Source organism: Erinaceus europaeus, chromosome 11, assembly GCF_950295315.1.
Source record: "Erinaceus europaeus chromosome 11, mEriEur2.1, whole genome shotgun sequence".
NCBI lineage: Eukaryota > Metazoa > Chordata > Mammalia > Eulipotyphla > Erinaceidae > Erinaceus > Erinaceus europaeus.
Window position 1 is genome coordinate 118,703,471 of NC_080172.1, and position 70,470 is coordinate 118,773,940.

The window sequence follows — 70,470 nt, forward strand, 5'->3', positions numbered from 1 at the left end:
TCTTAAAGAAGCTCGAGACTCTCCTTTACTCTTGCTATAAATTTAGGGAGCATCTTGTCAAGTTCCTGACACAAAAGGGAGAGAGAAGAATCTGAGGCAGACTGAGCTGGGGTGAGTTTCTCTCAGGCCTGGGAGCCACATCAGTGAACCTGTTTGTAATATCCCAGAGGGAACTCAGCCTGCGTTAAGCCTCTGTCATAATTCCCTTCCCCCACTAAAGCCCTGAAGTCCCACTCAGGTTCATCTCCTGTTTCTTTTGCCTTGGCCCCGTTTCTCTTATCCTGCTGAATATAATGATCTCTAAAAAAAAAAAATGCCTCCCACTGCATGAAAAGCGACTCTGGGAGGGTGGATCCCATCCTCTCTGACCACCTGATGGACCACTGGAGAGGCTTATGCTTGTTGGGGGCTCCATTGACGGGGAGGGTATCAAGTGCCATGTCTTTGTGGTTTTGGTCTTTCAAATGACAGAGGTGCTCGGCATCAGAGGGAGACTTGGGAGGAATAGAAGGGGCAGGAGGCTCTGGGGAAGCAGAAGGCTTGGAGGGATAAGGGGGCAGAAGAGGGTAGAGAGAGGGGACGTCCTTACAAGAGACCCCTGTCTAGCCCCTGTGGAGCTCAGCAAGGTTAGCAGTCTGTTCCTTAAGCTCTGAAATAGCTGTCTTGAGGGGGAAGGGTCAGAATCATGATCAGAATTGGTGTCTTTAGCCTCACAAGGTGGGGCAGGAGGAGCAGAGGCTTTTGGCACGGATGTCTGGTAAGAGAAGAATTTGCCCATAACAACAGAAAAAGAGGCGCTTTAGATGCTGGCCAAAGTTTCTGGCAGGGGCCAGGGATTCATGCAGTGCCTAGGTGCAAGCCTATCCCCCAAACTTAAGACTGGCAGTCGCCCTAAGGGCATAGTTGCCAGTATTTTTGAGGATGCTTATAAGAATGAGGGGGATCCAACACCCTGACAGACTGTCGGGGAGCCACCAGAGCCAAAGCAGCCACAGGAAGCCTTAGAACTGCTCTGGGTAGTAGTCTCCTCATGAAGGTTCCTCACCTCAGAAAGAAAGGGAAAGTATAAGGAAGACGCAGCACCTTGATAGCCCAGGGCTGCCAGGGCCAGGGCCCCGTTATAACTAGTTTCAGAGGCCGAGGCACTCACTTAGGGGTCTTTTCTTGTCCACCAGTTCTCAGGTCATGTTGCCCTACAACTGAGGGAGGAGACTGAGGGAGGAGGCTGAGGGAGGAGGCTGAGGGAGGAGGCTGAGGGAGAAGGCTGAGGGAGAAGGCTGAGGTAGGAGGCTGAGGGAGAAGGCTGAGGGAGGAGACTGAAGGAAGAGGCTGAAGGAGGAGGCTGAGGGAGGAGGCTGAGGGAGAAGGCTGAGGGAGGAGGCTGAGGTAGGAGGCTGAGGGAGAAGGCTGAGGGAGGAGACTGAAGGAAGAGGCTGAAGGAGGAGGCTGAGGGAGGAGGCTGAGGGAGGAGGCTGAGGGAGAAGGCTGAGGGAGGAGACTGAGGGAGGAGGCTGAGGTAGGAGGCTGAGGGAGAAGGCTGAGGGAGGAGACTGAAGGAAGAGGCTGAAGGAGGAGGCTGAGGGAGGAGGCTGAGGGAGGAGGCTGAGGGAGAAGGCTGAGGGAGAAGGCTGAGGGAGGAGGATGAGGGAGAAGGCTGAGGGAGGAGGCTGAGGGAGAAGGCTGAGGGAGAAGGCTGAGGTAGGAGGCTGAGGGAGAAGGCTGAGGGAGGAGACTGAAGGAAGAGGCTGAAGGAGGAGGCTGAGGGAGGAGGCTGAGGGAGAAGGCTGAGGGCAGAGGCTGAGGGAGAAGGCTGAGGGAGAAGGCTGAGGGAGGAGGCTGAGGGAGGAGGTTGAGGGAGGAGGCTGAGGGAGAAGGCTGAGGGAGGAGGCTGAGGGAGGAGGCTGAGGGAGAAGGCTGAGGGAGGAGGCTGAGGGAGGAGGCTGAAGGAAGAGGCTGAGGTAGGAGGCTGAGGGAGAAGGCTGAGGGAGGAGACTGAAGGAAGAGGCTGAAGGAGGAGGCTGAGGGAGGAGGCTGAGGGAGGAGGCTGAGGGAGAAGGCTGAGGGAGGAGGCTGAGGTAGGAGGCTGAGGGAGAAGGCTGAGGGAGGAGACTGAAGGAAGAGGCTGAAGGAGGAGGCTGAGGGAGGAGGCTGAGGGAGAAGGCTGAGGGCGGAGGCTGAGGGAGAAGGCTGAGGGAGAAGGCTGAGGGAGGAGGCTGAGGGAGGAGGCTGAGGGAGGAGGCTGAGGGAGGAGGCTGAGGGAGAAGGCTGAGGGAGGAGGCTGAGGGAGGAGGCTGAGGGAGGAGACTGAGGGAGGAGGCTGAGGGAGGAGGCTGAGGGAGGAGGCTGAGGGAGGAGACTGAGGGAGAAGGCTGAGGGAGGAGGCTGAGGGAGGAGACTGAGGGAGAAGGCTGAGGGAGGAGGCTGAGGGAGGAGGCTGAAGGAAGAGGCTGAGGTAGGAGGCTGAGGGAGAAGGCTGAGGGAGGAGACTGAAGGAAGAGGCTGAAGGAGGAGGCTGAGGGAGGAGGCTGAGGGAGGAGGCTGAGGGAGAAGGCTGAGGGAGAAGGCTGAGGTAGGAGGCTGAGGGAGAAGGCTGAGGGAGGAGACTGAAGGAAGAGGCTGAAGGAGGAGGCTGAGGGAGGAGGCTGAGGGAGAAGGCTGAGGGCGGAGGCTGAGGGAGGAGGCTGAGGGAGAAGGCTGAGGGAGGAGGCTGAGGGAGGAGGCTGAGGGAGAAGGCTGAGGGAGGAGGCTGAGGGAGGAGGCTGAGGGAGGAGGCTGAGGGAGGAGGCTGAGGGAGGAGACTGAGGGAGAAGGCTGAGGGAGGAGGCTGAGGGAGGAGGCTGAGGGAGGAGACTGAGGGAAAAGGCTGAGGGAGGAGGCTGAGGGAGGAGGCTGAGGGAGGAGACTGAGGGAGAAGGCTGAGGGAGGAGGCTGAGGGAGAAGGCTGAGGGAGGAGGCTGAGGGAGGAGGCTGAGGAAGGAGGCTGAGGGAGGAGGCTGAGGGAGGAGGCTGAGGGAGTAGACTGAGGGAGGAGGCTGAGGGAGGAGACTGAGGGAGAAGGCTGAGGGAGGAGGCTGAGGGAGGAGGCTGAGGGAGACTGAGGGAGGAGGCTGAGGGAGGAGGCTGAGGGAGAAGGCTGAGGGAGGAGACTGAGGGAGGAGGCTGAGGGAGTAGACTGAGGGAGGAGACTGAGGGAGGAGACTGAGGGAGAAGGCTGAGGGAGGAAGCTGAGGGAGGAGACTGAGGGAGGAGACTGAGGGAGGAGGATGAGGGAGAAGGCTGAGGGAGGAGGCTGAGGGAGGAGACTGAGGGAGAAGGCTGAGGGAGGAGGCTGAGGGAGGAGGATGAGGGAGGAGACTGAGGGAGGAGACTGAGGGAGGAGGCTGAGGGAGGAGGCTGAGGGAGAAGGCTGAGGGAGGAGACTGAGGGAGGAGGCTGAGGGAGTAGACTGAGGGAGGAGACTGAGGGAGGAGACTGAGGGAGAAGGCTGAGGGAGGAGGCTGAGGGAGGAGGCTGAGGGAGGAGACTGAGGGAAAAGGCTGAGGGAGGAGGCTGAGGGAGGAGGCTGAGGGAGGAGACTGAGGGAGAAGGCTGAGGGAGGAGGCTGAGGGAGAAGGCTGAGGGAGGAGGCTGAGGGAGGAGGCTGAGGAAGGAGGCTGAGGGAGGAGGCTGAGGGAGGAGGCTGAGGGAGTAGACTGAGGGAGGAGGCTGAGGGAGGAGACTGAGGGAGAAGGCTGAGGGAGGAGGCTGAGGGAGGAGGCTGAGGGAGGAGACTGAGGGAGGAGACTGAGGGAGGAGGCTGAGGGAGGAGGCTGAGGGAGAAGGCTGAGGGAGGAGACTGAGGGAGGAGGCTGAGGGAGTAGACTGAGGGAGGAGACTGAGGGAGGAGACTGAGGGAGAAGGCTGAGGGAGGAGGCTGAGGGAGGAGACTGAGGGAGGAGACTGAGGGAGGAGGATGAGGGAGAAGGCTGAGGGAGGAGGCTGAGGGAGGAGACTGAGGGAGAAGGCTGAGGGAGGAGGCTGAGGGAGGAGGATGAGGGAGGAGGCTGAGGTAGGAGGCTGAGGGAGGAGGCTGAGGGAGGAGGCTGAGGGAGGAGATGGACACAGGAAGCTGAGGCTGGCCATTGTGACTGGTTGGCAACTGTGTTAGGCAGGTGGTTGTATTTGGCTATGGTGGTGGCTATAGAGGGTGCAGAGGCTGTGACAGGCAGCCTTGACAGGCAGCTGAGGTAAGTAGCTGTGGTAGGTGGCTGAGGCAGGTAGCTGCTTAGGCAAATCGGTAGGCCAGCCATTGTAGGCAGCTGTGGCAGGCAGCTGAGGTAGCTGGCGCTGATGGAGATGGAGAAAAGGGGGTAGCAGTGCCTGAGAGAGGAGCTGGGTGACTGCAGCCCCCCAAGGCGGCATATATACCCTGATGCCGCGACCTCCTCAGTCAGGCCAAGTGGGGCCACATCAGTCAGGCCCAGTCCTCAGGCCCCATCAGACCACAACTCTCTCCCTTCTTTTCCTTCCTTCCTTCCTTTTTTCCTTCCTTCCTTTTTTCCTTCCTTCCTTTTTTCCTTCCTTCCTTCCTTCCTTCTTCCTTCCTTCCTTCCTTCCATCATTCCTTCCATCCATCCTTCCTTCCTTCCATCCATCCTTCCTTCCTTCCTTCCTTCCTTCCTTCCTTCCTTCCTTCCTTCCTTCCTTCCTTCCTTCCTTCCTTTCTCCTTCTTTCTCTGCCTCTGTAATACAAGAGTCATCCACTTGCCAAAGTCTTGGCAACTACCCTCTCTCAGAGGAAGGAGAGAGAGAGGAGCACAGAGCCCTTCCAGCTGGCGCTGCCCTCTCAGCTCTCAGGTGCTGTGGCATAAAGGAGCCTCCCTGGGCAGTGACCCCACCACTCAGCGGTTCCAGACCCGCTTAGCAGTCATGGGAGCCGCTCCAGCAGCGGGCTGCCTCACCTCACGAGTGCTGGAGCAGAGCTGCAGGTGTCCTGTCTCTGCCCACGCCCTGCCCTTGCTTTAGGGTCAGCCCAGGGAAAGACTCGCCCAGAAGGAGGAGCCACAGCCTCCGGGTGGCTGTAAGAGGGCCTGGTGCCAAGATGTCTGCACCCCCAGCCGACTGACAGGCCCCGAATGCCGAGGAGTGCGGTGTGCGCACCCAGAGACTGGACACGGGGCTACTTCAGCTGCCCCTGAGCCCACTCTCAGAGCAGGTGGAGCTGGGGCCTCGCTCTCTATCTGTCTCGAGGGTCCACACCCTAGTAAAGTCTGTATTTTCCTGTCCCGGCCTGGTCGCTAGAAGCTCTTCTTCCTGCAACATGGTAGACCCTCTGATTTTCCGTGGAGACAGACATTCTAGGGCCCGACCAGCCTTGCTCAGAGGACACGGCTCCACCCTTTGCCCTGTTACCTCTTGCTCCCCCACACTCCTCACCCAGTTTCTCTCCCTATATCAAAACAGAGAGAAAGATGAAAATGAGTTTGCAGAAGTTATGGGGTTGTAATGCCTCTAAGCTGTCATGTGAACTCTGGTGGAAAAATCCACCAATCACTTTATTAGGGAATGAAACTCAGTAGAGGCACGGCACTGAATGCTTCTGGAGCCTCATTCCTCTAAGCCCTGACCCTTAACCCCGAGGCTAATGTGTCCCCCACCCCACACACACCTCGACACAACTGTGCAGGGAGAGCACAGTAGCCATGCCAGCAGCTGTCTGTGCTGAGCTGTGTGTGGAAGATAGCGCCCCCTCCAGCCAGCCTCTTAACTTTGCTCTGTGGATGGGTGCAGGCCAGGTTTAGGCTCTCAGCGTGCAGCCCTGTCCTCTCATTCCAGGCCTTGTTCTGGGCCTAGAACGGTGGAGCACGGACACTGTCCAGGCACTTAGCCAGTTATGTTGGGCTCCTCTCATTCCAGGAGTAGACAGGCCTCTCGGGTGGCTGAGTTTCCCTTACACAGTCAACAAGTAATTGAGAGGAACATGGTCAGGGCTACTGCACTCAGGTATGAAAAGCCGCCTCTGTGCACAAGATGGCTTAGGGAAAGACAGCAGCCCTGAGCTTCTGCACAGCCCGGGAACTGCAGGAGCTAAAGTCCATCACAGCTGTGCCATGAGCACAGCCTATGCAGGGGCCACACACAGTCACCCAGGTGACGATGACTTAGCAGCAGGTGTCCCTCCAACTAGCCCAGAAGATCCCTGAATGATGGGTGGGAAGTAACCTTCAGGAGTGGGCAGGCCCAACCTCATCCCCTTCTGTTCTCCTGCAAATAAAGTCCAGGATGCTAGGCTAGTAAGAAGTTGAGCAGGGCTGTAGCAGAATGTTAGCTGTGTGGACACCCTGAGATTCCCATCACAGGCATCATGAGCACTGACAGGCAGAGAGGGATGGATAGACTGAGGGCCCGGATGTTGGGCACCACTGGGTGCACCCACCTTCCCAGGCTGGAGGCGCCCGGGCACACGCCATGCAGAAAGTATGGGCTCCAGCTGCCAAGCCATTAAACCAACACTCTTCCTTCCCCTTGAAGCTTCTCTGTCACGGAGGCAGGGCTGGCTCTCTGGGTGTCTCTTGTGATGACAATAGTGATGGGGAGAGACCTGCCAATCCCGGGTTTGTATTCCTGGCCTGTTCTGAGGTTCAGAGCTCTAGCCCTGAGCTATGCCCCTCACCTGTCCCTGGTCTCTTCAGTTTCTCCAACAAGCCCACACAGCTGGTGCCCAAGCCTCTCCATTTAGACCAGGAACTAGGCTAGACTTCCTGTGGGGCCACTGGGGAGCTGACTCAGACTCTGACAGCACCACCCATCTTAGTCCCTTCCCGTCTAGTTCCTGTGTCATTTATTCCCTCTTCCTAGCAGTTGATGGAGGCAGGGGTGTGATGTCCCTGGTACACACAGTCACACATAGTGCTCCAGTCAGTTGCTTTATTGAGAAGACCATCCAAGAAATGCAGCTTCTCCATTCTAAGGAGAGAGTAGGACTTGGTGCAGAAGAGTGGGAAAGGGGGAATTTCCTGCTGGCTGAGAGCAAGTGGGAAGGAGATGAGACACACCTGCCCCAGGCTGCAGGCTCCTGTGTGGAGCTAGAAGGGACTCTGAGCAGAGAGGGGGTGGTTCTTCATTGTAGGACAGGGGCTGGGACATGGGATGGGGGTGCAAGAGAAGGAAACCCAGCAGGAGCAGATGAGGTTTGAGTGTCCACTGGCCTAGCACCTTGGGTTCACTCCTTTGCAGTTGTTGTGGTCATATTTTTCATATTTCTTCTTGAAAGTTTTCTTATTTCTTGCAAGACATTTGGCCACAGCTTTATCACATTCACACACTTTATTGCTACAGAAGTTTGCTTTCACTGAAATTGTAAGAGAAGGAACCAGTGGAGAAATTATTAATTATATATGGCTTTTTGGGGTCTCTGTGGTCAAGACCTACCTCTGACTTCCAGAATCTTCTATGATGGGCAATCCCCTGTCCCAATCTCTCAGTTTAGATTGTTCTTTTGTATGGAGATATACTCTGTGCCTTCAGGTCTCTGGTACCCTGCCTCCTAAGGACAGTAGCAGCTAAACCATGGGAGTCCTCCTTGAGACCGATGTTTTTGCCTTGCTAATGGATTTTCTCATGGCAAAGGCCCTGAGTTCATGGGACATGACATTATCGTGCAGATCATCACAGCCATACCATTCTCTTTGCAGAGACTGACCTCTGGGGCTTGTGTGAGCTGGTGCTGGCCAATGAGCTCCCAAGTGGAATGTAGTAGAAAGCTCTGTGAATGACTTTTATCCTTTCTCCAGCCAGAGAGGTGTCCATGCGGCAGCATGTGTAACCATGAGGGCACCGCACATGGAGACCCTGCCTCAGCCTTGGTATTTTTTAAGTATTTACTTTTAAAATATTAATTAACTAGTAATTATTTTTTCTAGATCACTGCTCAGCTATGGCTTATGGTGGTGCTGGGCTTTGAACATACGGCCTCAAGTCTCATGCATGGGAGCCTCTCCTTGTATATGTTTACTGTCTCCCTAGACCGTATTGGTATTGTAGTGGCTTCCTACTGCTCTAAGAGCATGTCCTACAGAGGGTCTCCTTCCTCCTCTCTTTCTCCTTCTGTCTCAGCACACTGCCCACCACAGATGGCATTCCATACACACACACACAGAGAGAGAAATAAGTGCAGGGAGAAGTCTTGTCCTTACCACAGCTGATATGATTCCATTTGTAGTCAATGTTGTAGGTGGTTGATCTGGGATTGCACCCAGCTCTCTCCAGATTGTGATAGCAGCAGTTAAGAGCAACACAGCACCTGTTGGCACAGCCCCCATTGGGTACCAATCAACCAGAGGTCACTCAGTCTCCCCCTTTCCTTTAGGGAGTGATTCTGTGTCTGCCCCATGTCCGAGCAGAGTCTCCTTTCTGCTTGAAGGCTCCTGGGGTCTATTCTGTGGGGGAGCCTGTGACACCCCTGTGGTGTGCAGCCCTGCAGGGTCTGCATGAGCGCTAGGGAGGGTGGGCTGGTGTCCTCACTTGTCTGTGGCATCCACAGGGGACCCTTTTCCTTCCCAGCCGCAGTGACAGCCGTACTGGCCATAAGCATGTGCTGCTTCCTTTCCAGTAGCCATTGTGATCATTTTCTCCAAACTCCATGAGGACTCATCAGCCCTCAGCAGACCTGGCAGGAAATTGTCCCTTGATGAGGGTGATTGGGACTGAGCCTCTCGTAACTCCCAGAGTCCTCCCACCCCCTCCCACCGGGGACTCTTCCTGCAGGAGAAAGGTCTGCAGCCACAGCAGACAGGAAGGCCCTGGTGAAGGCCTCTTTCTCTCCATGGGCTGCCCCCTGCACCCCAGGGCAGGGTCTGCTCTTACCAAAGTTCAGGATCATTGCCAACAGCAAGACCTTCATACTGAGCCTTCTGGGGGGAGAATCACATGCTGGTTAGCCTGACTCCTCTCCCAGGTAGAGATGTCATCTGCTCTGTGTCCTGCTGTCCCTCAGGAGACTCCAGGGGACAGGCAGGCAGGAGCCCCACCCTCAGACTGTGTGCAGGTGACCCCCTCAGCTCACACAGAGGACACAAGGCGAGAACCTGTGCAGACCCCCAGACCATCACCAATCCAGCACTTTTTCATATGACTCCTTTCCCAGATTTGGGGTGTTGATCTATCATTTAACTGCTCTTTCTTGCCCCCACATTCCAATTATGTGTGGGAAGTTCACTCATGAACTGTTATCCCCAGTACTTTTTTTTCACAATTGTCACAGAGCAGCCTTGTTTCAAAAGTTTTGTAAGACCTGAAACATATACACATGCCCAGAGTTATGCTTGCAGATACACTCTTGAGTTCAACGACCAGTGCAGACTTCACTCATTACCAAATAGATGACTTCTGATAAAAGCAGAATCACATATCATAAGCATGCAACCTTGTCTGCACCATCAGGCTCGCTCTCTCTCTCTCTCTCTCTCTGTTCTCAAAAGCATAGGAATTCATATGCACAGACAAAGATATCAATTCTGGACACAAACCTTCAAGAGAATGCTGAGCCGGTGCCTCCAGTCTTTCCTTCTTTACTTGCAGTCCGAGTCCTTAAATAACTGCTCCTTGGGGAGCTGAGACTTTCTGGGTTATGTGAAGCAGTGGGGTGTGGTCTGTGATGGACAGCCTTTGGCCTGCCAGTGACTCTGGGTAATCCCTTCAGTGTCCCTAATCACTGCTGGCCAGAGGTGATGCAGGAAACCCTGTTTGCTGTTAGTTGCTGCCAAAAACTGATCCTGTTGTGTAATCTTTCTTTGGGCCTGGCTCCTGACAGTCATTCCCTGAAGCATCTCTGGGAGTGACCACCCTACATCTTCTGGATGCTGCTCCCAGGAGAGGCCAGGCCCCTGTGCTGCTGTGGGCTGTGGGCTGCTCTGCACAGTGTTGGGGACATGGACTGAGGGAGGTTGGGGGCTCTGTGCTGGGACATATGGCATCTGGGAAGTGGGAGGGAATTTCATGGTGTGATTCTTCCTCCTCCTCCCCTTCCCCTGAGAGTGTCTGGCCCTGGGCAAAGACAGAGCTGACCTGCCTGGCCTCCTCAGTGCATAGATAGCCCTGCCTCCACCTCACCCCAGGCGTCACCTTCTTGGAGCCACAGCTGAGGAATTGTCCTCTGATTTACCGCTCTTTCTCCTGCAGCCACAGGAACTGTGTTACTGGTCAGTCACCCCACTGCTCCTTAGTATCTGCAAGACCCCACCTCCCTCCATCTTATTTATGCACTCCCTAGTCCCGGTTCAAGACACTGGGCAGCCTTGCCTGTGGAGCTCACTCTGCCCCTCACAGCCTCCAGATTTGCCCACCCAGGAGCAGTAGTGGGGGAGAGAGTGAGCACAGGCAGGAGGAGAGAGACCACCTGCAGCAGCCCTGTCTACTCTTCCCTCACTCTGTTCCTAGAGCAAAGCACTGGGTTCTGAGTCACAGGGTGACTGTGTGGCCTACTCTGCAGAGGCCTGCAGGTCTGCCAGATCTTCACTTGGGTGTGGGTAAATGACACTATTGCCCTATCTTTCCACCCTGTTATCTATACCTCAAATCAGAGAATCTTTGTATTTCAACACAGCTATAGTTGGCCTAGGCCTCTTTCAGATCCCTCTTCCCCCCTTCACTGATCATCTCTAATAGGAACATCATCATAATCCCTCTTGTGGGCCTTTACAGGGTCTTGTCCTCACTATAGAGCACCTATGGTGGGGGCTGCCCCACACTCTGGAGCAAGGCTGGTCAGCCTACTCTGCCACTGGAGGAAGATGTGTCCTGAAATGAATGCAGTCTAGGGGGTTCCCAGCTGTGGCCATGGATTGTGAGCTCAGACTGACAGGGACTCAGAGGTCACAGAGACACCTGTGCTAAATGTGAATTGACATGGGCCTTGGGTTAGATCCATGAGGAAACAGGTAATGACATGTATATATTTTCTTCAATATTGGGAGATACTCTCTGCCCTGTATTGGGCCAATGATGCATGTGTGTGTGTGTGTGTGTGTGTGTGTGTGTGTGAGAGAGAGAGAGAGAGAGAGAGAGAGAGACAGATGACCCAGGAACCAGGATCATGGCGGCAAGGCAATTCAAATCTTTATTCATTCAAGTGCCCCAGAGTCAGGGGGTAGCACACCTGGTTAAGCCATGTGGTGCAAACTACAATGGCTGGCGTCAGCCTCCTGGTCTGCCTGCATGCCTCTCCAGGCCAGACAAGGGAAAAGCCAAGTCGGAAATGGAAGTGGCTTGACAATACCATACATGGTTAGGAAAGGGGCGGAGAAAGGTGAAAGGGGCTGTGAATGGTGGGGGCTTCCTTAGCAACTGTTTATAGGGGTTTTGTCATTTATTAGACAAAGCAGAAGATTGATATATAGATAATAAAAGGACAGGCTATAGTATCAAGGAATGCAGGGTGGAGCAGGGGGAGCTGGCTTAATATTTTAAGGAATGTCGGCCTCCTGGAGACAGAAAAATGTGGAGTGTTTTGTGAGGCAGGGAGTCTGATATGACATAGTAAACCTTTGGGGTTCCTGTGTCCCCCTTGTTCAACTTCTTGGTAGAGAGACTGGCAGGATGGATGCACCCCTCAGGTCAAGCCCTGCCAGGACCTACCACATCCTCACAATTTCCCTACAGCCCTGATCCAGATTTCTGGCCCTGTTCTCAACTCTGACACTGTCTTCCCAGACAATAGTTTAAGTTTACTGTATGTTGATTATCAGGCTTGGGCAAAAAGTTACTAAAGTCATGGGTCCCTTGCAACTTACCTAAACAGACTTTCTAGCTTTGTCACACATGAAGACCCTAATTTCATTTGTTCTATTTCTATGTTTGGTTCCTGATCATTAAATAATTGGTCCTGATTTATATCTTACCACTTTTCAGCCACCAAGTTCAAGATGTTACTATGATGCCATCGTGACTTCCCTGGGCAGACAACCTTACCACTGTGTCCTGGTACCTCCCCTCCCCAGAGCCCTGCCCCACTAGAGAAAGATAGAAACAGACAGACTGGGGGTGTGGATCCACCTGCCAACACCCATGTCCTGTGCAGAAGCAATTACAGAAGCCAGACCTCCCACTTTCTGCACCCCATAAAGAATTTTGGTTCCTACTCCCAGAGGAACAAAACATAGGGAAGCTTCCAATGGAGGGGATGAGATATAGAAATCTGGTGGTGGAAACTGCGTGGAATTGTACCCCTGTTATCTTACAGTCTTGTTAATCATTATCAAATCACTAAGAAAAAATTGAGCAAAAAATGGTTGCACTATTTTGGTGCTCTGATCATGGGTTTGTAGTGGAGGCAGCACAGCCTCCTCCCTGCTGCCTGAAAGCCACCAGCAGGCTTCATCTGAAGCCACATTATGCTCTGTCACAGCCCTGTGCTGAATCTGAACTCCCAAGGTCTCAGGCATGGCCTCCTTTAGGACACAGGGACTCTGGGTCATGAAGGCAGAGTCACCAGGGAGCAATATCCAAGATCACAGGCATCCCCTTTGGGATGAGCAGACAAGCCCAGGTGGAGTCTTGGTGGAGCCTGAGTGGCAGTCAGAGGCCTGAAGGTTACAGAGAGCAGTTGACACAGGTGTCCAGCGGACAGGGTTTAACAAGTGCTGTGACTGCGAACATCCTGGGAACATGGTAAATGCAGAGTTACGGCTGCACACCGATCACCAATTTTTACGGGCTACTGAGCATGGAGAGCAGCTGCTCAAACACACAATCCTGTGAAGTCTGTCAGGATGGGAGACCTGAGAGTGATGCAGGGGGCAGGGCCCATGATCCCCCTGACTCTGTGTCTTTTCAATCGATAGCCCTTAAGGCCCCTGATAACTTACTCTTTCCCCTTCTCATGTTTACTTCTCAATTTATTGATGACTTTTAAAAAGTGGGAAGGTGAGGGGCAGCGCAGAGGTTGTTATTAGATTAGATTAGTTTTTGAACTGTTCACTTGTGAATAAAGAAATACTGCTTCTCTGCTCAGCCATGTGTCCCTGATCGTCTGTCTACTGCCGCGAAGCTAGCACAGCATACTGGCACCGTGAACTATGACTGACACCAGTGAAGAGACTTTTCCAGAAAAGATCAAGTATTCAGCAAGAGGAATCTTTCTTTTTCTTTTAATTTCCTTAAACATATTTATAATGCCATACACAGGACTTTTCTTGTGTAAGGAAAGAGATGAGGCTTTTAAATTTATTTTTATTTATTGACTTAATAATGACAGATAAGACTGTTGAATAAGAGATACAATTCCACACAGTTCCCACCACCAGAGTCCCATGTCCCATCCCCTCCATTAGAGCATCCTGTTCTTTATCTCTCTAGGAGTTTGAACAAAAATTATTTATGGGGACCAGAAGGTGGGAGGTCTGGCTCCTTTAATTGATTCTCCACTAGATATGAGCATTGGCAGATGGATCCATACCCCCAGCATGTCTCTGTCTTTCTCTAGTGGGGCAGGGCTCTGGGGTGGTGGGGTTCCAGGACCCATTGGTGAGGTGTCTGCCCAGGGGATTCATGTTGGCCTCATGGAACCATCTGCAAATTGGTGGCTTAAAAAGCCTTAAGATATAAAGCAGAGCAAGTTGTTTAGTAATCCATCAGGAACCCAAAGGTAAGAATATATTAGGTGAGACTTGGGGTCTCCATTAAGGAAAAAGCTAGTAGGTCTATTTTAGGTACATTCCAGGGGGTCCATAACTTTACTAATTTTTTCCTGAGCCTGACAGCCAACATGCAGGTGGGCTAAAGGTGTTGTCTGACTAGATGGTGTCAGAGTTTGAATGAGGAGTAGAAAGCTGGATCAGGGGAGAAAGTGGCTCCCAAATATGGGAAAGGCATATAAATACTGTTAACTATAAACCCCACTCATCTGATCTGGGGCCCATATTCAGCACAGTAGCCTGTGTAAACTCTGCATCCCTGTCAGTCTGAGCTCAAAGTCCATGGTCACAGCTGGGAACATTCTAGGCTGTCCCTGTTTCAGGACCTGCCTTCCCGAGTGGCAGAATATGTTGACCCAGCCTCCCTCCAGAAAGTGGAGCAGCCCCTAGATTGTTGACCATCACTGAGAGCAATGCCCTGTGAATGCCCTCAGGAAGTTCCACTGTGTTGTTCCTGATGGACATGACCAGAGGTGATGGAGAGAGGGATCTATTAGAATTCTAGGCCCTTGATGTGGCTTGTATTTGTTTCTGACAATGTTGGGTATGAAATAAACACCATCTCTGCTTCCCAAATTTAGCCAAATCTTTCCCTGGACTTTCTCCAGGACAAAGCCATGGAGGAATTCTATTCCCTGGGGGAAAAACACCACACTAATCCCTTTATGCAGCAGGAAGGGACCATAGAAACATTGTGGGAAGACTTTCCCACCTTTCAACTGGCAACGTGTGGACTTGAGCCCCATGCAGAGGAGCATGGGAAGGAAAGTATGAGAGACACAGTACCTTTATCATCATCACCATCTTCATCATCAGAAGCAGCAATTCTCAACATGCCACTTAATCTGCAGGTAGCTTCTAGGTATGTTTGTATGCATGTATTTATGTATGTGTGTAAGTGTACACAAAGCAAGGGTCTTACATATGGTAAATACTCAGTTCTGGGCCACTGGGCTCATTCACATACAGCTGAGAAAATGGGAAGAGACATGAAACCAGTGATGGCTCTCTTCCCATAAGCCCTCCAAGTGGTGTGGGACTTGAACCTGTAATATACTGATGGCAGTCCAGGAACCTTCCCTGGTCTCTGAGCTCCTTATCCCATTCAGGCTTTTATGTAACCACACTGTGCACTGGAGTCCCCCTTCAGCAAGGGAGGATGATTCATGTCACAAGTGGTGGAACAGTGCTGCAGGTGTTCTTCTGTCTCCTCCTGCCCTACCATCTTTAGGGGCTGCATAGTGAAGACTCCTTGAGAAGAATGTCCGCAAACACTCTCCAGCCTTATGAAATGCCACATCTGTGCACAAGATGTCTTAGGGAAATACAGCAGTTCTGAGTTGATGCACATCTTGGGATACGCAGGAGCTAAAGTCCATCACATCGGTGCCCTGAGTATAATCTATGCAGGGGCCACGCACAGTCACCCAGCAAGTGGCACTCCAACTGGCCCAGAAGATCCCTGAATGATGGTGGGAAATAACCTTCAGGAGTGGGCAGGCCCAACCTCATCACCTTCTGTTCTCCTGCAAATAAAGTCCAGGATGCTAGGCTAGTAAGAAGTTGAGCAGGGATGTAGCAGAACGTTAACTGTGTGGACACCTTGAGATTCACATCACAGGTCACATGTGCACTGAAAGGTCATGAAGGATGGATAGAATGAGGGCCCAGATGTTGGGCACCACTGGGTGCACCCACCTTCCCAGGCTGAAGGCGCATCAGCACACACCATGCAGAAAGTATGGACTCCAGCTGCCAAGCCATTAAGACCAACACTCTTCCTTCTCCAGGAAGCTTTTCTGTCAGGGAGGCAGGGCTGGATCTCTGGATTTCTCTTGTGATGACAATAGTGATGGGGAGAGACCTGCCAATCCCGGGTTTGTATTCCTGGCCTGTTTTGAGGTCCAGAGCTCTAGCCCTGAGCTATGCCCCTCACCTCTCTCTGGCATCTTCAGTTTCTCCAACAAGCCCACACAACTGGTCCCCAAGTATCTCCATTTAGACCAGGGAACTAGGCTAGACTTCCTGTGGGGCCACTGGGGAGTTGACTCAGACTCTGACAGCACCACCCATCTTAGTCCCTTCCCATCTAATTCCTGTATCATTTATTCCCTCTTCCTAGCAGTTGATAGAGGCAGGGGTGTGATGCCCCTGGTACACACAGTCACACACAATGTTCCAGTCAGTTGCTTTATTGAGAAGAGAATTCAAGGAATGCAGCTTCTCCATTCTAAGGAGAGAGTAGTACTTGGTGCAGAAGGGTGGGAATGGGGGAATTTCCTACTGCCTGAGAGTAAGGGGGGAGGAGATCAGACACACCTGCCATAGGATGCAGGCTCCTGTGTGGAGCTAGAAGGGACTATGAGCAGAGAGGGGGTGGTTCTTCACTCCAGGGCAGGGGCTGGGGCATGGAATGGGGGTGCAATAGAAGGAAACTCAGCAGGAGGAGATGGAGGTGAGTGTGTGCAGGTTCTCAGCACTTTGGGGACTTTCCACGGCACTTCTTTTTTTCATAGTATTGATATTTCCTATGGTAAGTATTCTTATTTTTTGAAAAGCAGAGGGCCAAAGTTTTATCACATTCACAAATTCCAGCCAGACAGTAGTTTTGACGTGCTGAAATTGTAAGAGAAGGAACCAGATGGTGAGGACATTGTTAATTATATATGGCTTTTTGTGGGATCCCTGTGCTCAAGACATACCTCTGACTTCTTGAAGTTTCTGTGGTGGGGAAATCCCATGTCGAACCCCCCAGTCTAGGTAGTTTTGTCAGAAATAGACACACTCCACACTCTGTGCCTTCAGAGTCTGGTAACCTGCCTCCTGAGGACAGTAGCAGCTAAGCCACTAGAGTCCTTCATGAGACCACTGTTGTTGCCTTGCTAAATGTTCTGTTCATGGGCAAAGGTCCTAGGTCTTGGGTCCAGAGGACATGTCATTATTGTGCAGATCATAATAGCCATACCATTATCACCCAACCTGCTCTCAGCTCTGGCTTATGGTGATGCTGGGCATTGAGACTGCCACCTCAAGCCCCAGGCATGGGAGCCTTTCTACGATCACCATGCTGTCTCCCCAGCCACACTGGAACTGTGGTGACTTCCTCTAACTAAGAGCATGTCCTATGGAGGGTCTCCTTCCTTCTTTCTTTCTCCCTCTGTCTCAGCACAGTGCCCACCACAGTGGGCATTCCATACACACAGAGAGAAGTAGATACAGTGGGAGGTGTTGTACTTACAACACTTGATATGTTTCCAGTGGTAGTCAATCTGATAGGTGACTTTTTTTTTCCTGCAGCCAACACTCTCCAGGCGGCGAAGACAACAGTTATGCTCAGCACAACACCTGTTTTCACAGCCCCCGTCAGGATTCCCATCAACCCAAGGTCACACAGTCTTCCCCTAGGCTCTAAGAAGTTACCCCATGTCTGTGATCATGACCTATACCAGAGTCTCCTTCATGCTCACAACCTTTCTGCTGGGCTCTTCTGGGATCAGTGCTATGCCAAGCCCTGTAGGGTCAGCTTGAGCACTGAGGAAGGAAGGATAGGGGCCTCACCTGTCTATTGCATCCACAGGGGATCCATTATGTCTGAAGATACAGTTGCAGCCATAGTCATCAAAAGCAGTTGTAGCTTTTCTTCCAACTGCCTTCACAATCATTCTCTCCAAATTCCACTTAGCCCCATTGGCCCCCAGCAGACCTGGCAGAAATTTGTCCCATGATGAGGGTTATGGGGACTGATTCTCCTGTAGCTCCATTATTCTCTCTGCCACCCCCTCCCACAGGGGACTCTTCCTGCAGGAGAAAGGCCTTCAGCCACGACAGACAGGAAGGCCCTGATGAAGGCCTGTTTCTTTCCATGGGCTGCCCCCTGTGCCCCAGGGCAGGGTCTGCTCTTACCAAAGGCCATGATCGCTGCCAACAGGAAGACCTTCATGCCGAGCCTTCTGGGGGAGAATCACACGCTGGTTAGGCTAACTCCTCTCTCCCAGGTGGAGATGGAGATGGCATCTTCTCTGTGTCCTGCTGTGTCCTCTGTGTCTCTTAGGAGACTCCAGGGGACAGGCAGGCTGGAGCCCCACCTCAGACTGTGTGCAGGTAACCCCCTCATCTCACAGAGAGGACACAAGGGGAGAACCTATGGAGACCCCCTGGACCATCCCAAACTCAGCTCTTTTTTATGTGTCTTCTTTCCCAGATTTGGGGTGTTGATCTACAGCTCTTGCTTGTCCCCACATTACAATCATGTGTGAAAAAATTATTCACACAACAAACAAATAGGAAAAAGGTGGCCAGGCCTGGTGCACCTGCTCACAACAAACAAATAGGAAAAAGGTGGCCAGGCCTGGTGTACCTGCTCACGTGCACACATTACAGTTTATAAGGACACAGGTTCACATCCCTGGTCCACACCTGCTGGTGGGAAGCTTCCTGAATGGTAAATCAGTGGTCTATGTGTCTCTCTACTTTTCTAACTCCTCCTTTTCTCTTAATTTCTGTCTCTATCCAATAATAAGTAAATAAAAATTATTAAATATTATTGATTCTGATCCCTAGTATTTTCTCTCAAATGTCACACAGCAGCCTTCTTTGAAAAGCTTTATAAGATCTGACACATATACAATGGCCAGAGTTGTGTTTGCAGTCAACTCTTGAGTTCAACAACCGGTGCAGACTTCACTCCTTACCACATAGACAATTTCTTGTATAAGAAGAATCTCATGCATGCAACCTTGTCTAGTCAGTCTTTCTCTCTCTCTCTCATTCTCTCTCTCTGTCTCTGTCTCTCTCTTTCTCTCTCTCTCTCTCTCTCTCTCTCTCTCTCAGTTCTTTTAAGTGTAGGAAGTCATATGCACACACAAAGGTGTCAATTCTGGACACGAACCTTCAAGAGAATGCTGAGCCGATGCCTCCAGTCTTTCCTTCTTTACTTACAGTCTGAGTCCTTAAATAACTGCTCCTTTGGGGAGCTGAGAATTGCTGGATATTATGAAGTGGTAGGGTGTGGTCTGTGATGGACATCTTTGGCCTGCCAGTGGACCTAGGTAATCCCTTCAGTGTCCCTAATCACTGCTGGCCAGAGGTGAGGCAGGAAACCCTGTTTGCTGTTAGTTGCTGCCAAAAACTGGTCTTGTGCAATTTTGGGGGGGCTGGCTCCTGACATATCCATTCCCTGAAGCAGCTCTGGGAGTGACCACCCTACATCTTCTGGATGCTGCTCCCAGGAGATGCCAGGCCCCTGTGCTGCTGTGGGCTGTGGGCTGCTCTGCACAGTGTTGGGGACATGGACTGAGGGAGGTTGGGGGCTCTGTGCTGGGATATGTGGCATCTGGGAAGTGGGAGGGAATTTCATGGTGTGATTCTTCTCCTCCTCCCCTTCCCCTGAGAGTGTCTGGCCCTGGGCCAAGGCCGAGCTGACCTGCCTGGCCTCCTCTGTGCATAGCCCTGCCTCCACCTCATCCCAAGCCTCACCTCCTTGGAGCCACAGCTAAGGAACTGTCCTATGATTTACCTCTTTCTCCTGCAGCCACAGGGACTGTCTGACTGGTCAATCATAGCAAAGCTCTTTAAAAACTGCAGAACAACCCTTCCATCCTTTTAAAACTTATTTTATAGTGACTTAATAATGTTTAACGTGATTGTGGGATAACAGTGGTACAAGTCCATGTAATTTCTACAAGCAGAGTTCTGTGTCCCATCCCTTCCATTTGAAGCTTCCCTATTCTTTATCCCTCTGGGAGTATGGACCAGAATCTTTATGGGATGCAGAAGGTGGATGTCTGGCTTTCGTAACTGCATCTTCTCTAAAAATGGGTATTTGCAAGTGTTTTCATGCTCTCAGAATTTTTATATCTTTCCCTATAGGGGAAGGATTCAGCATGGGTGAGAATCCAGTACACAGTGGAGATGTTGTCTTCCCAGGGAAGTCAGGTTGACATCAGGGTAGCATCTGTGAGTGGCTGGGTGAAAAGCATTAAGATATAATGCAGAATCAATGATTTAATCATTAAGAATATAAATTTAAGTGGACCGCAGATAAGACTGTGGTCTTCATGTTGCAGGAAACTTGAAATTCTGTTTTAGACATATTTCTATTGCCCCTTCCCAGTCTCAGTTCCAAGACACTGGACAGCCTTGCCTGTGCAGCTGACTCTACCCCTTACATCCTCAAGAGCTACTTCAGGGAATCAGGGAGGGGGGCAGAGAGTGAGCACCCCTGCAGAGGGTTTTGGCAGATGGAATGAGGAGAGAGACCACCTGCCGCAGCCCTGTCTACTCTTCCCTCATGGGGTTCCAAGAGCCAAGCACTGGGTTCTGAGTTACAGGGTGACTCTGTGGCCTACTCTGTAGAGGCCTGCTGGTCTCCCAGACCTTAGTGTGAAGGTGAGATAGAATTGCCTTGTTTTGTCATCCCATCATGTAGGGCTCTTTATGGAATCCTTGGATTTCCACACAGACATGATGGGCCTAACTTGTAACAGACCCCTCTCTGGTCACTTCCATCAGGAATGTCATCACGAGCCCTCCTGTGGGCCTTCCAGGATCTGCCCTCACTGCAGAGAAGCCATGGTGGGGACTCCCTCAACAATCTGAAGGGAGCCTGGTCAGCCTGCAATGCCCCTCAAGGAAGATGGATCCTGACATGAGTGCAGTCTTGAATGTTCCTGCTGTGACCACGGACTGTGAGCTCAGACTGAAAGGGACTTGAGGTCACACAGGTTCCTGTGCTAAATATGAGTAGACCTTGGCTCTGGGTCAGATCATAGGGTAAACTCTGAATGACCTTTATATATTTTCTTAAAGTTCAGGGGCTACTCTCTGCCCTGATCCAGTTTTCTAGTCCTATTCTCAACTCTGACACCATCTTCCCAGACTATATTTTTAGTCCATCAGCATGTTAGCTGTCAGGCTCAGGTAAAAATTACTAAACTCATGGGTCCCTTGAAACATTCCTAAAATAGACTTCTTAGCTTCTTCCCACATGAAGAAAAACCCTAATTGCATTCCTCCCTTTGGGTTTCTGTTTATTGACCAGTCTGTCCTGCTTTGTATCTTACCACCTTTAACCACCAAGTTTCCAAAGTAGCCAGGTCTTTGCTGTTCTGACTTTGCTGGGGAGATGACCTCAACGATATGTCCTGGAGCATCACCTCTCCAAAGCCCTACCACACAAGGGAAAGACAGACAGGCTGGGTGTATTGATCCACCTGCCAATGCCCATGCACATTTAAAAAGCAATTACAGATGCCGGAACTACCACCTTCTGCACCCCATAAAGAATTTTGGTTCCTACTTCCAGAGGGACAAAACATAGGGAATCTTCCAATGGAGGGGATGAGATATAGAAATCTGGTGGCGGCAACTGTGTGGAATTGTACCCCTGTTATCTTACAGTCTTGTTAATCATTATTAAATCACTAAGAAAAAACTGAACAAAAGATGGTTGCACTATTTTGGTGCTCTGATCATGGGTTTGTAGTGGAGGCAGCACAGCCTCCTCCCTGCTGCCTGAAAGCCGTCAGCAGGCTTCATCTGAAGCCACACTGTGCCCTGTCACAGCCCTGTGCTGAATCTGAACTCCCACGGTCTCAGGTGTGGCCTCCTTTAGGACACAGGGACTCTGGGTCATGAAGGCAGAGTCACCAGGGAGCAATATCCAAGATCACAGTCTTCCCCTTTGGGATGAGCAGACAAGCCCAGGTGGAGTCTTGGTGGAGCCTGAGTGGCAGTCAGAGGCCAGAAGGCTCCAGAGAGCAGTTGACACAGGTGTCCAGTGGACAGGGTTTAATAAGTGCTGTGACTGCAAACATCCTGGGAACACGGCAAATGCAGAGTTACGGCTGCACACAGGTCACTGCTTTTTACTGCGCTGCTGAGCACGGAGAGCAGCTGCTCAAACACACAGGCCAGTGAAGTCTGTCAGGACGGGAGGCCCCAGAGTGATGCAGGGGGCAGGGCCCATGCTCCTCCTGACTCTGTGTCTTTTCAATCTATAGACCTTAAGGCCCTGGATAACTTCATCTTTCCCCTCCTCATGTTTAATTCTTGATTTGTTAACACCTAAAAAGTGGGAAGGTGATGGGCAAGCAAGAGGATCAGGAGTTGAGAAGTTACTTTACTTGATGGAGGCTCTAGGTTTCTTCCTCAGGACCATGTGATGTGTGTGTAGCAAAGGTAGAAATGTTCGAGCAGTGCCTCTCTCTCTCTATCTGTCTCTGTCTCTCTTTCTCTCTCTCCATCTTCAGGTAACCCTGCTGAAAAGAACATGTGAGGGTAGAAGAGATAACCTGGTAATTATGCAAACAGACTTTTATGCCTGAGATTCCAAGGTCCCTGGTTCAATCCCCTGTATCATCATAACCTAGACTTGAACTGAGCTTTGGTACGAAGCACACCCATACAAAGAGATCTGTTCATAGCAGCACAATTTGTAACAGCCCAAACCTGGAAGCAACCCAGGGGCCCAGCAATAATGACTGGCTGAGGAAGTTGTGGTCTATATACCGCATGGAATACTAACTATTAAAAATTGTGCATTCATCTTCTTCCTTTCACCTTTGATGGAGATCGAAGGAATTATGTAAATTGAGATAATCTAGAAAGAGAAGTGTCGGGTTGCATTATGGTGGAGAGAGAAGAGACCAGGAACTCTTGGAGGAGCAGGAGCACAAATCTTTATTCACATGGATGACCCAGAATTGGGTGTGAGCACAGCAGTTTAGGCCACATGGAACTAGCAACGTGGCCACCTCCCACTATGACCACCAGCCCTTCTCCGTGTCATGTTGTGGAAGAGAAAAGAGAGCAAAAGCAGAAACAGGAGAGGATTTTATGGGAGTATTCTGGAAGTGGCATGTCAGGTTGGGATTGGCTAGGAAAGGGGGTGGAGAGAGGCAAAAGGCATTTTGGGAAGGTGGAAGCATCCTTAGCAACTTTTGCAATGGTTTTAAGTGAATTAGCAATACTCTGAGGGGATAACGTGGTGGTGGTGGGGATCTATAAATAATACTTGCATGGAAATACAGTGGCTTTTGGGCCCTGCCAGTGTTCAACCACATCTGCACAATTTCCCAACACCTCCCCCTTTCCTTTTTATCTAATGGCCATAGTATAGAAACTTTAGAGTGGAGCAGGCTTAATGTTTTTTAAGGAATTACAGGCTCAGGTGGGAAGATGTTGGATGTTTTTGTCGGGGAGGGAAGACTTACATGGCCACCAACCTTGTGAGATTTATGTGTCCCCCTGTGCTCAACTCCTCTGTAGAGAGAGAGACTTACTTAGAGGGACTCTGTCATAGGTTAAGCTCTTCCAGGCTACACCATTTACTCACAATATTTTTATATCTTTCTCTTATCTTTCTATCTAATCATCACATTTAAGTGGGTCAATGTCTGTAAAAGAGTCCATCTTTGAAAGAGGAGTAGTAGTGTAGGGGTGAACAGAAACCTTTTCGGTATATACCTGAATTATATTGTGCAGGCATTTTCAAAAGAACTGGAATAAGACAGGGAGGGATAAGTAAGAGTAGCAAGGACAGCGTGAAACTGAAGAGAGGCCTGGTAGGAGGAGAGGGTAGAAACGGGGCACTGCCTGACAGGCACAGGAGTGGGGGCCTGATAGGCCGAGGGGTGAGGGGGGTGCTCTGGCATTGCGAAGTCCCAAGACCGCTGGTGCTAAGGTCTATGAACTGCTACAGTCAGTCCTCGAGAAGTCCAGCAGTGAAAAGGGAGTGTCCAAAGGTGTATCATCAAGTCCAATAGAAGCATCAGTCCAATGCCAATGACCAGGGGAAGAAATGCCGCACGTCTATATTGATGGGGGAGGACAGCCACTGGAACTTTGCTTCTCTGTAGAGAGTGAGCTGGAACCACCAAAATGTGACAGATGAAGAAGCAGCAAGATGGGCAGACAGCAATGGGCAAGAGAAAGACAGTAAGAAAGTTTTGTCCTTGGAGTCTGTGAATCAGGTTCTTCAGATTGTGTCAGGTCACACCATGGGCTTCAGGGGGGGCACCACTGTAGTTGTGCCATCTAGTGGGTGATATCAGAGTGTGCAGGGGTCCTGATGGTTTTCTTGGGATTCCTGTGAAGGAAACACAAACAAATCTGCTTCCCATGGTTAGCAGGGCATCTGGTTCGAAATTTTATGGATATATTTGAGAATGCCATGCTTCTGCCACAGTGCCCCCATTACTGTGGGAGTGGAGGTAAAGATCAGAAGATTTACTGGAAAGGAGAAGGAGAACTGAATAAGGTCCATGTCCTGGAGAGCCTGGTTAACCCTTTCCAGTGCCAAGGAGGCTTCGGGGGTTATCAAACACTTTGAGGAGGGCTGTTTGTTTCCTTTTAAAGGATCAAATAGTGGTTGCAGGCAGCTAGTAAGCAGATAAAGATGCTGCCTAAGGCAATTTAAATTTCCAAGAAAACTTTGTAAAGAAGCAAGAGTGAGATTAGAAGGAAAAGTAACACAAGGTTTTAAGGGACAAATCTGTGTTAAAAAAATCTCGTAGCCTAAAAAAGATATTGGAGGAATTAGCTGTACTTTCTCAGTAGCTACATTAAGGCTGCTTTTTTTTTTAAAGGAAGGGATAAGAAAATCACATAGGGCAGAGAGAGCTGTATCTAATTCTCCCCATATTAAGAAGTCATCCATATAATGAAAAACCTTAAGGCCCTTATGAATATATGGCAAAAGGGCAGATTTAACATCCTCTTGACAAACAGTTGGACTATTGGCCATGCCCTGGGGCAGTACCACCCATTCAAATCTATCAGCAGGGCTGGTGTTATTAATAGAAGGAACAGAGAAGGCAAAACATTTACAATCTTGTGGGTGCAAGGGAATTGAGAAACAACAATCCTGTATATCAATAGCTATGATTGGAATCCCTGTGGGAATTGCAGAAGCAAGAGGCAAACCCCTTTGGGGGGAGTCCCAGACCTGCATGGTTTTGTTAGCCACATGGAGATCTTGGAGGAGGTGCCATTTTCCCAAGTGCTTTTTAATCACAAAGACAGGAGTATTCCATGGGCTCCGGGAATGGTGAATGTATCCAAAAGGCAATTGCTCTTGGACGAGCTCTTTTAAGATTTCTAGCTTCTCCCTAGGCAAAGGCCACTGCTCCACCCAGACAGGCTCGTTAGAAAGTCAATCTAAGCGGGGAGTTCTGTTATGAACAGTGGCAGTTAGTATTGGGGGTGCTGGTCGGATCAAGAAGTCTCACGTGATCAGTGAGAGTTTGGACAATGTTTCATGATGGCCTTTCTGGCCCTTTGCTGTTTATTCTGGTCACAGCATTCTGGTCACAGCATTCTGGTCACAGCATTCTGGTCACAGTGTTTCTTGGGGGTGGCCATCGTTCCTGTACATTGTAAACACATCTGTATTCAGGCTGATCAACCAGCTATCTGATCATATGTTTTCTTTGGTTTGTAACAACCCTTCCTGGTGACCTGGGGCTCCTTGCCCTGCCTGCCCTCAAGGTTTGGTTTTCCAGTCAAAACTAATTCACCCTCTCTTTCCTACTATACCATTTCATGTTTCCTCATCCATATCAGCTCTCTGTTTCATTTCTTCTTCTTAAATTTTTTAAAGTTTTTTTACATATATAACTTTTATTTAAAAAATGTAAACACTGAAGAGACCAACCATAGTATAAGAAGGGTACAATTCCACATAGTTCCCACTACCAGGACTCTGTATCCTAATCCCTCCTTTGATAGCTTTCCTATTATTTTAAAAAATTATTTCTACATTTAATTAAAATAGATTAGGCAAAAAACCCCAAACAAAGAAAGTATAAGAATAAAGTGAACCTGGATCCTCACACATTGTAAGCTATCTGCTCAACCTGTGCCCCACAACCTGACCATATGTGCCCTCCCCCTTCCCTCCTAGGTAACCACTATAGTTTAAAATTTAAATATGGGACGTGTTATGTCTGGTTGTTTATTCTAAGTATGTGTGTTCAGTTCTCTAAATTACACATATTAATGAAACCATTCTATAACTTTCCTTTACCTCCTTGCTTATTTCACTAAGCATAATGTTCTCAAGATACATCAATTTTATCCTAAAGGATGTAAAATCATCTTTTTTATTGTTTAGTAGTACTCCATTGAGTATACATCCCATAACTTTTTAAACTAGTCATCTGTGGAGGGACATTTTGGTTGCTTCCAAATGTTTGCTATTGTGGATAACACAGCTATGAACATAGGAGTACATACATCCCTTCAAATTAGTTGTATTATCTCCTTTGGATAAATGCCTAAGAGTGGGATTGCTGGGTCATAAGGTATTTTCTTCTGTATTTGCTTAAGGATTCTCCATACTGTTCTCCATAATGATTGTACCATTTTGCATTCCCACGAGCAGTGTATTAGGATTCCTTTCTCTCCACATCCTTTCCAACATTTATCCTCTCCTGTTTTATTGATGAAGGCCATTATTACAGGTGTAAGGTGGTATATCTCAATGTGGTTTTAACTTGCATTTCTCTGATGATAAGTGCATTAGATGATTTCTGCATATGTCTGTGGGCCATGTGTATCTCTTCTTGGGAGAACTGTCTATGCATGTCCTCTGCCCACTGTTTTATTGGGTTCTTCTTTTTGTTCAGTTGTATGAGTTCTTTATAGATGTTTGATATCAACTGCTTGTTTGAAGTATGATGTGTGAATATGTTCCCCCATTTGCTGGGTTTCCTGTTTATTTTTATGGAGTTTTTTTTTGATGTACGGAAGCTTTTTAAATTGATATAGTACCATTTGCTCAATCTTGATTTTGTTTACCTTGCCCATGGGACGAAGTCTCCAAATATGTCTTTGGTGTTAATGTCATGAAATGTTTCACTAATATGTTCTTCTATGTATTTAATACTTTCAGGTATGATACACATATATTTGATCCACTTTGAGTTAATTTGGTATATGATGTTAATTGGTGGTCTAGTTTCAATGTTCTACATGTGGCTGTCCAACTCTACCAACACCATTTGTTAAAGAGACTTTCTTCCCCCCCAATGGGCATATTTGACCCCTTTGTCATATATGAGGTGTCTGTACATGTATGGACTGAGTTCTGGACTCTCCAACCTATTTAATTGATCCATATGACTGTTTTTTCCCAATACCACACTGTTTTAATTACTACTGCTTTGTACTATAACCTGAAGTCAGGAATTGTGATGCCTCCATTTTTCTTCTTTTTCCTTAGGAATGTTTTTGCTATTCATGATTTTTTAAAGTTCCACATATAATTTTGAATATGTTTAATTTCCTTGAACTATGTCATTGGGATTTTAAGAGATTGTGTTGAATCTATAGATTGCTTTTGGCAAAATTGCTATTTTAATGATATTTATTCTCCCATCCATGAACAGGGGATGTTCTTCCATTTCTTTGTGTCATCCTGTGTTTCTTTTAACAGTGTCTTACAGTTTTCCTTGAAAGGTCACTTATATCCTTTGTTAGATTTATTCCTAGGTATTTGACCTTCATAGATTCAATTGTAAATGATATTGGTTCCTTCAGTTTCATTTATTCTGACCCATCTTTTGCATAATAAATGCCACAAATGTGTCCTGCAGCTCCACTTTCCCAGAGCCCCACCCTACTAGGGAAAGAGAGAGGCAGACTGGGAGTACAGATCGACCAGTCAATGGCCATGTTCAATGGGGAAGCAATTACAGAAGCCAGACCTTCCAGCTTCTGCAACACACAATGACCTTGGGTCCATACTCCCAGAGGGATAAAGAATGGGAAAGGTATCAGGGGAAGGGATGGGATACGGAGATCAGGTGGTGGGAATTGTGTGGAGTTGTAGCCCTCCTATCCTACGGTTTTGTTAATGTCTCCTTTTTAAAAAATAAATTAATTAATTTAAAAAAGAAATGTAACAGATTTATTGGTATTGATTTTGTAGCCTGCTATTTTAAAGAATTTATTGATGATTTTTAATAGTTTCTTGGTAGAGTTTATGGGGTCTTCTAGGTATACCAGCATATCATCTGCAAATAATGAGAGTTTAACTTCATCTTTTCCAATTTGGATTCCTTTAATATCTATTTCTTATCTGATTGTGATGGCAAGGACTTCTAGGACTATGTTGAATAAAAATGGTGAAAGTGGGCACCCTTGTCTATTTCCTGATTTTAGGGGAAAAGTTTCCAATTTTTCCCCATTGACTGTGATATTAGCCATGGGCTTATCATATATAGTCTTTATTATGTTGAGGAATTTTCCTTCCACTCCCAGTTTCTCTAGAGTCTTTATCATAAATGGGGTTTGCACCTTGTCAAATGCTTTCTCTGTATCTACTGATAAAGTCATGTGATTGTTGTCTTTCTTTTTGCTGATATAGTGGTTTACATTTATTGACATACAATGTTGAACCATCCCTGTTTCCCAGGGATGAATCCCACTTGATTTTGGAGGATTATTCTCTTAATATGTTGTTGTATTTGATTAGCCACGATTTTGTTGAGGATCTTTGCATCAATGTTGATCAGGGATATAGGTCTATAGTTTTCTCTTTTGGTGGGATCCTTTCCTGCTTTGGAGGTCAGGGTGATGTTAGCCTCATAGAATGTGTTTGGGAGTGATCCCTCTTCTTCTATTTTCTGGAAGAGTTTGAGGAGGATGAATGTTAATTCTTCTTTGACTGTTTTGTAAAATTCATTAGTACAGCCATCAGGGCCTGGGATTTTTGCTCTGGGGTAGGCTTTTGATTACTGTTTTTAATGTATTTACTAGTGATTGTCCTGTTAAGTTTATCTACTTCCTCTTGTGTCAATACTGGCAGTTGGTATGACTCTAAGAATGTGTCCATTTCTTCTAAGTTGTCAAATTTGGTTCCATACAGATGCTCATAATATTCTTGCATAATCTTTTGAATCTCTACCTCATCTATTGTAATATGTCCTCTTTCATTTTTGAGTGATTTTACCATAGCATTCTCTCTTTTTCTCTTGGTGAGTGTAGCTAGTGTCTTATCTATTTTATTTATCCTTTCAAAGAAGCAGCTCTTGGTGTCGTTAATCCTCCTAATGTTCTTCTTGTTTTCTATTTCATTTATTTCTGCTCTGATTTTGACCATTTCCTGTCTCCTGCTGACTGTTGGTTCTTTCTCTTGCTCTACTTCTAGTTGATTGAGGTGGGTTCTTAGATGTTTTACTAGTGATTTATTCTGTTTATTAATTTGGGCCTGTATTGCTATGAACATCCCTCTCAGCACTGATTTTGATGCATCACATAGGATCTGGTAACTGTTTTCTTCATTTACATTGGTAACAAGGTAATTCTTAATTTCTTTTTTGATCTCTTTAGTGATTCATTTATTGTTAAGCAGCATATTGTTTTGTCTCCAGGCTTGGGAAAATTTTTTTCCCTTTTGGATTTATTTATAGTTTCATGCCTTCTTGGTCTGAGATGATGCATTTTATAATTTTAATATTTACTCTGGACACAGCCTGAAGTGAAGTATACCGAGGTAGTACTCACCTCTTTGTTTCCAAATGTACAGTGTTGGTTATTGTTGGCCAGCAGGTGGTGATGCTTCGATCTCTGGGTTTCACTTGTTTGTATAATCTGTGGCATTGTGTGTGGGGGGAAGGGATGTTTCGGGCTACATTGTGGGATGTTGTATGCTTTACATTGGGTTCTAGTTCTCCCCCACTGAGAGAATTAGATCAGTCCAGTTAAATTTTGCGGGCCCGCTTGGCCCCGCCCCAGAGGAACCCCGCCAGAGTTGCTGAGTTCCTGAGTTCGAGAGGAAGAGAGAGAGGGCCAGAGGGTTCCTGAGTTGGAGAGTTTCAGGGTTACAGAGTAAGAGAGAGTTCCACAGTGGAAGAGTTTCAGAGGGTTCCCCAGTAAGAGAGTTCCAGAGTTCCAGAGTGAGAGAGTTCGAGGGTTCCTGAGTTCGAGAGTAAAAGAAAGAGTGCTTGCGCCGCCGCAAAGAGACAGCAGAGTTCTGTTTGGTGATTAGTTTGTCTTAGTTTATGAATCGTTGTTCCTGAATAAAGAAATACAGCTTCCCTGCCCAGCCATTGTCTCCGCGTCTCTGTTACCCGCCGTGAAGCAAGCCAGCCCGGCCAGAGCCTCCGAAATTTTAACAACAGTGGGATATCTGAGTTTTCTGTACTTGTCTTAAACTCAGACTGAGAAAAAACAAAAATAAACAAAAAAAATCCTGAGTCAAAGGTTGAGAGGTTTTTAAGCTCCAATTTCTTTTCTTCTGGAAAGTTTGATAACTACACTACTGTCCAAGATTCTTTGGTGCTGATTCTTTGTACTGTGCTGTCCGCCTGGAGTCTGGATTTGACTGTGAATTCCAACTCATGCCCTTATTTCCCCAAATGTGAGGGCAGACACCCACATAAAGCTGTGGATTATTTCAGCTGTAGATTATGTGTCCAATTCAATCTCTTTTGTTCAGTATTTGTTTCAGGGAGAGCGGAGGTCCAATTACTCCTACTTCAAAAACCATGCCTGATGGAAGTAATTCATTTCCTATTTTATGTGACACAATCTCACTCACTCACTCACAAAGGTACAGTTGGGGAAGCTACCTCCAAGATCTTGGAAGTGATAAAGGTCACCAGACAGGAAATTTCAGACACTGGCACCAGATCACAGTCCAGAGGAGGAGTAGGGCTCTGGGTGCTCAGAATTCTAGGACTCTGGCCACAAAGGTCTAAGATGTCTCTATTCAGAAAATTGGATCTCAGAGCAAATAATTTTCCCAGTGAAGAGGCTTTTCCAGGAAAAGCCTGAGGATATATATATATATATATATATATATATATATATATATACATATACATATATGACAGGATTGTGATTAGAGATAGCTAGATCGAACTGCATCCCCATTCATCAATAAAGATTGAACTGCATTCCCAGCTCAGCCATGAGTCCCTGGTTGTCTCTCTCCCACCTACGAAGCTAGCCCGGACCGGCACATCTTGGGATATGCAGGAGCTAAAGTCTATCACACCTGTGCCCTGAGAAGAAGCTATGCAGGGGCCACACACAGTTACCCTAGTGACGATGACTTAGCAGCAGGTGGCACTGCAACTGGCCAAGAAGATCCATGAATGATGGATGGGAAGTAACCTTCAGGAGTGGGCAGGTCCAACCTCACCACCTGCTAGGCTAGTACAAGTTTGAGCAGGGCTGTAGCAGAATGTTAACTGTGTGGATACCCTGAGATTCCCATCACAGGCATCATGAGCACTGACAGGCTGAGAGGGATAGATAGACTGAGAGCCCAGATGTTGGGCACCACTGCATGGACCCACCTTCCCCATGCTGAAGGCTCATGAGCACACGTCATGCAGAAAGTATGGACTCCAGCTGCCAAGCCATTAAACCAACACTCTTCCTTACCCTTGAAGCTTCTCTGTCAGGGAGGTAGGGCTGACTCTCTGGGTGTCTCTTGTGTTGACAATGGTGATGGGGAGAGACCTGCCAATCCAGGCTTTGTATTCATGGCCTCTTCTGAGGTCCAGTGCTCTAGCCCTGAGCTATGCCTCTCACCTCTCCTTGGCCTCTTCAGTTTCTCCAACAAGCCCACACAGCTGGTGCCCAAGTATCTCCATTTAGACCAGGGAACTAGGCTAGATTTCCTGTGGGGCCACTGTGGAGTTAACTCAGACTGATAGCACCACCCATCTTAGACCCTTCCCATCTAGTTCCTGTGTCATTCATTCCCTCTTCCTAGCAGTTGATGGAGGCAGGGGTGTGATGCCCCTGGTACACACAGTCACACACAGTGTTCCAGTCAGCTGCTTTATTGAGAAGAGTATGCAAGGAATGCAGCTCCTCCATTCTAAGGAGAAAGTAGGACTTGATGCAGAGGAGTGGGAAAGGGGGAATTTCCTGCTGCCTAAGAGCAAGTGGGGAGGAAATCAGACACACCTGCCCTGGGCTGCAGGCTCCTGTGAGGAGCTAGAAGGGACTCTGAGCAGAGAGGGGGGTGGTTCTTCACTCCAGGACAGGGGCTGGAGCATGGGATGGGGTGCAAGCGAAGGAAACACAGCAGGAGGTGTTGAAGGTTGAAGGTTGAGTGTCCATGGGCTCTCAGCATTTTGGGGGCGCTCCACGGCACCTTTTTTCACTATAGTATTGATATTTTCTATTATAAGAATGTCTATTTCTTGTGAAGCAGTGGGCCAAAGCTTTATCACATTCACAAACTTGAGCTGGACAGTAGTTTTGACTTGCTGAAATTGTAAGAGAAGGAACCCGAGATGGAAAAATTGTTAATTTTATATGGCTTTTTGTGGGAACCCTTGGGGCAAGACACACCTTTGACCTCCAGGAGCTTCTTTGGTGGGGCAATCCCCAGTCCCAACACCTAGATATAGATAGCTCTGGTAGATGGATGTGCCTTTAGGACTCTGATACTCTGCCTCCTGAGGACAGTAGCAGCTAAGCCCTAGGAGTCCTTCCTGAGAGCACTGCATCTCTTTTGTGCTCTGCACTTAGACCATGGAACTAGGTTAGACTTCCTGTGGGGCCACTGAGGCAGACTCAGACTCTTCCAGGACTGTAGGGAACCTTCCCTAGCATGGAGGCCATGGCAATCAGAAAATGTCTTGTTCTGAGGCCCTGTGAAGATCCCTATTTTCTTCATTCCTGATGTTTACCAGTTTCATATCATGTTCCAGGCTGAGGTCCTGAATCTTTACCAACATTATATTTGCTCTGTCTTTTCAAAGCATTTATATCATTTTTATTTGAGTGATACAGACATTGAAGTCCTCAGCTCTGGGTTATGGTGGTGCTATGCATTGTACCTGTGACCTCAAGTATCAGACATAAGAGCCTTTCTAGAATTATCATGCTGTATCCCCAGCCCATACTGGTACTGTAGTGGATTTGCTACTCAGCTAAGAGAAAGTTCTATGGAGGGTCTCCTTCCTTCTCTCTTGCTCTCTCTGTCTCAGTACAGTGCTCACCACAGTGGACATCCCATACACACAGAGAAGAAGATATAATTGGAGGTGTTGTACATACAGCAGTTGATATCTTTCCAGTTGTAGTCAATCTGGTAGAATATTTTCTTGGTCTTGCAGCCAACATTCTCTGCACGGCGATAGCAGCAGTTATGTGCAGCACAGCACCTGTTGGCACAGCCCCCATCAGGATTCCCATAAACGTTTGGTCACAGAGTCTTTCCCTTGGCTCTAGAGAGTGCTTCCGTGTCTGTGACATGACCTATACCAGAGTATCCTTCATACTTGCAGCCTTTCTCCTGGGTCTTCCTGGGGTCAGTGATGTGCCCAGCCCTCCAGGATCCACATGAGCACAGGAGAGGGAGGACTGGGGGCCTCACCTGTCTGTGGCATCCACGGGTGTTCCTTTTTGTCTGAAGCCACAGTTGCAGCCATAGTCACCAAAAGCAGAGGCAGCTTCCCTTCCAACTGCCTTCAAGATCATTCTGTCCAAATTCCACTTAGCCTCAATGGCCCCCAGAAGACCTGGCAGGAAATTGTCCCCTGATGAGACTGAGGGTAACTGAGCACCCCATAACTTTCATAGACTCCCCCACCCCCTCCCTCAGGGGACTCTTCCTGCAGGAGAGAGGCCTGCAGCCGTGGCAGATAGGAAGGCCCTGATGAAGGCCTGTTTTTTTATGGGCTGTCCCCCTGTGCCCCAGGGCAAGGCCTGCTCTTACCAAAGGCCATGATCACTGCCAACAGCAAGACCTTCATGCTGAGCCTTCTGGGGGGAGAATCACATGCTGGTTAGCCTGACTCCTCTCCCAGGTGGAGATGGCATCTGCTCTGTTTCCTGCTGTCCCTCAGGAGACTCCAGGGCACAGTCAGGCAGGATCCCCACCTCCAGACTGTATGCAGGTGACCCCCTCAGCTCACACAGAGGACACAAGGTGAGAACCCATGGAGACCCCCTGGACCACCCCAATCCAGCACTTTTCATGTGGCTCCTTTCCCAGATTTGGGGTGTTGATCTACCAATTTGCAGCATTGTTTATCTCCACATTGCAATCATGTGTGGAAAATCTATCCTGAACTGTCATCCCCAGTATTTTTTGTCACATGTAACCCAGCAGACTTCCTTGAGAAGCACTGTAAGACCTGACACATATACACATGTCCAGTTATGCCTGCAGACACACTCTTGAGTTAAACTACCAGTGCAGACTTCACTCCCCATCACATAGATGATCTCTTGTATATGCAGAATCACATGAGCACAACCATGTCTGCACCATCAGACTCCCCCCTCTCTCCTTCTCCATCTCCTTCTCTCTGTCTCTGTATCTCTATCTCTCAGTTCTCATAAGTCTAGGAAGTCGTATGAACACACAAAGGTGTCAGTGCTGGGCACAAACCTTCAGAGAATGCTGAGCCGATGCCTCCAGTCTTTCCTTCTTTACTTGCAGTCCGAGGCCTTAAATAACTGCTCCCCGGGAAGCTGAGACTTTCTGGGTTTTGTGAAGTGGTGAGGTGTGGTCTGTGATGGACAGCCTTTGGCTTGCCAGTGGCCCTGGGTAATCCTTTCAGTGTCCTTAATCGCCAATGGCCAGAGGTGAGGCTGGAAACCCTGCTGCCCTTAGTTGCTGCCAAAAACTAGTCCTGTTGTGTAATCTTTCCATGGATCTGAATCCTGACATAGCTATTCCTCAAAGGAACTCTGGGAGTGACCACCCTACATCTCCTGGATGCTGCTCCCAGGAAAGGCCAGGCCTCCGTGCTGCTGTGGGTTGTGGGCTGCTCTGCACAGTGTTGGGGCCACAGACTGAGGGAGGCCGGGGGCTCTATGCTGGGACATGTGGCATCTGGGAAGTGGGAGGGAATTTCATGTTGTGATTCTCCTCCTCCTCCCCTTCCTTCTAGATTATCTGGCCCTGGGCAAATACAGAGCTGACCTTCCTGGCCTCCTCTCTGCACAGCCATGCATCCTCCTCACATCAGGCATCATCTCCTTGGAGACAGAGTTGAGTCTGACAGATCAGACTGTAGAATCAATGTTTTAGTCATTAAGAATATAAATGCAAGTGGACTGCTGATAATACTGTGTTCTTCATGTTGCAGGAAACTTGGAATTCTGTTTTAGAAATAATTCTTTTTTATTTATTTATAAAATTGAAACACTGACAAAATTATAGGATAAGAGAGGTACAACTCCATACAATTCCCACCACCAGAACTCTGTATCCCATTCCCACCCTTTTTAGCTTTCCTATTGTTATCCTTCTGGGAGTATCGACCCTGGGTCATTATGGGGTGCAGAAGGTAGAAGGTTTGGCTTCTGTAATTGCTTCCCCGCTGAACATGGGCATTGACAGGTGGATCCATACTCCCAGCCTGCCTTTCTCTTTCCCTAGTGGGGCAGGGTTCTGGGCCAGTGGGGCTCCAGGACACATTGATGGGGTTGTCTGTCCAGGGAAGTCAGGTTGGCATCATGGTAGCATCTGGAACCTGGTGGCTGAAAAGAGAGTTAACACATAAAGCCAAACAAGTTGTTGACTAATCATGAACCAAAAGACTGGAATAGTTCAGATGAAGATTTGGTGGGGGTCTCCATTTTGTAGATAGCTAGTAGGCATATTTTAGTTATATTCCAAGTGGCCTGTGGTTATACTAGTTTTTAAAATATATATTTCTATGGCCCCTTTCCCAGTCTCTTTACCAAGACACTGGGGAGCCTTGCCTGGGGAGCTCTCTCACTCTACCACTTACACCCTTTAGACCTCCTAACAGGGGATCAAGGAGGGGGGCAGTAAGTAAGCACCCCTGCAAAGGGTTTCAGCAGATGGAAGGAGGAGAGAGACCACCTGCAGCAGCCCTGTCTACTCTTCCCTCATGGGGAGTTAGAGCAAAGCACCAGGTCCCAAGTCACAGGGTGACTGTGTGGTCTACTCTGCAGAGACCTGCAGGTCTGCCAGGTATTCACATGGGTGAGAGACACAACTTCCCTGTTATTTTTACAGGAGGCGGCACAGCCTCCTCCCTGCTGCCTGAAAGCCATCAGCAGGCTTCACCTGAAGACACACTGTGCCCCGTCATAGCTCTGTGCTGAATCTGAACTCCCAGGGTCTCAGGTGTGGCCTTAATTAGGTCATGAAGGCAGAGTCATCAGGCGGCAATGTCCAAGATCACAAGCATCCCCTTTGGGATGAGCAGACAAGCCCAGGTAAAGTCTTGGCAGATCCTGAGCGGCAGTCAGAGGCCCGAAGGCTCCAGAGAGCAGTTGACACAGGTGTCCAGTGGACAGGGTTTAATAAATGTTGTGACTGCAAACATCCTGGGAACATGGCAAATGCAGAGTTATGGCTGAACACAGATCACTGCTTTTTACTGCGCTGCTGAGCACAGAGAGCAGCTGCTCAAACACACAGGCCTGTGAAGTCTATCAGGATGGGAGGCCCCAGAGTGATGCAGAGGGCAGGGATCATGCTCCTCCTGACTCTGTCTTTTCAATCTATAGACCCCAAGGCCCTGGATAACTTTCTATTTCCCCTTCTCTGAGTTGTCCTGATGAAATCTGAATGGCCCCTGAGTGGTGGCAAAATGACAGGGCATATAAGGACCAGACCAATTATTTGATGTTTATTTCTTAGCAGAGCTCATCTTAGATAGTGACGCAAGAACAATGACTTTACTTCTCAGCTTAGACAGCAAAACATGCCAGCATAGTGTCCAAAGTTCAACTCAGTGAAGTAGTGAAGATATAACAGGAACTTTTGTTGACTTCCCCTTCATTCTCCGTCAGCCTGCATTCGAGGTCAGAGTAACCTTGGTCTGTCTGCCAATGATTACTACACCACCTTTGTGACTGGCAAAGAGCAAGAGGTTCTTGGACTTTGTCTACAAGAACTGTACAGGCCTTCTTTGAGTGACTATACTCTGTTGCTCCGTCCAATGTCACCAACACTTCTCATGTTTACTTCTCAGTTTGTTGACACCTTTTTAAAAAAAGGGAATGTAAGAGGCAGGGCAGAGGATCAGGAGTTGAGAAGCCACTTTGCATGAGGGAACCTCTGGGTTCCTTCCCCAGGACCATGTGGGTGCAGCAAAGACAGAGATGGAGCAGTGCCCCCCTTTCTCTCTCTCCATCTGCAGGTAACCCTGCTGATAAGAACATGTGAGCCTAGGAGACATAACCTGGTAGTTGTGGAAACAGACTTTTATGCCTGAGATTCCAAAGTCCCTGGTTCAATCCCCTGTATCACCATAACCTAGACTTGAGCCGAGCTTTGGTACCAAGAACACCCATCCAAAGAGATCTGTGTACACCAATGTTCATAGAAGCACAATTTGTAACAGCCCAAAGCTGGAAGCAACCCAGTTGCCCAGCAATAGATGAGTGGCTGAGGAAGTTGTGGTCTATATACAGCTTGGAATACTACTCATCTATTAAAATGGTAAGGGATGGAGAATAGGAAAGCTATCAGGGAAGGGGATGGGATACGGAGTTCTGGCAGTGAGAATTGTGTGTAGTTGTATGCCACTTATCTTACAGTTTTTGTCAGTGTTTCTATTTATAAATGAAAATTAAAAAATAAAAGCAACTCAGTGAAAAAAGGAAATATATATCATCATCTTAGTAGATAATAAAAATATTTGATTAGAAAAAATGGTGCATTCACCTTCTTCACTTCATCTTGGATGGAGCTTGAAGGAACCATACAACTTGAGATCATCTAGAAAGAGAAGGATGAATATGGTTTGATCCCACTCCTAGACAGAAGTTGAGAACTAAGAACAGAAGGACGCCAGGTCCCCTGCATTGCTTGATGCTGTGGTCTATTTACATAATCACTGTCTTCCCTGAGACCCACCCTGCCTGCTGGGTATTGGTTTAATCTCATTGGTTAGAACCTTTGAAACAGCTTCAGGCTATCCTGAAGGTGTTGCTTCCCGGGCATGTGCTCTCTGGGTTGGAGAGAACTCTGCCAGAGCCAACCTAGGCTGCTGCCTACTCAGCAACACAGGAGAGGAATCAGGAACTCTCGTGGATGAGCTGGAATGCAATGCCATGCTGGCTTTATTCATCTTCATTTATACTCTCCAGGAAGGAAGTGGTAGGCTGTGAAAAAAGGGTGTGAATAGGATAGGGGGCAGAGTGAAAAAAGAGTGCGAACCAGTGGGATTAAACTAGTGCCCTGCAGGCAGAGTGGGTCTCAGGTAAAACAGTGATTATGTAAATAGACCACAGCGTTAAGCAATGGAGCAGGGGGGAGCTCGAGTACTGCCCAACATCTCCCCCTTTCTTTTTATCTAATGGTCATAGTATCAGGAATTAAGGACACTTTGTGAGGCAAAGAGACTGATAGGAGGAGGCACACCTTTGGGTTTCGACTGTCCCTTGTTGCTCAACCTCTCGGTAGAGAGAGAGACTAACAGGATTGACACACCCCTCAGGCTCAAGCCCTGATAAGCTCAACAACATCCTCACAATTTCCCAACATCTCTCTCTTACTTAATGGCCATATATAAATGGGTCAATGTCTGTAAAAGGGTCCATTTCTGTTAAGGGACTAGTGTAGGGATGAACAGAAACCTGTTGGGAAGAAACCTGAATGATATAGTGTAGGCATCTTCAAAAAGAACTGGCACAGACAGGGAGGGATAAGTAAGAGTAGCAAGGGACAGAGTGAGACTGAAGAGAGGCCTGGTAGGCAGAGAAGGGGGTTGCCTGATGGGTGGAGTGGGGGCCTGATAGGCCGAGGGGTGAGAGGAGTGATCTGGCATTGCAAAGTCCCAAGACAGCTGGTGGAATGATCCATGGACTGCTACAGTCAGTCCTTGAAAAGTCCAGCAGTGTAAAGAGAGTGTCCAAAGGTGTATCAGCAAGTCCAATAGAAGCGTCAGTCCAATGCTAATGACCAGAGGAAGAAATTCTGCACATCTATCTCGATGGAGAGGACAGCCACTGGAACTTTGCTTCTCTGTAGAGAGTGAGCTGGAACTACCAAAACGTGACAGGCAAAGCAGAAGCAGGAAGAGCAGACAGTGATGGGTGAGAGAAAGGCAGTAGGAAAGTCTTGTCCTTTGGAGTCCATGAATCAGGTTCTCCAGATTGTGTCACATCACATCATGGATTTCGGGGGGGGGGGCAGCTGTTGTTGTGGGCGATGACAGAGGACAGAGGTTCAAGATGGATTTCTGGGGATTCCGTATGAGCAGATGATTCTTCATGTGAAGGCTTGACTACATAGCTGTAGTCAATTACCTGTGAGGAAAAAACTTGTAACAAATTAGAAGTTTACTATAATTGACAACTCGATGAATATAACTGGTTTAAGTATCATTATAAATTTGTTTAAAGGTTATCTTATGTGACCTTACATAGCTGTCTCTGTACAGCAGGATCTTCAGACCAAATTAAGGTAATATATATATATATATTAAATATTTATTTTATTTATTTATTCCCTTTTGTTGCCCTTGTTGTTTTATTGTTGTAGTTATTATTGTTGCTGTCGTTGTTGGATAGGACAGAGAAATGGAGAGAGGAGGGGAAGACAGAGAGGAGGAGAGAAAGATAGACACCTGCAGACCTGCTTCACCACCTGTGAAGCGACTCCACTGCAGGTGGGGAGCCGGGGTTCGAACTGGAATCCTTATGCCAGTCCTTGTGCTTTGCGCCACCTGCGCTTAACCCACTGCACTACAGCCAGACTCCCTTTTTTTTTTTAAACTATTTTTTACGTTGGACTTTTAAACAAACTCACATGTTAGTGACAATGTTTTTTTTTTTTTAACATTTACAATGTCAGATTGATGCCAGATTTGTTGTGGATTAATTTCCACAAGATTAGTTTACACGACATTTTGGGGGGCCCTCCAAAAATGTCCTGTATAGAGAATTTGTATTTTAACTTAGGAGATAATGAATTGTCACATTGAATATTAAGACTTTTCCCTTAAATACTCAGTTACTTTAGCGAATTAATTTTACCTTTATAAGAATCATGTTAAAAACTCCTTCATATAATTCTTCCTGGTATGAATACAGCTTCAAAGTTACACTTTTAACCGTTAAATTATGTTGACCAAAACTTGAAATACACACATAAACATGTAATTTATAAAACACAGGAGAAGAAAAACTTTTGTAACTAAGACATATCACTTCAAACGACAGTTTAGATCTGTACTGTCATAGTTTAACCATCTTTACTTGCACAGTTTAAGACTAAATGTTTCATATTTATATCAAGACTAAAAAGAAATAAAAAAGAGGAAAAACAATTTTTGGACTGTTTCTGGACATCTCCAGAATCCATGGCTGCATGCAGCATTTTTATATAAAGTCAAATAAGTTTCAGAGTGCTCTGAGAAAAAGGGGTCATACAAAAAATTTTGGTCACTCAACTCACAATTTTTTTTAAAATTTCAATTCACTCACTCATAAAACACAACTGGCCAGTCATAGCATAAGACATTTGGGGGGAGAGATCTGTGAACCAGATTTTCCAGCTTCTGCCATGTCATATTATGGATCCTTGGATGTGTTCTGTAGCCAGTCCTCTTGCAGTGTTTCTTGTTCCTCAGGGATAGCAGCGCCAGTATGTGGGTACTGCTGGGCATGGTGAGCAGGAAGCCAGACAGGATTGGAGTAATTCTGTGGAAAAACGCACATGAAACCCCTCCCCATGGTCAATAGGAGGTCAGGTCCTTTCCAGATTTTATTGAGTGGGTCTTTCCATTTGACCTTAATTCTGGGAGGGTGGATGATGTTTGCCACTGAAGAATAATAGGAGGTTGGTACAAGTTTTTGTAAATATTAAAGAGATTTAATGTAGTTAAGGCCTTTGCCAGCTGGATATAGGGGAGGTACATTTCCTTTTTTTCTTTATTTAATTGATTCTTAAGGGTTTGATGGGCCCTCTCGACAATGCCTTGTCTCTGTGGATTATACGGAATGCCTGTAGTATGAGTATTTTCCAGAGGGGGAAAAATCTTTAAATTGTTTGCTGATAAAAGCATTACCATTGTCAGTTTTAAGTTGAAGAGGTATACCCATTACAGCCAAACAGGAGAGCATATGGCTTATAAGCTTTTATGAGCTTTCTTCCGTCTGAGCTGTAGCCCACATAAACTTAGAAAAGGTACCAATTGAGACAAACACATATTTTTGTTTGCCAAAGTTTGGTATGTGTGTGACATCAATTTGCCAAAGAGCATTGGCTTTTAAACCTCAAGGATTAACCCCCAGAGTTTGATTAGCAGGTGTTTTGATTAGACCTGCACAGGAAGAACATGTAGTAAGAATACTTTTTAACTGTGCTAGAGGAATATCAGGAAATCGAGCTCAATGTCCTTTAAGATTAACATGGGTTAGGGAATGAAAGTCAGCAGGATTAGAGACAGAGGCTAGGAGAATTTCCATGGAGGTGAGGAGGTTGGTTGCAGCATTCCCTTCAGACAGGGGACCAGGAAGATGGCTGTGGGAACGAAGGTGCTGAACATACAGTGGTTGGGTTCAAGAACAGAGCATAGAGGCAATTTGAATTAAAAGAGGAGAGAATAGGTTGTCATCAATTCTCACATAAGAATGAGCAAGCCATGGAAGTGAGTTAATAGTATACACACTGTCAGAAAAAAGGTTGAAGGATTCTGGTACAGCTTTTATGCAAGGAAAACAGCATAAAGTTCTTTGTACTGAGGGGAATTATCAGGAAGCTCAGTAAAGAGAGGTTTGGGGTATTGCTGGTCTGGATAATATATAAGGGCAGAAGCTCCATTTTTTCCACCATCAGTGAAGATTATATGAGCAGAGGGGATGGGATCTTGAGAGAAAAGTTTAGGAACTAGTAGAGGCAAAAGAGGTAAAGAAGCTATCAAATTATTAGAACGAAAATGATTATCTATTTGTCCTGGAAAACCCATTAATTTATGGCAAGATGAGAGTGGTGGTGTATGAGCCACTCTATATATGTGAGAAAAAAAGGGAAGAATGACTGAATCTGGTTCCCTTCCTAAGACCTGTATCGCTCTCTTTCTTCCTTCGCAAACCATAAATGCTAAATTCAATATCGGTAAGAAGTCTTGAAGCTCTTCCTACTGGCGTATGAAGTCACTCAAGAACGCCATGCTTCTACCACAGTGCCCCCACTACCATGGGGGTGGAGTTAAGGATTAGAAGATTTACCAGAGAGGAGGGGGAGAACAGAACGAGGTGAATGTCCTGGTGAGCCTGGTTAACTCTTTCCAGTGCCAATGAGTCTTCTGGGGTTAACATATGCTTTGAGGAGGGCTGTTTGTTTCCTTTTAACAGATCAAACAATGGTTGCAGGCAGCTAGTAGGCAGATAAAGATCTGCATAAGCCAATTTAAATTTCCAAGAAAACTTTGTAAAGAAGCAAGAGTGGGGTTAACATATGCTTTGAGGAGGGCTGTTTGTTTCCTTTTAACAGATCAAACAATGGCTGCAGGCAGCTAGTAGGCAGATAAAGATCTGCATAAGCCAATTTAAATTTCCAAGAAAACTTTGTAAAGAAGCAAGAGTGAGATTAGAAGGAAAAGTAACACAAGATTTTAAAGGACGAATTTTCATTAGGGAAATCTCTGACCTAAGAAAGATATTGGAGGAATTAGCTGTACCTTCTCAGGACCTAAATTAAGGCCTCTTTTCTTTAAGGCAGGGATAAGAAAATCACGTAGGGCAGAAAGAGCTGTATCTAATTCTCCCCATATTAAACCATCATCCATATAATGAAAAACCTAAGGCCCTCATGAATATATGGAAAAAGGGCAGATTTAACTACCTCTTGACAAATAGTAGGACTACTGGCCATGACCTGGGGCAGTGCCACCCATTCAAATATATTGGTAGGGATGACTTTTTCTTTTATTTTTTTCCTCCTTGGTTATTGCTGGGCTTGGTGCTTGCACCATGAATCCACCGCTCCTGGAGGCCATTTTTCCCCCTTTTTGTTGCCCTTGTTGTTGTAACCTTGTTGTGGTTATTATTATTGCTGATGTTGATGTTTTTCATCATTGGATAGGACAGAGAGAAATGGAGAGGCTAGGGGAAGACAGAGAGGGGGAGAGAAAGATAGACACCTGCAGACCTGCTTCACCACCTGTGAAGTGACTCTCCTGCAGGTGGTGAGCCAGGGGCTTGAACCGGTATCCTTACGTGGGTCCCTGCACTTTGCGCCACATGCGCTTAACCCACTGCACCACCGCCCAACCCCCAGGGCTGGTATTATTAATAGAAGAAACAGAGAAAGCAAAACGTTTACAATCTAATGGGTGCAAGGGAATAGAAAAAAAACAATCCTAGGAGCTCCAGTGGTGCAATAGGTTAGTGCCCAGTACTTATACAGAAAAGAAACAATCCTGCTTATCAGTAGCTATTATTTGAGTTTCCATGGGAATCACAGAAGCAAGAGGCAAACCCCTTTTGGGTTAGCCCCAAACCTGCATGGTTGCATGGTTTTATTAACTGCACAGAGATCTTAGTGGAGGCACCATATTCCCGAGCGTTTTTTAATCACAAATATAGGGGTATTCCATGGGCTCCCGGAATGGTGAATGTGTCCCAAGGATAGTTGATCTGGGACAAGCTATTTAAAAATTTCTAGCTTTTCCCTAGGCCAATCTAAGTGGGCAGTTCTGTTATGAATAGTGGAAGTTAGTATTGAGGGTGCTGGTTGGGTCTAGTAGTCTCACAGGAGTGAGTGTGGTGCCCTGCAGAGGTGTCTGAGGATTTTACTACATCCATAGTTTCCAGCAAGTCTCTGCCCATTAAACTGGTACTTGTACCAGCTATTAAAGGACAAAAACATCTTGTAGTCCCTTCTGGAGCTTCCCACACAAGCGAATGTCATGTGAGAAATGCTTGAGTCAACCCTCCAACACCATGTAAACGGGGTCCTGAGGGGAGTTCCCAACTCTGGGAAACCTCTGCTTGTCTTAAGATTGTTTTGTCTGCCCCTATGTCAATCAAAGGGAATATTACCAATCCTTACCATCATAGTCGGGTGAACCCTTTCTAAAACAGGGGTGGTCCACAAAATCTCAGGCTCTGAATCTGAGCCATTTACTCTCTCCAGTCAGTTATTTCTACACTGAGAGTTCCCACACACCACCTGCTCCTCTTTCCGCTCTCCCTCTGCCATTGTTACATGGCATGTTGGGCAGAGCGATGCGTTGGGTCCCAAGCTGGGCTTTTGTTTATGAAAGAAGGTCATGGCTCTCAGCGGGCTCCCTCTTGAAGGCGGGGCTAAGAGATGCCCTACACCTAGTTTAAATCTCTGTTTACATTTGGCAGTGGCGTGCCATTTATATAGAACCTTGACCAACAATTTCTCCTCCAATGAAACCCTTTCTGGTATCTGGGACAAGTCATTCGTGGTCTCTGGATCCCTGACTGGAGGTTGGGTTGCCCTGAATGGAGGTGGGGTCGTGGTTTATTTTCTGGACATTGGTTATGCCAATGCCCTTGGTGACCACACTGAAAGAAAACCCGCTTTCTCTTATGTAAGGTAGCTGCATTGGCCTGTGTTATACTATGTGCCTGAAAAGAGCTTGATCTAAGCTCCTGTGTGGCTAAAATCCAGGTATGTGGGTGTTCATTTAAGACTGAGACATGCCTATCAGAAATCTGGTAGTATGCCATCCCAGACAATAGACTGCAGGAGGAGAAAACGGGCATCAGGATTATAAACCTTTCCAAACTCGATTGGACCCTGGCAATGAATTTAGCCAGGGATTCATCCAGTTCTTGGTGAAGGGAGAGAATGGGGGCTGAGGCCTCTCCCATAGGTGGTGTTAACCTCTCCCATGCCTGTAATGCGCAGAGGCATACCTCACCAAAATAACCTGGTGGAAACTTGGCCTCTGCCTATTGAATTCTGGTTTCCAAATGACCCATTCCAAACAATGCGTCAAAATTCCCCTGTCTGATTTTGACTATTTTTCTGCGATTGCTGTAAACATTCATCAGGAAAACATGTCTCCCATTACAGGAATAGTGGGCCTGGGAGCATAGTGTGAGTTACGTCCCTCCAATCTTGGGGGGTATTAAGGTTTTCGAGGAAGCCTTGTAAAATGGACCTGGTTCATGGTCATGAACTTCATCCTCCTTAATAGCCTGATGATTATTTTTAAGGTCTGTGGAGGAGTTCAGATACCAGACCTGAAGTTTTGTTTATTGGGGGCAACACCGACCAGGAATGTGTGGACTTTCTCTGATAGCTGTGTAGCAGCGGGGGGAGGAGTCACCAAAGTGGAAGCCACTGGATAAACAGCGGCCAAAAAGCAGCAGTGGAAGCTGCAGGAGAATCCAATCATGTGTCTGCCAAAACGCAGGTGGCTGAAGAAGCAGCTGTGGAGGCCACAGGAGAATCCGGACACATATCTGCCAAAAGTAGAGCCTCGGGGCAAGATGCATAGGGCATAGGGTGGGTCAGGATTGGACAGGATTTTCTTCTTCTTGTAAGCATTTATGGTGCAGGGTAAGCACAATGACCATCTCCGTTAACCCTTGGACCTCAGCCTCAAGGTCCCTTAGCCTTTTGGGAGGTTGCCTCATATATTCCCCTAAAAGCTGTGACCATGGTCAAAAGCATCCATGGTGTGGCCCCGAGAAAAATGTCCCAGAGCTATAAAAACTGTATAAAGAAAAAAGAGTAGATGGTTTGGAAAAGATCGCACATGGTGGAGAGGTCTCAGGAAATAATAAAAAAGAAAAGAGAAAAAAAGAATCACAGTGCCTTAACACGAGGTTGCAGATAGTCATGCGAAGTATACTTATCTGGGGCATCTTCTCATAAGTCTGATGCTTGTGTGTGAAGCCAAGGTGTAGGTCCCTGTTTGGGTGCCAGATGCCAGGCTAGCCTGATGGTGTTTCTTCCCTGGCACATGCTCTCTGGGTTGGAGAGAACTCAGTCGAATCCAACCTAGGCTGCTGCCTACTCAGCGACATGGGAGAGGAACCAGGAAATTTCATGGCTGAGCTGGAATACAATGCCATGCTGGCTTTATTCATCTGCATTTATACTGAATAGGGTGTAAAAACAGGGTCTGACTAGGAGTGGTGGCAGAGTAAAAGAGAGTGCGTACCAGTGGGATTAAATGGTGGAAAACGGTATGACTAGGAGAGGGGGCGGAGCAAAAAGAGTTCGAACCAGTGGGATTAAACCAGTGCCCTGCAGGCAGAGCAGGTCTCAGGTAAAAGAGTGATTATGTAAATAGACCACAGTGCTAAACAATGGATCAGGGGGGAGCTGGTGTACTGCCCAAGAGCTGCTGTGGAAGCTTTTGCACTTTTTTCTCCACCCTCTCTCTTAGTCATTTCCTTTTCCTGCTTGCCCCTTCCATTTCAAAAGATATAAAGGTGTTGTCTCTGATCAATAAAGGCATTGCATTGTGTTTCTGCCTAGCCACAAGTTCCAGAGTCTCTCTCCCATGAAGCTAGCCCAGCAGAAACACAATGCAGTACTTGGACTAAGTTTGGTGTATTGCACCAAAGTAAAGGACTCGGGCAGGGAGCTTTCAGGTCCTGGTGACAGATAGTGGTGGAGGACACACTAGGCTGAGGGTAAGAGTGCTTTTAAAACTGAGAAATATATATTTTTCTTGAGCCCAACATCTTATATGCAGGTGTGTCGAAGTTACTGTCTGGGGAGATGATATCATGGCTGTAAAAAATACCAGAAAGCTGGATCAGGGAAGACAGTAGCTCACAAATATGGAAAAGGTGTATAAATATTGTTGACTGGAGTTCTGGCTGTGGGAATTGTGTGGAGTTTTACCCCTCTTATCCTATGGTTTTTCTCAGTGTTTCCTTTTTATAAATAAAAGTTTAAGAAAACAGAAATTTTCAAATGTACCAACAACTGTATGTTCTGTGAACTATTAATTCCCCAATGAGAAAATGAAAGAAGAAATAACAAACACAACAAACAAAGAAAAAATAAATAAAGGTGGGGAGACACTGGATTCCCTCTGCTGCATGAGGTTAAACAGCCAGTATGTGGACACAGACACCCACCAGGACAGCTCCATGTGAAGATGAGTCTGGGATGTGTCAGGACCCAAACATCCCCAGTGGGTGTTTGCAGGAGTCAATTCAAGTTGAGGTCATCCAAGAATCCAGCAGAGACTGGGGAGACACCTGGGTAGTATCACCCTGAACCCTGGTGACAAGCCAACTAGGCCAGCACCCTGCTCACTCCTTCCAGGTCTGTGACACTGGATTTCACTTGCTTTCGTCTCCTTTTGACTCGAGGGTGTACAGCCCTAGCAAAGCAACTGAACTCCAGCCACCTCTGTCAGCCCCTCATTTTAAACTGAGATGTTGAATCTCACAGGCAGCCCTTGATTTTACCTCCAAGTTATGTCCAGAGATTAAAGATTTGGTGTTTGCCTCCTGTTAATTGGAAAATTCTTTAACATGGATTCTTCAGTAGACATTCTTGCACACTCCTTGCAAAAGAAGGTGTTCTCTCTTTTCCCACCAGACAGGAGATCAAAGGAAGAATCTCAGACACTGCCTTGTTAAGATAGGTTGAACACATATTTTAAGAGCAGGAAAGCAAAGGAAAGTGTGTGCATGGGCATGCATTGGCTCTAAGGACGAGAAGCAGAAGGGAAGATAAAGAAAATTTATAAACATTGGTGGGGTCGTATTCCCTGGGAAGTTTGGTTGGCATCATGGTAGCATCTGGAAACTGGTGGATGACAAAAGAGTTAAATATAATGCAAAACAAATTGTTGAGTAACTGTGATGCTAAAGGCTGGAATAGTGCAGATAAATGGCAGGAGCAAAGTCAGGCCTGCCATATGGCACAGCCCCAGCAGGCTAGGGATAACTGCAAAGTGGGGAGTCCTGGACTGAACTGAAGCTATTTTCCCTTACATTCATCATTTAAATATTTATTGGCTATTGATAATACACAAATATTACCTGAGGAGAATGGCAGAGGCAAGTCAGGCCTGCTGTATGGCACAGCCCCAGCAGAACTGCAAAGTAGGAAGTCCTGGACTAAACTGAAGCCATTTTTCCTTACATTGATTATTTAAAGACCTATTGACTATATTGGATATGCACAAATAATACTTGGGGACAATAGAGGAGAACCCTGGGGGAAGTATATTGTGATCACAATTATGGCAGTGAGTGTGGCAAGGCTAAAAATGGACTAAGAGCTGAAATATCTGTACCCATTGGGGGGCTTTCAGAAAAGGAGCTAGCTACTTATCAGCACTACAGCTTCTCAATCAGCTGGACTCAGAACAAAACCAGAATTATGGGTGGCTTATAGTATGAGTGACAGACTGTGGTCTTCACCTAATTATAAAGAGGCCCTATTCTTACCCTCAGCCACAAATCCCCTGCTTCCACTTATGCTGGGCTAGCCTGAGGGTGTTTCTTCCCTGTCACGTGCTCACTGGGTTGGAAAGAACTCACCCAGAGCCAACCTAGGCTGCTGCTTACTCAGTGATATGGGAGAGAAATCAGGAAGTAATGGGCTAGTGTCACGGGAGAGAGAGACTCTGGAATTCATGGAGCAGGAACACAATACTATCTTCTATTGATCAGAGAAAAATGGCTTTTATATCTTCTGAAGTGGAAGTGGCAAGTGGGAAAAGGAATGGCTAGGAAAGGGGGTGGAGCAAAAAAAGAAGGTAACAAGCTTCCATAGCAGCTGTTGTGAAGGTTCTAACCAGTGGGGATTAAACCAATACCCTGAAGGCAGGGTGGGTCTCAGGCAAAACAGTGATTATGTAAATATACCACAGCAATGCAATGGATCTGGCTTAATGACCAACACACTTACAGGCATCCATGATGAATATAAAGGTTGTGTAGTTAAATAACTGATGTTAGGATATATGGGTAGAAGTTAGCAAACTTCCATTAGCTAAAAGTTAGTGAACTTTCACATATGCAAAGGTTGACCAGAAGAGAGCCCCCATGGTGTGTGCTTACTTTACAGCAGAAGATTTCTTTGGGTGGACAGCCTACTATGGTCTACTTAGACACACCCAAGAATGGGTGAAGAAGGAAAGCTATTAGATTTAGCTCCAGAGAAAAAATGTTTATTCATTCAGAAGGTCAGAATAGGTAAATGGTCAAAACACAGATGGTCATCTCAAGGGAACTTTCAAGGGAAAATTTAGACTACTCCAGACCAAGGAAACTTTCAAGGGTAGATTTATGCTACCCCATACCCAGGAAACTTTCAAGGGTAGATTTAGACTACCCCAGACCCAAGAAACTTTCAAGAGGAGATCAGGATGACCCAGACCTAAATTTTCTAAGGAAAACATACCTATAATAATAATGCTACTTAAGGTTATTCTTGATGTTAATGAAAAGTTATATATGATGTCATCTGTATCCTTGATATTAATGAAAACAATCTTACATGAGTCAACTATATCCAGGCAAAAAGTGTTTAAAAATAAACCTCTGCAGAGACTACAGAGACACTTCTCTCCTGCACCTGAATCAGCTAATGTGTCTCTCACTTCATTCATTTCACCGACTCCCCCTTTCCTTCAAGGACTTTTAATTACTTTCGCCGGGGCCAGCTCCCGGCAGATGAAGATGTAGGCTTTCCTATTTGGAAATAGCTAGTAGGTCTATTTTAGGTATATTCCAAAGGACCCATGACTTTACTAGTTTTTTTCCTGAGCCTGACATCTGATATGCAGGTGGACCCAAGTTATTGTCTGGGGAGATGATGCCATAGTTGAATAGAGGGCTAGAAAGCTGGATCAGGGAAGAGAGTAGCTCCCCAAAACAGGAAGGTGTAGAAATATTGTTGACTGTAAACCTCATCGATTTGATCTGCAACCCAATTTAAGCACAGAAGACTACGTAAACTCTTCATCCCAGTAGGTCTCACCAATGTGTCCTGGAGCCCCACCTCACCAGAATCCTGCCCAATGAGGGAAAGAGACAGTTTGATAGTATGGATCTTCCTGACCACGCCCATGTTCAGCAGGGAAGCAATTACAGAAACCAGACTTCCACTTGCTGCATCCCACAATGACCTTGGGCTGGTACTCCCAAAGGGTTAAACATAGGAAATCTATCAGGGAAGGGGTTGGGATAGGATTTCTGCTGGTGGGAACTGCATGGAGTTGTAACCCTCTGATACTATAGTTTTGTCAGTGTTTTCTTTTTATAAAAAATTAAAAAACTAAATATATAAGCACAGAAAACATAGAGGGGTTGGGTGGTGGTACACCTGGTTGAGCTTACCTCTTACCATGCAGATGGACTCAGCTTCAGTCCTCAGCCCTCAATCCCCAACTGCAGGGGGAAAGGTTTGTGAGTGGTGAAGCAGGGCTGCAGGTGTCTCTCTGTCTCTTTCTCTGATTATCATCTCCTTGTCTCTTGATATCTAGCTGCCACTGTCCAGTGAATAAATAAAGATAATACAGTAAATTACATAAAAAGAAACAAATAAGCCACCAAAGGAGTGATATAAAGATTTCAAGGAAAGCATTTCTTCTTTGTCATAAAGTTTATATATTTATTTATTAATTTGTCTACTACCTTCTTTCCTTTTACCACAGTGTCAGTCAGCCCTGGCCAGTGTTGGTTTGGGGACTGTGGAGCCTCAGGCATGAGAGTCATTTTGCATAACCATTATGCTGCCTCTCCCACACCAGAGCAAAGAAAGGTTGGGTTGGTCAGTGATCAGTGAGAGGTTGGGCAATGTTTCATGATGGCCTTTCTGGCCCTTTGCTGTTTGTTCTGGTCACAGTGTTCTGGTCAGTGTTTCTTGGGGGTGGCCATTGTCCCTGTACATTGTTCACACATCAGGATTCGGGCTGATCAACCAGCCATCTGATCATGTGTTTTCCTTGGTTTGTAGTGACCCTTCCTGGTGACTGGGAGTCCCTTGCCCTGCTGCCCTCAACCTTTGTTCTTCAGCCAGAATGAATTCTCCCCCTCCTTCCTACCATCCCACTTCATGTTTCCTCATCACATCAGGTCTTTGTTTCATTTCTTCTTTTTCAATTTTTAAAGTTGTTGTTCTTTATTGGATAAAGACTGAGAAGAATCAAGAGCGAAGGAGGAAACAGAAGAGGGAGAGACACCTGTGGCACAGCAGCTTTCCCTGCTGCAGGCGGGCACCAGGGCTTGAACTTGGGTCCTCGCACATTGTAAGCTCTCTGCTCAACCTGAGCGCCACGGCCCGAACATCATTTTCTATTTCCTGTGACATTTTCTCACTTACTCACAAAGATACAGCTGGGGAGACACCTATAAGATCCTAAAAGTGATAAAGGTCACCAGACAGGAAATTTCAGACACTGGCACCAGATCATGGTCCAGAGGAGGAGTTGGGCTCTGGGATGCTCAGAAATATAGGACACTGACCACAAAGGTCTAAGATGTCTCTACTCAGGAAATTGGATCTCAGAGCAAATAATTTTCCCAGTGAAGAGGCTTTTCCAGGAAAGATCAAATCTTCAGTAAGAGGACTCTTTCTTTTTCTTTCACTTTCCTCAAATATATTTGTAATACCATTTGCAGTGATTTTCTTGTGTATGGAAAGAGATGAGTCTTTTAAATTTATTTTTATTGATTGATTTAATAATAATTGACAAGACTGTTGAATAAGAGAGCTACATTTCCACACAGTTCTCACCACCAGAATTCCATGTCCCATCCCCTCCACTGGAGCTTCCCAAATCTTTATACCTCTAGGAGCTTGCACCAAAAATTTTATGGGGTTCAGAAGGTGAGATATCTGGATTCTCTAATTGCTTCTCCTCTGGACACTGGCATTGGCAGGTGGATTGATAATCCCCAACCTGTTTCTGTCTTTTCCTAGTGGGGCAGGGCTCTGGGGAGGCAGGGTTCCAGGACCCATTGTTGAGATTGTCTTCCCAGGGAATTCATGTTGGCCTCATGGAACCATCTGCAACTTGGTGGCTTAAATAGCCTTCAGATATAAAGCAGAGCAAGTTGTTTAGTAATCCATCAGGAACCTAAAGGTAAGAATATATTAGATGAGACTTGGGGTCTCCATTAAGGAAAAAGATAGTAGGTCTATTTTAGGTACATTCCAGGGGGTCCATGACTTTACTAATTTTTTCCTGAGCCTGACAGCCAACATGCAGGCAGGCTAAAGTGTTGTCTGGCTAGATGGTGTCAGAGTTTGAAGTAGGAGTAGAAAGCTGTATCAGGGGAGAGAGTGGCTCCCAAATATGGGAAAGGCATATACATACTGTTAACTATAAACCCCACTCATCTGATTTGGGGCCCATATTTAGCACAGGAGCCTGTGTAAACTCTGCATCCCTGTCAGTCTGAGCTCAAAGTCCATGGTCACAGCTGGGAACATTCTAGGCTGTCCTTGTTTCAGGACCTGTCTTCCCCAAGTGGCAGAATATGTTGACCCAGCCTCCGTCCAGAAAGTGGATCAGCCCCTAGCATTGTTGATCGACACTGAGTGCAATGCCCTGTGAAGGCCCACAGGAAGTTCCACTGTGCTGTTCCTGATGGAGATTGCTGGTACTCATGTGGGGGGCCACACAGCGGAAGTAAGCCATGCTACTGGCCTCTTGTGTTAACTCTAGTGGCTAACAACAGGAGAAGACCAGGAGACCATTTAGTCACAAATGATCTATCTATTGTACAGAAGGCAGGGTTTAAATAGCAGAAGGGAACAAAGGACATTTTTCACATGTGGCATAAGTGTGGGCTTTGGAAGGTCAGAATTCCCATGGTGAAGGTTCTAAGGAATTAATAGTGGTAGAGGGGAAAGTTCTGGATTAGTGGCAATTGGGTAAGAGCGTCAATTAGCTGAAGCTGTCTAGAAGGACACGTTATTTATCTCAACAAGGGATCAGTAGACAGAGAGGAGACTTGAAGGAAGATAGAGGAGTTAGATGAAATTGGAGGGGTTAAGGAAATAGGAAGGAAGAGCCTTTTGGTCAAGGCAGAATGGTGCTGATATGTGGAGTATGTGTGTTCACAGCAGGTGAACTATAGTGAGCTTTAAGCAGGCAACACATTCAGTTTATAACAAGGAAATGAGTTAAATGTTAGTGGGTGTAGGTTCCTGTGATGCTTGGGAGACTGACAAGGGGAAACTGAGTCAGGAAATCTTTTTCTTCCATGCTTGACCCCTGGAAGGGGGAGGCAGCCATGTGGGGTATCTTTTCAGACCTACACCTTTATGATGGGAGTTCCCCTATGCTCTTACCAAGCTTTCAAAATAAACCCCACAGAGATGACCAGAGGTGATAGAGAGAAGGATCCAGGCCCTTGATGAGATTTTGTCTCTGACAATGTTGGTTGTGAAATCCACACCATCTCTGCTTCCCAAATTTAGCCAAATCTTTCCCTGGACTTTCTCAAGGGCAAAACCATGGAGGAATTCTATTCCCGGAGGGAAACACACCACACCCAGCCCTTTATGCAGCAGTAAGGTACCACAGAAACATGGGGGGGAGATTTTTCCACCTTTCAACTGGCAACATGTGGACTTGAGCCCCATGCAGAGGAGCATGGGAAGGAAAGTATGAGAGACACAGCACCTTTACCATCATCACCATCTTCATCATCAGAAGCAGCAATTCTCAACATGCCACTTAATCTGAAGGTAGCTTCTAGGTATGTTTGTATGCATGTATTTATGTATGTGTGTAAGTGTACACAAAGCAAGGGTCTTACATATGGTAAATACTCAGTTCTGGGCCACTGGGCTCATTCACATACAGCTGAGAAAATGGGAAGAGACATGAAACCAGTGATGGCTCTCTTCCCATAAGCCCTCCAATTGGTGTGGGACCTGAACCTGTTATATACTGATGGCAGTCCAGGAACCCTCCATGGTCTCTGAGCTCCTTATCCCATTCAGGCTTTTTATGTAACCACACTGTGCACTGGAGTCCCCCTTCAGCAAGGGAGGATGATTCATGTCACAAGTGGTGGAACAGTGCTGCAGGTGTTCTTCTGTCTCCTCCTGCCCTACCATCTTTAGGGGCTGCATAGCGAAGACTCCTTGAGAAGAATGTCTGCAAACACTCTCCAGCCTTATGAAATGCCACGTCTGTGCACAAGATCTTAGGGAAATACAGCAGCCTTGAGTTGATGCACATCTTGGGATATGCAGGAGCTAAAGTCCATTACACCTGTGCCCTGAGCAGAACCTATGTAGGGGCCACACACAGTCACCCAGGTGACAATGACTTAGCGGCAGGTGTCCCTCCAACTAGCCCAGAAGATCCCTGAATGATGGGTGGGAAGTAACCTTCAGGAGTGGGCAGGCCCAACCTCATCACCTTCTGTTCTCCTGCAAATAATGTCCAAGATCCTAGGCTACTAACAAATTGAGCAGGGCTGTAGCAGAATACTAGCTGTGTGGACACCCTGAGATTCCCATAATAAGCCTCATGTACATGAAAGGCTGAGAGGGATGGATAGACTGAGAGCCCAGATGTTGGGCACCACTGCATGGACCCACCTTCCCCATGCTGGAGGCACATGAGCACACGCCATGCAGAAAGTATGGACACCAGCTGCCAAGCCATTAAACCAACACTCTTCCTTCCCCTTGAAGCTTCTCTGTCAGGGAGGCAGGGGTGGCTCTCTGGGTGTCTCTTGTGATGACAATAGTGATGGGGAGAGACCTGCCAATCTTGGGTTTGTATTCCTGGCCTGTTTTGAGGTCCAGAGCTCTATCCCTGAGCTATGCCCCTCACCTGTCCCTGGTCTCTTCAGTTTCTCCAACAAGCCCACACAGCTGGTGCCCAAGCCTCTCCATTTAGACCAGGGAACTAGGCTAGACTTCCTGTGGGGCCATTGGGGAGTTGACTCAGACTCTGACAGCACCACCCATCTTAGTCCCTTCCCGTCTAGTTCCTGTGTCATTTATTCCCTCTTCCTAGCAGTTGATGGAGGCTGGGGTGTGATTCCCCCACCACACATGGTCACACACAGTGTTCCAATCAGTTGCTTTATTGAGAAGATATGCAAGGAATGCAGCTTCTCTATTCTAAGGAGAGAGTAGGACTTGGTGCAGAGGAGTGGGAAAGGGGGAATTTACTGCTGCCTAAGAGGAAGTGGGGAGGAGATCAGACACACCTGCCCTAGGCTGCAGGCTCCTGACTGGAGCTAGAAGGGACTCTGAGCAGAGAGGGGGTGGTTCTTCTCTCCAGGACAGGGGCTGGGCCATGGAATGGGGGTGCAAGAGAAAAACTCAGCAGGAGGTGTTGAAGGTTTTGTGTCCATGGGCTCTCAGCACTTTGGGGACACTCCACGGCAGTTCCTTTCACTATAGTACTGATATTTCCTATTGTAAGAACTTTTATGAATTGCGAAACAGTGGGCCAAAGCTTTATCACATTCACAAACTTGAGTTGGACAGTAGTCTTGAGGTGCTGAAATTGTAAGAGAAGGAATCCGAGATGGGGAAATCTTTAATTTTATATGGCTTCTTTTGGGAACCCTGGGGGCAAGACACACCTCTGACCTGTAGGAGCTTCTATGGTGGGGCAATCCCCTGTCCCAGTCACTCAATCTAGATTGTTCTCTTGGATGGAGACACACTCTGTGCCTTCAGGCTTCTGAAACTGTTTCCTGAGGACAGTAGCAGCTACGCCATGGGAGTCCTTCCTGAGAGCACTGTTTTTCCCTTGCCCTCTCCATTAATACCAGGGAACTAGGTTAGACTTCCTGTGGGGCCACTGAGGAGGTAATTCAGTCTCTGACAGCACCACCCATCTTAGTCCCTTCCTTCTTATTTCTGGACTGACTTATCCCTCTTCATGTTCATGGGCAAAGGCTCTTCGTCTTGGGTCCAGGGGACATGTCATTATTGTGCGGATCATCACAGCCATACCATTCTCTTTGCAGTAACTGACCTATGAAGCTTGTGTGAACTGACTTTGGCCAATGAGTTCCCGATTGGAATTTTAGAGGTTAGAAACCACCTGTTACTTGTTAGAGACTTTTACATTGAAACCAACTGTTACTTGTTAGAGACTGTTAAACTGAAACCAACGGTTCCTTCTTACAGCTGTTAAACTGTAACCAACTGCTCTTGCTTCATGTACTATAAAAAGCGGAGAGCAAGAATGTTGCGAGGTCGTCAACCCAGACTCTCCCCTTGTGTGGGAGGGTGTTGTTGGCCCAAGCTTAAGCTTGCTAATGAAGGCTCTTGCTATTGCATGTAATTATGGTCTTCCTTGTGTGAGATCGAGACTCGAACTTCTGGGTACAACAGAATGTACTAAAAAGCTCTGGCAATGACTTGTATCCTTACTCCAGGCAGAGACACGTCCATGGGGCAGCATGTGTAACTCTGAGCCCCATACTGGGTGATGCTGCCTCAGCTTGGGTACCACAATAAAGCTACTGCCAACATGGCAGAGCAGAGGGTGGCTAAAGTCTGCTGCCTGAGGACAGGCCCGAGACCCTTTCCCCCAGTTCGGGGGCCCCCTTTCTGCCTCCTCTCAGGGAGAGATCTCCCAGCCACCCCACCTCAGCTGGTGCCACATCCTGTTTCTTTCACTGAAGCTGCTTAAGACACACGACCCTCTGAGAGGAGCCCTGTGAGCCCAGGCTTTCCAGTGTGGGGCTGGCTCTTGGGGCACCCTGAGCAGCCTTTCAGATCCCTTCCTGTCACTCCTCCACTCTTCTGTTCCTCCGTCTCCTTTCCTTCTCTGACAACCTCTCCTAGGTATTCAGTGCAGACCCTTACAGATCAGAAGCCGGAGCACTTTGAGTCCCACAGCCCCGTCCAGACCCCCCCTTATGTTGCCAGGTCCCACCCCACTGGGTCTTGCAGACTGTTCTTGGGCTTTCCCATGGGGTCAGTTCAGTCCTTCCCCTCATATCCCCTCTCTTGCACCCCTCCTCCTGGGGAATTCCTCAGTTTTCCATCCCACATAGTCACATGTTCCTCAGCCATCCCTCTTCCATGCTGAGACAAGTGCTGCCCAGTTGGGGTGGTTGACCTCACAGGCATCAGGACTCCATGAATGCTCTCCTCACTGCTACCCTGCTAGAATTTGGTCCAACTCGAATTAATAAGCCCCGTCAGTCTCTGTGTTGCTAAAAGCTTCCCACTGCTCCCTTCCCTCTATGCTGACCATCCGCCCTGTGACCTGGGTGAGGTCCTCCAGTCTGAGTGGTTCACTGCTTCACCTCTAAAGGAGGAATGGCAGGCCCCTCCCTGAGCACAGTCTACACTCCTCCAACAACCCTGGGCTCTGCTTTCCTTGGCAGCCTCCCCTCTGCCCAGTTCTTGGTGCACTTCTGTTTCCTTGCAGTTCCTGGATGACTTTCTCTCCTGCCGGTGAAGCCAGCATGTCCTGTCTGAAAACCACCTTCAACTGCCCTCCCCTTGTCTCCTAGGGAAGCTTCTGAGGGTGGACGTCCTGACATTCAAGAAGCACTTTGGTCTCAGGCTGGGTGAGCATCCCTCTTCCTTCCTTCCCCATGTTTACCACTTTCGTGTCATGTCTCAGGTTGAGGGCCTTAGTCCTTTCCCACAAAATATTTATTATTTCCATAGTATTTCCCTTACTTCAGTTTGAATGAGATAGACACCCAACTCCTGTTCAGCACTGGCTTATGGTTGTTCTGCAACCAGCACTCAGGCATGGAGTCTTTCTATCATCATGCTCTCTCCCCATCCCACACTGGAATTGTGGTGACTTCCTCTCAGCTAAGAGCATGTCTATGGAGGGTCTCCTTCCTTCTCTCTTGCTCCCTCTGTCTCAGTACAGTGCCCACTGCAATGGGCATCCCATACACACAGAGAGAAGAAGATATAATTGGAGGTGTTGTACTTACGGCAATTGATACCTTTCCAGTGGTAGTCAATCTGGTAGAATATTTTCTTGTTCTCACAGCCAACATTCTCTGCACGGCGATAGCAACAGTTATGCTCAGCACAGCATCTGTTGGCACAGTCCCCTTCAGGATTCCCATCAACCTTTGGTCACAGAGTCTTCCCCTTGGCTCTAGAAAGTGTCCCCTTGTTTGAGACATGACCTTTACCAGAGTCTCCTTCATACAGCCTTTCTGCTGGGCCATACTGGGGTCAATGCTGTGGTCAGTCTTGCAGGGTCCACATGAGCATAGGGGAGGGAAGACTGGGGGCCTCACCTGTCTGTGGCATCCACAGGTGCTCCTTTTTGTCTGAAGCCACAGTTGCAGCCATAATCACCAAAAGCAGAGGCAGCTTCCCTTCCAATTGCCCTTAAGATCATTCTGTCCAAATTCCACTTAGCCCCATCAGTCCCCAGCAGACCTGTCAGGAAATCGTCCCATGATGACGATGAGGGGAACTAATCCTGCTGTAGCTTCCGTAGTCTTTCTGCAACCCCCATCCCACAGGGGACTCTTCATGCAGGAGAAAGGTCTGCAGCCATGGCAGATAGGAAGGCCCTGATGAAGGCCTGTTTCATTCCATGGGCTGCCCCCTGCACCTCAGGGCAGGGTCTGCTCTTACCAAAGGACACGATCACTGCCAACAGCAAGACCTTCATGCCAAGCCTCTGGGGGGAGAATCACATGCTGGTTAGCCTGACTCCTCTCCCAGGTGGAGATGGCATCTGTTCTATGTCCTGCTGTCCCTCAGGGAACTCCAGTGGACAGGTAGGCAGGAGCACCCCCCCAGACTGTGTGCAGGTGACCCCCTCAGCTCACACAGAGGACACATGGGGAGAAACCATGGAGACCACCTGGACAACCCCAATCCAGCACTTTTTCAAATTGGCCCTTTCCCAGATTATGGGTGATCTACCACTTGACAGTTCTTACTTGTCCCCACATTGAAATAATGTGTGAAAAAATTATTCACACAACAAACAAATAGAAAAATGGTGGCCAGGCCTGGTGCACCTGCTCATATGCACACATCATAGTTCATAAGGATGCAGGTTCACATCCCTGGTCCAAACATGCTGGTGGGAAGCTTCCTGAGTGGGGAAGCAGTAGGCTATGTGTCTCTCTGTATCTCTCCTTCTGTATATCCTCCTTCTCTCTTAATTTCTGTATCCAATAATAAGTACATAAAAATAATTAAATAGCATTAATTCTGATCCTTAACATTTTTCTCAAAAGCACACAGCTGCCTCCTTTCAATATCTTTGCAAGTCCTGATACATATACACATGCACAGAGTTGTCCTAAAGAGTTGAAGATGCTCTTGAAGTTCAGTTATCCTGAAAACACATTTGAGTTGAACAACCAGTGTAGAATTCAAAGCTTACCACATAGATGACCACTTCTAAATGCAGAACCACACACTTACAACCTTGTCTGCACAATCAGGCTCCCTCTCTCTCTATGTCTCTGTGTCTCTGTTTCTCTCTCTCTCTCTCTCAGTTATCATAAGTCTAGGAGACATATGCACAAACAAAGGTGTCAACTCTGGGCACAAACCTTCAGAGAATGCTGAGCCGATGCCTCCAGTCTTTCCTTCTTTACTTGCAGTCCAAGTCCTTAAATAACTTCTCAGGGAGCTGAGACTTGCTGGATTTTGTGAAGGGGTGGAGTGTGGTCTGTGATGGACAGCCTTTGGCCTGCCAGTAGCTTTGGGTAATCCCTCCAGTGTCCCTAATCACCAATGGCCAGAGGTGAGGCAGGAAACCCTGTTTGCTGCTAATTGCTGCCAAAAAATGGTCCTGTTGTGTAATCTTTCTTTTGGCCTGGCTCCTGCCATAGCCATTCCCTGAAGCAGCTCTCAGAGTGACCACCCTACATCTCCTGGATGCTGCTCCCAGGAGAAGTGAAGCTCCTGTGCTGCTGCGAGCGATGGGCTGCTCTGCACAGTGTTGGGGCCATGGACTGAGGGAGGCCAGGAGGCCCTATGTTGGGACATGTGGTATCTGGGAAGTGAGGGGGAATTTCATGTTGTGATTCTCCTCCTCCTCTCCTTCCCCTGAGAGTGTCTGGCCCTGGGCAAAGGCAGAGCTGACCTCCCTGGCCTCCTCTGTGCACAGGCCTGCCTCCTCCTCATCCCAGGCCTCACCTCCTTGGAAACACAGCTGAGGAACTGTCCTCTGATCTACGTCTCTTTCTCCTGCAGCCACAGGGACTGTCTGACTTTGGTCAATCACAGCAATGATCTTTAAAAAGTGAAAAACCACACCTCACTCCTTCACAAACTCATTTTATAGTGACTTAATAATGTTTAACATGATTGTGGGATAACAGTGGTACAAGTCCATGTAATTTCTACAACCAGAGTTCCCTGTCCCCTCCCCTCCACTGGAAGCTTCCCTATTCTTTATCCCTCTGGGAGTCTGAACCAGAATCTTTATGGGTGCAGATGGTAGAAGGTCTGGTTTCTCCAGCTTCTTCTCTGCTGGACATGGGTGTTGGCATTGAATCCACACTCCCAGCCCGTTTCTGATTTTCCCTACTGGGGTGGGGCTGTGGGGAGGTGAGACTCCAGGACACAGGGGTGATATTGTCTGCCCAGGGAAGTCAGGTTGACATCAGGGTAGCATCTGTGAGTGGCTGGGTGAAAAGTGTAAGGTATAATGTAGAATCAATGGTTTAATCATTAAGAATATAAATGCAAATGGACTGCAGATAAGACTGTGTTCTTCATATTGCAGGGTGACTGTGTTTCCTACTCTGCAGAGGTCTGCTGGTCTCCCAGACCTTAGTGTGAGGGTGAGATGGAATTGCCTTGTTTTGTCACCCCATCATCTAGGGCTCTTTAGGGAATCTTTGGATTTCCACACAGACTTGATGGGCCTAACTTGTAACAGACCCCTCCCTCCACCCTCACTGGCCACTTCCATCAGGAACATCAGCACAAGCCCTCCTGTGGGCCTCTCCAGGACCTGTCCTCACTGCAGAGCAACAATGGTGGGGACCCCCAAACCCTCTGAAGGGAGGCTGGTCAGCCTGCTCTGCCCCTCTAGAAAGATGGGTCCTGACATGAGTGCAGCCTGGAATCTTCCAGCTGTGACCATGGACTGTGAACTTAGACTGACAGGGATTTGAGGTCACACAGGCTCCTGTCCTAAATATGAGTAGACCTGGGCCCTGGATCAGATCATGGGGTAAACATTGAATGAAAGTTTCATATTTTTTTAAAGTTCAGACGCTACTCTCTGCCCTGATGCAGCTTTCTAGTCCTATTCTTGACTCTGACACCATCTTCCCAGACTATATTTTTAGTCCATCTGCATGTTACCTGTCAGGCTCAGGTAAAAATAACTAAACTCATGGGTCCCTTGGAACATTCCTAAAATAGACTTCTTAGCTTCTTCCCACATGAAGAACCCTAATTGCATTCCTCCCTTTGTGTTTCTATTTATTGACCAATCTCTCCTGCTTTGTATGTTACCACCTTAACCACCAAGTTTCCAAAGTAGCCAGGACTTTGCTGTCCTGATTTTTCTGGAGAGATGATCTCACCAATATGTCCAGGAACATCATCTCTCCAAAGACCTACCACACAAGGGAAAGACAGACAGGCTTCAGTGTATTGATCCACCTGCCAATGCCCATTCACAGTTAAGAAGCAATTACAGATGCCAGAACTACCACCTTCTGCACCCCATAAAGAATTTTGGTTCCTACTCCCAGAGGAACAAAACATAGGGAAGCTTCCAATGGAGGGGATGAGATATAGAAATCTGGTGGGGGGAACTGCGTGGAATTGTACAGCTGTTACCTTACAGTCTTGGTCATCATTAGTAAATCACTAAGAAAATGGAAAGAAAAAAGACTGCACTATTTTGGTGCCCTGATCATGAGTTTGCAGTGGAGGCAGCACAGCCTCCTCCCTGCTGCCTGAAAGCTGTCGGCACGCTTCATCTGAAGACATACTGTGCCTGTCACAGCCCTGTGCTGAATCTGAACTCCCAGGGTCTCAGGTGAGGCCTCCTTTATGACAGGGGGATTCTGGGTCATGAAGGCAGAACCACCAGGGGACAATGTCCAGGATCACTGGCGTCCCCTTTGGGAGGAGCAGACAAGCCCAGGTGGAGCCTGGGCAGAGCCTGAGCAGCAGTCAGAGGCCCGAAGGCTCCAGAGAGCAATTGACACAAGTGTTCAGCTGACAGGGTTTAATAAGTGCTGTGACTGCAAACATCCTGGGAACACAGTAAATGCAGAGTTACGGCTGCACAGAGGTCACTGCCTTTTACTGGGCTACTGAGCATGGAGAGCAGCTGCTCAAACACACAGGCCAGTGAAGTCTGTCAGGATGGAAAGCCCCAGACTCATGCAGGGGGCAGGGCTCATGCTCCTCTTGACTCTGTGTCTTTAAACTGAAGATCCCAAGGCCCTGGATAGCTTCCTCTTTGCCCCCTTTATGTTTACTTCTCAATTTGTTGACATCTTTAAAAGGTGGGAGGATGGGGCCTGGGCATAGTGTGGTGAGTCACTCATACATGGCTCAAAGCACAAGGGCCCGTGTAAGGATCCAGGTTTGAGCCCCCCCCCCAATAGACCTGCAGGAAAGTCGCTTCACAAGCAGTGAAACAGGTCTGCTGATATCTGTCTTTCTCTCCTTCTCTCTGTTGTCCCCCATCTCTTGATTTCTCTGTCCTGTCCAACAACAACAACAAGAAAACAGCTATAATAACTATAACTGAGGGGGCAGGGCCAAGATGGTGACTTGGAAGCACAAGCTGGTGTGAGCTCCAACAAGCAGCAGCTTGTGACCTGGGATTCTCTGGATAGGGTAGGATACTGGCCTGCCTTCAGGAAGGTAAATAAGGGGGTACTTAGCGTGACACCATCACATCAAATCGATGGGGTTTACAGTCAACAATATTTATACCCTTTCCCCATATTTCGGAGCTAGGCTTTTTCCCTGATCTAGATTTCTGGTCCTTTTTCCAGCCATGATATCATCTCCCCAGACAATAACTTGGAACCACTGCCATATCAGATTTCATGCTTAGGGGCAAAAAGAAAGAGAAAAAAAAACTATTGTAGCCACAGACCCTTTGGAATATAACTAAAATATGCCTACTTGTCAGGCTGAGCTTCACTGACGGGAGACAGACGAAATGGGACTCATGGTTGAGCTGTACGCAGTATCTCTTTATTCATGCAGGACGCAGAACAATCTAAGCCAAGTTAAGCTAAACTAAAACTAAACTAAAACAAACAATGTTGTCTTTATATATACTTCCCAAGTAGGGTGTGAACAGGATGTGACATAGAGAGGGTGGAGAGAAAAGTGACTGGTGGAAGATCAGGGTGTGACAAGGAGAGGGGGCAGAGCAGGTGAGAATTCTACCACTGAACCACCAATGCTCTGGAGGGAAGGTGGTGCTTTATGTAAATTTAAAAGTGATTTATGTAAATAGACCGCAGCTTTGAATGGGATCAAACTAATCTCATATAGACATACTGGTGTTTAAGCCAGGGGGAGCTGGCATACTATCCAACATCTCCCCCTTTCTTTTTAACTATTTGCCATAGTATCAGGAATGCAGGACACTTTGTGAGGCAGGGAGACTGATAAGAGGCACACCTTTTGGGGTTCTACTGTCCCTTCTTGCTCAACCTCTCTGTAGAGAGAGAGACTAACAGGATTGACACACCCCTCAGGCTCAAGCCCTTCCAAGCTCAACCACATCCTCACAATACCCCAACATCTCCCTCTTACTTAATGGCCATATATAACTGGGTCAATGTCTGTAAAAGGCTTCATCTCTGTCAGGGGAATAGCAGTGTAGGGGTGAACAGAAACCTATATCATACAGGCGTTTTCAAAAGAACTGGCATACGACATGGAGGAACAAAATAGGAGAGCAGCAATAACCAGTGTGATGCCAAGGGGAGCGTTTCTTACCTCAAAGGACAAGGCCTAGCAGGCGAAAGGGCATTTCTTGCCTCTGGGGGCATCTATTGCCTCTGGGGGCGCTTCTTGCGTCTGTGGGCATCTCTCGCCTCAAGGGCATTTTCTGCCTCTGTGGGCATGACCTATTAAGGAGAGGGGAGTTTTCTGACTCTGGGGGCAGAGCCTGCCGGCAAGGGGACATGGCCTATAAAGCCCCAAGGCAGCTGGCTGCAGTCAGTCTTTGAGAAACCCAGCAGTGTGTACCAGTAAGTCCAATGGAAGTGTCTGCTTTTCTGTAGAGAGTGAGCTTTGGAGTCTGTGAATCTGTCTCTTCAGGTTGTGCCAGGTCACATCATTGGTTTCCAGGGGTGTGTTGTAGTCATTCCATTTTGTGGGCGATGTCAGAGAACAGGGGTCCAAATGGATTTCCAGGAATTCCATTTGAGTAGATGTTTTTTCATGTGAAGACTTAACAGCTGAAATTCACTTACTTGTCAAATAAAACTTGTAGCAGATTAGAAGTTTACTATAATTGATAACTCCATTATAATTGGAAGTCCTTTCTAGTATGATTTTAAGGTTGTTTAAACAGTTTAAACTCAATAAAATGTGGAAAGGTAAACAGAAGAACCACGGTTAGAAGCCTCAGGCATGAGAATATTTAACATAATCGTTGCACTATCTGCCCCACTCATAACTCATACAGTTTTCAGGATTAAACGTTTCAGATTTATGCCAAGATGTAAAAAAGAATGAAAGGAGGAAAAAGACAATTTTTTGGATTGTTTCTGGATGTCTCTAGAAATCATGGCTGCATCCAGCATTTTTTTTAAGTCAATGTCATATACAAAAATTCAGTCATTCATCCCTCAAATCACTCTCTTATGAAACACAACTTGAACCAGATTGTCCAGATTTCACCATGTAGCATCATGAGTCCCCGGAGGGCATCCTAGTCCAAAAAGCTCCTCGAAATTCCATTTAGGGTGCTTCTGACTGTTCCTGCAGGATTGCAGGCACCCATTTTTAAAAGCATCTTCCCATCGAAGAAAGAATCGAATCAGGAGAGTAGAACTAACCACGTGTCTCCATTCTTGGGGACTCCCAGGGTACTGGAGAATGCTCCTCAAACTAGAGTAGTCCTTCTCCATGGGAAACATGCGAGAAGAAGTCCAGAAAGTCCCAGGGGAAATCTCCGTGCATATCCCAAGGTCTACGATCACGGTCATAAAGAACCAAATTGTGGCCCAGAGCAAAATGTAGTCCTTTTCATAAGGAAACATGGGAGAGGGAATCCAGAAAGTCCAAGGAGAAATCTCAGTGCATCTCCCAATCTCTATGAGTAGGGTCATAAGAAACCAAAGTTCCCGGTCAGGGAACCAAAGTGTGTCCCAGAGCAAAATGTTCCAGAGACAGAGAAACTGTCTCATGATGAAACAGTAGAGGTTTTGGCAAACCTCTTCATAAGTAGAAAGGCAACCCATGGTGGATGGGTAGCCAGGTTTACTTATCTGGGAGATGGGCGGTTTAGGTCCCACATCGGTGCCGGTCCCTGTTTCAGGCGCCATTATGTCGTGCTGAGATTCACTGATGGGAGACAGACGACCTGGGACTCATGGTTGAGCTGTATGCAGCATCTCTTTATTCATGCAGGATGCAGAACAATCTAAGCCAAGTTAAGCTAAACTAAAACTAAACTAAAACAGACAATGTTGTCTTTATATATACTTCCCAAGTAGGGTGTGAACAGGATGTGACATAGAGAGGGTGGAGAGAAAAGTGACTGGTGAAAATCAGGGTGTGACAAGGAGAGGGGGCGGAGCAGGTGAGAATTCTACCACTGAACCACCAATGCCCTGGAGGGAAGGTGGTGCTTTATGTAAATGTAAAAGTGATTTATGTAAATAGACCGCAGCTTTGAATGGGATCAAACTAATCTCATATAGACATACTGGTGTTTAAGCCGGGGGGAGCTGGCATACTATCCAACACCTACTAGCTATCTACAAAATGGAGCCACTCCTCCAACTCTTCATCTGCACTATTCCAGCCTTTAGGTCAACAATTGGTAAACAATTTGTTTGGCTTTGTATGTTACCTCTTTTTTCAGCCACCAGGTTCCCGATTCTACCATGATGTTAACCAGAATACTCTGGACAGACAACCCCACCAATGTGTCCTGGAGCTTTGCTTCCCCAGAGCCCTGCACCACTAGGGAAAGAGAGAGGCAGACTGGGAGTATGGATCCACCTGTCAACACCCATGTTCATCAGGGAAGCAAATACAGAAGCCAGACCTTCCACCTTCTGTATCTTCCCAGCGGCTTAAAGAATAGGAAAGCTACCCCCCCCCAAAAAAAATAAAGAAATAAAGAATAGGAAATCTATCAGGGGAGGGGAAGGAATACAGAGGTCTGGTGTAGGAATTGTGTGAAGTTATGCCCCTCTTATCCTATGGTTTAGTCAATGTTTCCTTTTTATAAATAAAAAATTAAAAAACAGCAATAACAACTGTAACAAGGGGAAAAAATGGGGAAAATGGCCACTAGGAGCAGTTGATTCATAGTGCAGGCCCTCAGCCCCAGTGATAATCCTGGAGGCAAAAGAAAAAAGTGGTAGGGTGAGGGGCAGGGCAGTGTCTCAGGAGTTGAGAAGGCATTTTTCATGGGAGAGGCTCTGGCTTCCTTCCTCAGGACCATGTGAGTGCAGCAAAGGCAGAGATGGTGGAGCCGTGCCCCCCTCATACTCTCTCTCTCTGTCTCTGTCTCTGTCTCTCTCTGTCTCTGCATTTGCACGTAAATCTGCTGAAAAGAATGTGTGAGGGTAGGAGAGAAAACAGACTTTTATGCCTGAGATTCCACAGTCCGTAGTTCAATCCCTTGTATCACCATAACCTAGACTTGAGCTGAGCTTTGGTTCCAAGAACACCCAGCCAAAAAGATCTGTGTACACAGATGCTCATAGCAGCACAATTGGTAACAGCCCAAACCTGGAAGCAACCCAGGCACCCACCAATAGATGAGTGGCTGAGGAAGTTGTGGTCTATATACAGCATGGAATACTACACAGCTATTAAAAATGGTGCATTCACCTTCTTCATTTCTCCTTGGATGGAGATTGAAGGAATTATGTAAATTGAGATCATCCAGAAAGAGAAGGATGAATATGGTTTGATCCCACTCATACAAAGAAGTTGAGAACTGAGATCAGAAGGGGAAACACAAAGCAGAACATGGACTGGGTTTGGTGTATTGCACCGAAGTAAAGGTCTCTGGGGCAGGGAGCTTTCAGGTCCTGGTGCCTGATGTTGGAGGAGGACACACTAGACTGAGGGTGAGAGTTATTTTGAAACTGAGAAATTTTCACATGTACCAACACTATATATACTGTGAACTATTAATTCCCCAGTGAGAAAAGAAAATAAAGAGTAACAAACACAACACACAAATAAAAATAAATAAAGGTGGGGAGACACTGGTTTCCCTCTGGTGCATGAGGTTAAGCAGCCAGTATGTGGACACAGGCACCCACCAGAACAGCTCCATGTCGTTTTCTCTGGGTTGGCTTCACGGGCGGGTAACAGATGACCAGAAACACATGGCTGAGCTGAGAACGCAGTTTAATCTTTATTCACGAGCTGGCAAACAACCTAATCACCAAACAATGTGCTCCTCCATCTTTCTCCTCCAGCAGCAGGGGCAGGAACTCAGGAACTCAGGGGGCAGGGAGAAGGGAGAAGTGCAAAAAGGCAAAGACTAAACCACAATCTCCCGGAGGTGGGGGGAGTGAAAACAAACCAATGTGAAGCATACTAACAATTCCCCCTTTTCATTTTAACTAATTGACCAGAGTATCAGGAGTGTGGGGTGAACAGAAACATGAGGCTGCAGAGAGCCAAGCGTTGTATACTTATCTGGGGGCTGGGTGGGGTAGGTTCCAAGTTGGTGTGACAATATGCTTGGATAGTGCTGCCAGAGAGACTCTGGAACACGTGGCTGAGCAGGAACAAAAGGTAATTTCATTTACTGACCAGACAGAATGCATTTATATATTTGAAACAGAAGTGGCAGGTCAGAAAAGGAAATGGCTAGGAGAGAGGGTGGAAACAAAGAGTGTGAAGGTAGCTACTTCCATCTAACCACTGGGGATTAAACCAATACCATGCAGGCAGGGCAGGTCTCAGGAAAAACAATTATTATGTAAATAGACCACAGCATCAATCAATGCATGGGACCTGGCGTAATGACCAACACTGTGGGACCTGAGCCTGTAATATATTGATGGCAGTCCAGGAACTCTCCCTGGTTTCTGAGCTCCTTAGCACATTCAGGCTTTTATGTAACCACACTGTACACTGGGAGCAAGGGAGGATGATTCATGTCACAAGTGGTGGAACAGTGCTGCAGGTGTTCTTCTGTCTCCTCCTGCTCTACCATCTTTAGGGGATGCATAAGGGAAGACTCCTTGGGAAGAATGTCAGATAACACTCTTCATCCTTATGAAATCCACCTCTGTGCACAAGATATCTTAGGGAAAGACAGCAGCCCTTAGTTGATGCAAAACTTGGCATATGCACTAGCTAAAGTCCATCACACCTGTGCCCTGAGCAGAACCTATGCAGGGTCACACACAGCCACCCAGGTGACAATGACTTAGCAGCAAGTGGCACTCCAACTGGCCCAGAAGATCCCTGAATGATGGGTGGGAAGTAACCTTCAGGGGTGGGCAGGCCCAACCTCATCACCTTCTGTTCTCCTGCAAATAAAGTCCAGGATGCAAGGCTAGTAAGGAGTTGAGAAGGGATGTAGCAGAATGTTAGCTGTGTGGACACCCTGAAATTCCCATAAGAGGCCTCATGAGCACTGACAGGCTGACAGGGATGGATAAACTGAGGGCCCGGATGTTGGGCACAACTGGGTGCACCCAGATTCCCCAGGCTGAGGGCGCCCAAGCACATGCCATGCAGAAGGTATTGACTCCAGCTGCCAAGCCATTAAACCAAACACTCTTCCTTCCCCTTGAAGCTTCTCTGTTAGGGAGGTAGGGCTGACTCTCTGGGTGTCTCTTGTAATGACAGTGGTGATGGGGAGAGACCTGCCAATCCAGGCTTTGTATTCCTGGCCTGTTTTGAGGTTGAGAGCTCTAACCCTGAACTATTCCCCTCACCTCTCCCTGGCCTCTTCAGTTTCTCCAACAAGCCCACATAGCTGGTGCCCAAGCCTCTCCACTTAGACCAGGGAACTAGGCTAGACTTCCGGTGGGGCCATTGGGGAGTTGACTCAGACTCTGACAGCACCATCCCTCTTAGTCCCTTCCCATCTAATTCCTGTATCATTTATTCCCTCTTTCTAGCAGTTGATGGAGGCAGGGGTGTGATGCCCCTGCTACACACAGTCAGACACAGTGTTCCAGTCAGTTGCTTTATTGAGAAGAGTATGAAAGGAATGCAGCTCCTACATTCTAAGGAGATTAGGACTTGGTGCAGAAGAGTTGGACTGGAGGAATTTCCTGCTGCCTAAGAGCAAGTGGGGCAGAAATCAGACACACCTGCCCTGGTCTGCAGGCTCCTCACCAGAGCTAGAAGGGACTCTGAGCAGAAAAGGGGTGGTATTTCACACCAGGACAGGGGCTGTAGCATAAGATGATGTGCAAGAGAAAAAAACTCAGCAGGAGTTGTTGAAGGTTGAGTGTCCATGGGCTCTCAGCACTTTGGGGACACTCCACGGCAGTTCCTTTCACTATAGTATTGATATTTCTTATTGTAAGAACTTTTATGTACTACGAAGCAGTGGGCCAAAGCTTTATCACATTCACAAACTTGAGCTGGACAGTAGTCTTGAGGTGCTGAAATTGTAAGAGAAGGGACCCGAGATGGGGAAGTTGTTAATTTTATATGGCTTCTTTTGGGAACCCTGGGAGCATGACACACCTCTGACCTCTAGGAGCTTCTATGGTGGGGCAATTACCAGTTTCTCAATCTAGATTGTTCTGTTGCATGGAGACACACTCTGTGCCTTCAGACCTCTGGAACCCTGTTCCCTGAAGACAGTGGCAGCTAAGCCATGGGAGTCCTTCCTGAGAGCCTTGCCCTCTCCGTTAATACCAGGGAACTAGGTTAGACTTCCTGTGGGGCCATTGGGGAGGTGATTCAGTCTCTGACAGCACCACCCATCTTACTGCCTTCCTTCATATTTCTTGACTGACTTATCCCTCTTCATGTTCATGGGCAAAGTCTCTTCGTCTTGGGTCCAGGGGACATGTCATTACTGTGCAGATCATCACAGCCATACCATTCTCTTTGTGTGACTGATCTCTGATGCGTGTGTGAATTGAGGTTGCCAGTGAGCTCCCGATTGGAATGTACTGGAAAGCTCTGGCAATGCCTTGTATCTTTTCTCCAGGCAGAGATATGTCCTTGTGGCAGCATGTGTAACTATGAGCCCCGTACTGGGTGGTGCTGCCTCAGCTTGGGTACCACAATAAAGCTACTGCCAACATGGCAGGTTGTAGGACTATGTGAAATCTTGGTAGAGCTTAGGGAAGCTCTCCCATCCTTGGAAGGAGGTCTGTAAAGACACTCCTCTTGTTAGCCTCTCTCGTTATAGAGATGAGCCAAGAGGAAAAGTCTCCCAGACTCAGTTTCTCCTTGTTAGACTCTCAAGCTCACAGAAATCCTACAGGCCTCTCCCACTTAGTTTCTCCCTGCTAGCAGGCCACATGGCTACCAGGTTTAAGGTTCACCCAAAGTTCACATAGTCACTCAAAGTTCACACATCCACTTCACCTTTTGATCATAAAGGAGAACACACTCTGTCATACACCTCAAACACCGGAAAGAGAAACGCCAACACTTCTATTTCCTTATTTTTTTTGATATCTATGATTTACATCACGCCTTGTTTATCTTCTCTCTATCTCACCTTACTGGTTTATCCCCTATGCTTCTCTCAAATGCCTTTGATAAATAACTTGCCTGCATCATGGAGAATAATTGTCTTGACCTTTATGTATCGCATCAATTCCTGACATACCAGCCCCCTACCATAGGGGCAAGCTGACT

At 47.3% G+C, this 70,470-nt stretch overlaps 3 protein-coding genes across 4 annotated transcripts in view; all 3 read right to left on the reverse strand.

Moving 5' to 3' along the window:
* Positions 1 to 6,892: 6,892 nt before the first annotated feature.
* LOC107523242 (phospholipase A2, membrane associated-like) lies at positions 6,893 to 34,193 on the reverse strand. 2 transcript variants are annotated; one of them, XM_060200945.1, is made up of 5 exons: positions 34,036 to 34,193; positions 33,358 to 33,404; positions 8,503 to 8,647; positions 8,175 to 8,281; positions 6,893 to 7,330 (listed from the first exon to the last, which is right to left on the reverse strand). In XM_060200945.1, exons 2-5 carry the CDS (start codon positions 33,392 to 33,394, stop codon positions 7,188 to 7,190), a joined length of 432 nt encoding a protein of 143 aa, XP_060056928.1. In that variant the 5' UTR covers positions 33,395 to 33,404; positions 34,036 to 34,193; the 3' UTR covers positions 6,893 to 7,187. The 2 variants fall into 2 exon arrangements, with proteins under 2 accessions (XP_060056928.1, XP_060056927.1); XM_060200944.1 differs by lacking the exons at positions 33,358 to 33,404; positions 34,036 to 34,193 and adding exons at positions 8,845 to 8,891; positions 9,507 to 9,928.
* Positions 34,194 to 54,601: 20,408 nt separating this feature from the next.
* LOC132541163 (phospholipase A2, membrane associated-like) lies at positions 54,602 to 57,959 on the reverse strand. Its single transcript, XM_060200950.1, has 3 exons — positions 57,756 to 57,959; positions 57,441 to 57,547; positions 54,602 to 55,021 (listed from the first exon to the last, which is right to left on the reverse strand). Exons 1-3 carry the CDS (start codon positions 57,857 to 57,859, stop codon positions 54,879 to 54,881), a joined length of 354 nt encoding a protein of 117 aa, XP_060056933.1. The 5' UTR covers positions 57,860 to 57,959; the 3' UTR covers positions 54,602 to 54,878.
* Positions 57,960 to 68,830: 10,871 nt separating this feature from the next.
* LOC132541160 (phospholipase A2, membrane associated-like) overlaps positions 68,831 to 70,470 on the reverse strand; it is a 4,900-nt gene continuing 3,260 nt past the window's right edge. Inside the window, exon 5 of the mRNA XM_060200946.1 lies at positions 68,831 to 69,254. Coding sequence (XP_060056929.1) covers positions 69,112 to 69,254 — 143 coding nt within the window. The 3' untranslated portion in view covers positions 68,831 to 69,111. The remainder of the gene's footprint in view (positions 69,255 to 70,470) is intronic.

Coding starts and splice junctions, on each gene's coding strand:
- LOC107523242 (XM_060200945.1), bottom strand. CDS start 33,394: ATGAAGGTCTTGCTGTTGGCAGTGATCATGGCCTTTG. Junction 8,648..33,357: donor GGCAGTGATCATGGCCTTTG/GTAAGAGCAGGC, acceptor ATTTCCTGCCAG/GTCTGCTGAGGGCTGATGAG. Junction 7,331..8,174: donor ATGGAATCATATCAGCTGTG/GTAAGGACAAGA, acceptor TTACAATTTCAG/TGAAAGCAAACTTCTGTAGC.
- LOC132541163 (XM_060200950.1), bottom strand. CDS start 57,859: ATGATCTTAAGGGCAATTGGAAGGGAAGCTGCCTCTGCTTTTGGTGAT. Junction 57,548..57,755: donor CCTGTGGATGCCACAGACAG/GTGAGGCCCCCA, acceptor CTGTGCCAACAG/ATGCTGTGCTGAGCATAACT. Junction 55,022..57,440: donor CTGGAAAGGTATCAATTGCC/GTAAGTACAACA, acceptor TTACAATTTCAG/CACCTCAAGACTACTGTCCA.